A 72,089-nucleotide genomic window follows, 5' to 3' on the forward strand; every position below is an offset into this window, starting at 1 on the left:
GGATATCACATTGGCAGCTTTCTCCGCACTGTGCGACCCTGGGAAGACCCCCCTGCCGAAGGGATCTCTGATTAAAACCTGCGCTCAGGCCTTGCCTGCTTCCACAAAGTTATTCGCTGCAGAGAGGAGGACACGGACCAGTGGCTTGAAGTTGCAGCAAGGTAGATTTAGGTTTTCTCAGGAAAAAAAAACAACACTTTTCGGCTGCTAGAACAGGGAGGCAATGCAATAGAGACCCAGGGAAGCAGTGGACTCTCTGTCGCTGGAGGGGTTGGACAGACACTGGGACGGGAGGATCTAGGTGCTGTGATGCCTGTGTTGGGAGCTGAGCTGGGACCCACAGTCTTGGTGCCCATCGGTCATGGCAGAGCCATGACTTAGGGGTCTCATGACCCAGGCAGGGGGATGGAGAAGGGAAAGACCTTCTCTGCCTAATCTAATTGCATGGAGTCACCCCGTCCCCATGCTGTTGTGTTTCCACTCTCCTGCCTGTCTCCTGTCATCTCCATCATCATCTGGATGAACAAAGCACTTGGCTGCCTCCACACAGCTCACCCAATGACACTCGCCTCTTGGCACAGAGACAGGCTCTCTCTGCATGGAAACAGAGAGGCTGTGCGGCTGGGGCTGTCCCACAAGGGAATATGGGACTTGCCTTCCTGAATTAGACCACACGCCCACCCGATCTGGTAGCCAGCCCCGCAACTGGGGCCCAAGATGTGATGCTACACAGGTAGACAACCAACCCCACTATCCCCATCAAGGAAGATGCTGAACCCCTGGGAAGGCAGGAGACTGATTGTCTGGGTTGATCCCTGCATGGCTATCACTGCCTGGGTGTGTCTATATGTGTATTTTACTGCACAGTAAGTTACTGTGCAGTAAGCGTAATAAATTACTGCAGGATTTAGGCCGGCATCTACACATGCAGGCATTAAAGCACAGTAATGCTGTGTTTGGACTCACTTGGGAATAAAGTTAGTCCCAAGTCAGTCCACACATACAGGATTACTGCACAGTAATGTGTCTACATGTGCATTATTGCACAGTAACTAATTGGGCATAAATTTGTTACCTATATGATGCATGTAGCAAATTCATGCCAAAGTCAGCATAAGTCACCACAGTTACTGTGCAGTACGGGCATGCATGTGTAGATGCGCGTCCCTACTGCGCAGTCATTTTGGGTTGATGTGCAGTAACTTAGGTTACTGCGCAGTAAATGTGCATGTGTAGACTTGTCCCGTATGTAGCTACAGCAAATGAACCAATCCACTTATCAAAGCCAGCGATGGAGGAGAGCTCCCAGGGCCCAATTGCTGGTCATCAGCTGCAGGAGCTTTCATGACCCCTTTGGCCCAGGAAAAGCCAGTGTGATCCCAAACAGCAGCGACCTGAACTGGATGCCTTCCAACTCCGTGAAGATGCAGACATTACTATCAGTAACAGGAGAACTAAAGAGGCAAAGATTTCTGGTAGAAACAGCTTTTTAATGAAGAAAATGTGTTATGGTTTTGCTGAGAGCTTGGTCACAGAACAAGAGTGAAGAAAATGGGAGAAGAGGGGGAAACACTGAATTCACTGCTTTCCAAACAAAATGCTTTCACTGCCTCGTTTGAAACCCCACCTTTTATGCTTAGCAATTTCTTTGGCTTCTCTTTAAAACTAGATTTAAAGTCTTTTTTTTTTTTTTTTTTTTTGCTAAATATCTGAAATCTTTAGTTGGCCTGTACTTTTTTTTTTAATGCACTTGTTCCCTGCAAATGTTGACAGACTTTTGCGGGGGGGGGCAGGAATTACCAGCTAATCAAAAACTCAGTTACGCACATTGCTGTATGGAAAACTCAGATTTACAGTAATAAGGATTAGAAAAGCAATAAAAGCACAGAGGGAGCCAGACTCTTTAGCTCAGTGATTCTCAACCAGGAGGTCTTGACATCCTTTCAAGGGTGCCATGGGATGTCCCGCAATGCTAGCACCATTAGATGTGCAAACATGACTCACAAGATAAGCCCAGGGATTTCAAATAGAAATCCAGAGTGTTAAATGCATTCAGACTTGTAATTTTTTTGAGTTCAGAGGACCACTGTTTTACCAGCTCTTGCACATGTCAGCACTGGGACTTGTGGTAGCAGGAAGACACAGCTCCAAGCCTGAACCCACCTCCAAGGACTGGAAGTTAGGGAGAAACTTTCTCCATTTGGACAACTTCGGTGAGGCCGAAGAGTTTTTTCTTAAAACTTGGATTTCTGCAATCAGCTATACAAAAATCTCAGCTTCATTCCAACAAATGAGCAAATGCAAGTTTCCAGCCTTCAGGTGGGGTTGGTTGTAGCTGTGTTGGTTTAAGGACACTGGTAGACAAGGTTCTTTGGGTAGACGTGATACCTTTTATTAGACCAGGTAAATAGTTGGAAAACTTATTCTTTACATGAACAGCCTTCTTCAGGCGCAGGGAGAGTCTGCTGGGGTTGGTGTGCTCTCCTGGGTGGAAGAGAAGCTTAAGCCAATATGCAAAATGCAGGTCTGGGAAAATAAAAATGCATGGCAGGGAAGATCAGAGATGGGAGTGAATAGGTGTGAGACAGGTAGGTGTGGGGGAAAAGAGAGGAGTGTTGATCTAAAAGATAGCTGGTAAAATGCAGAGAGGTTACCTGGGGTTATTGGATGGCAGGCAGGTGACAGTGTGTACAGCAGAGGGCAACAAAAATGGTTGTGGGGCATCTGAGTCTGCAGAAGGGAAGACGGAGGGGGATTGAATAGCAGCCTTCACCTCCCTGCAGGGGGGCTGCAAAGAGGATGGAGCTGGACTGGACTCAGTGGGGGCAGATACAGGACAAGGAGCAACGGGCTCAAGTTGCAGCAAGGGAAGTTGAAGTGGGATATTAGGAAAAACTTTCTGACTAAAAGGATAATAAAGCACTGGATCAGGTTGCCCAGAGAGGTGGTACAATCTCCATCCTTGGAGGTTTTGAAAACAAATCCTTGGCTGGGATGATGTAGTTGGGGCTGGTCCTGCTTGGAGTAGAGGGTTGCCTAGATGTGACCTCCTGAGCTCCCTTCACACCCTTATTTTCTACAGTTTTATGATTCAAAGATGCAGGAAGAGCGGATACTACCAAGGGTGCCTGTTACTGTAGGCAGTGGAGCCCAAACAGTATGATGTGGAGTTGTTTTGAGCAAGGCCTTTTCCATCAGCCACCCCACGAAGGGATTGAGGAGATGGAGGGGCAAAGGAAAAGGACCTGGCAGGCCCATGCAATGGAGAGCTTCAGGAGAGAAGGTCCATGCGTCAACCCTGTGTGAAGAAAGCCTGAGGCTGGGTGGGGTGTAGGGACAAGGCAATGCATGTGCATGCATGCATGCGTGCATGCGTGCCTGTTGAAGTTGTGGACACGCCGTCAACAGGAGAAGATGGGAAGCACCAGGGATGTGCGTGCACCATAGCCTTCTCCGGAGACGATGCCTCATGGACTGGCCCCAAGCTCGGATGAGCTAAGGACTCACAGGAGCCTGGCAACAACTTCCAGGCTGTGATGGATGAGTTCACACCTCTGCCCAGCTTTGGCTTCCCGTAACTGCCTTGCATTAGGTAACACCGGCCAGCTGTGCTCCCCGGGGAGCTTGCAAGGGCTGGGGAAGGGGCTGCGTGTTTCTGAGTGGAGCTGGTTTTAGCTAATGGAGAGCGGAGATTCAGCTGCCATGAATAAAGCATCAGGGACACTTTATTGCCCAGTGGCCCAGGCAGGAGCATCCTGGAGACTCCTGGCACATAAGTAATGGCAGTGGCTGATCGCTTAATAATTAAGGAGATGCAGCGTTTGGACGGGCTCCCGGAGCTCTGGCCAGAACGGCAGAGCAGGGCACGGCGGGAGCAGAACTTCCCGTCTTCCAGGAAACCTCTCCCCGAGGATCTTCCGCCCCATCCCGGCCTCCATGGAGGGACTTGGCTGGGATCTCTCCCCCCTGCCCTAGTCATTAAAGGAAGGGGCAGGCTGATGTTCTGGGCTGCCCTCCCAGCTGTGCCACTGATCCACTGGTTCACCATGGGCATGTCCCCCGATCCATTCCCCTTCTCGAAAACAAGCAGAGCAGTGCTGAGATAACACCCCTCTCCCTGATGCTTTGGACTCTCTGGGCCAGCCCTGAATGTTGGGGTTGTGGCCGTGTGTCCCCAGAGAGTCTCCCAAAGGGGATGCATTGCTTATCCCAATTCAGCACTGTCCTGTGGCGCCAGGCGGGACGGCGTGGGTGGACCCAGCACCCCGTGAGCGTGACCTTAACTCTGCAGAGACAACTGAGAGGAAGAACTTATTGACACTGGGCACCGTGCAGGTCTGAAGGAGGCTCTTAGTTAGACTGATTGCTAATTAACCTCATGCCACGACCTGGACGAAGAAGGGTGAGGCCCAGGCAGTGTCTGGACTGTGCTCTGGGTTTTAATGCACAAAGTTGGTTGTGTCGCCCCCGTGGCCTTTTGCAACGTGGGTGGAAGGTAGTAGGGCCATGCTGAGGGTCCGGGTTAGTCCCCAAGGGGCTGTCTGCGGGGACGTGTGTGCCGCAGCCCGCAACTGGGCCCCCGTTCCCTTGTCAAACACGGAGGAGCGGTGGGAGTGAGGCCCCGCTTGTCATCCTCCATGCTGTGGGACAAATGAGGAGCGGTCCTACTCCCGCATAAGTGAGTATGCACATGTACACACACACATGCACACCTGTGAGAGCGTGCACATGTACATGGTCATGCAACCACAAGTGAACATGCACATATCTGCACTTGTGTACATGCCTGTGAGGGCATACACTTGTACATGCTCATGCCCACACACATGAGTATGCACACGTACTCACTCATATGCACACCCTTGAGAGCACATGCTCATGCATAGCTCACACATGTGAGTATGCACACGTACTCGCTCATATGCACACCCGTGAGAGCACATGCTTATGCATAGCTCACACCCACACAACTGTAGATGCACACATACCCACTCATGTGCACACCTGACAGAGCACACAGACGTACATATCCATGTGCACACATGTGAGTATGCACATGTCTGCACTCGCGGACACGCCTGCAAGAGCACATGCGTGTCAATGGGCATGCACATGCATTACAGCTGCTTTCCCAGGACTGCCCGGGCACAGAGTGGCCCTGAGCGAACCTTAAAATCAGGAGCGACCCCTTTGCAGCATAAAGCCAGTGTCCGACGGGAGCAGACACTGGCACTCTCTGACCCACGCGTGCAAGGCCCATTGGGGAAGCAGCCCTGTACCCACATAATAGTAACCGTGTGATGCAAACTGAGCCCTTTTTAACCCTTTCCAGGCCTGACAGGGGCCATTACACACCCTCCCAGGGTGCAAGGGTCTTTCTGAAAGGCTCATACTGTCCCTCACCTGGATTTAAACACACATTGGAATGAATTTCCCAGTGGTCCCATTAAGGAGTGTGGCTCAAGCCTTGAGCTGTGGCTCTTGTCCTCCTGCCGTCCCTGGGGCAGGTTGGGGTGCACTGTCCGGTGTCGTATCAGGATGGATGTGAGGTGGGACGGTGGATTTGTCTGGGATGCTTTGGACAGGGATGATCCTGCCTCTGGCAGAAGGCTGGACTAGAGGTCCTTTCCATCCTGATTTCTATAGGCTACACTTTATTGACACCTTGCAGCGGGCTTGGCCTGGGACCTCCATAGCATTGAAGGGAAGGCTCAGCCCTGCTTCTCTGGGGCCGTGCAATCCCACCAGACCTTCAACAAAGCAATGCTTTCAGCCCCGCAGACAAGCCAGGCGCACCGTGGTGCACTGAGGATTTCCTTGCCGGCAAGAAGTTTTGCAGGGCTCCAAATCCTTCTTCCCACGCTGTCCCATCCTATGAGGCCAAAAGGGCACAGGGTTGAAGTGACCGGCTGGTAAAGAGAGAGCAAATGGAAGAGAAGGGCTGGCCCGAGAGGATGCTATAGACAGGGGTGCTGCTAGGAAGGACGATCCATGCTCAGGCTTCGGGGCTGAGAGCAGCAAGGGTCAGGAAGCAGCTCCCAGCAGCTCAGCATCCCCAGCGCCTTCCACGACACCATCAGGTCCAGGCCCCAGGACAACTCAAGCAGCAGGTCCCGTCTTCCTGAGCCGAGGGGCATGAAATCCCCCAGCCCCTGGGAGGAGCTGAGCAGTGTGGGCTGCGGGGAGCTGCCTCCGCCAGCTGACAGCTCCACTTTATTTACAGGCCTGATTGCAGCCGACACGCGAGCAGATTTATTAACTCTGCTCTCCGGCTGCTCTGAGGCGGGGAGATAAATGGGTGCGCCGGAGGCGAATGCTGAAACTCAGCTAGCAGTGGAGGGAAGGCTCCACCTGGCCCCAGGACGTGCTTTGGTTTGGTTTCCTTCAGCAGGTTTGTCTTTGTCGCTTGTAAATCAAGCAGTCGCCCAACCCGGGAGCTGCACCGGAGGCTCTCGGCGAGGACACGGAGTCTGCACCGACGGCCCCTCCGGCTGCCCTCTCCCCCTGTTGTACTGGGGAGCAGCTCATACACTTATACACTGTACTGGGGGCACTTGCCACCAGGCTGCAGCCCCCTTGGCACCTGCTAGACCAGGCTCGAAGGCCAATGGGTCTGCACAGGGAATACCCGGCACGCGGCAGGTCTTAAAAACCTCCAAGGATAGAGATTCCCATCACCTCTCTGGGTAACCTGTTCCAGTGCTTCACCACCCTCCTAGTGCGAGTTTGTCCTAATATCTAACCTCAACTTCCCTTGCTGCAGCGTGAGCCCATTGCTCCTTGTCCTGCCATCTGCCCCCGCTGAGACCAGCCCAGCTCCATCCTCTTTGCAGCCCCCCTGCAGGGAGGTGAAGGCTGCTATTCAATCCCCCTCGGTCTTCCCTTCTCCAGACTAAATCAGCCCATTTCCCCCAGCTGCTTCCCATCAGTCCTGTCCCCTGCTAGTCCCAGCCCCCAGGATACTTCCACCAAGATCCTTTCCCCCCTGATTTTTATGCACCTATGTTTTTCCCCCTGTCTGGAGAAGCCTCATATCTGTGCTGTTCCCTAGGGGCATTTGAGCATGAGGGGGAGTGAGCTGAGCTCCTCATGCACTTAGGCACTCAGCATATCCTATTATAATAGAGGAGGGGGACAGCATAAAACATCTCAACTCTCATTAACAAATCCCTGCCCCCATGCTGGGACAGAGGGAGTCCAGTGGGGTGGGGAGGAGGTGCCGATCCTCAGAAACGATTAGGAACTTGGTTTGACATCAGGTTGAACTCAAAGTAGCTGCAGACCTGGGGTTTGGGGGTGCAGGTCAGGCATTTGCAAGGGATTTAGGCACGTCCCAGATTGGCAGTGAGTGGGATTGGCCCAAGTGCCTATTTTAGGCCTGGATTTTGATCCAGAAGGCAGTAGATCTGGCAGCCCCATGCCCTGCCCCCAGGGCCTGGTTTGGGATGAAATCATCCAAGCAATACCACTTGCCATGCTGGGCCAGCTCACAGGTCCAGCCACAGGCAGAGTGGGGATGCCGAGAGGCAGACCTCTTTGCAGGGTCTATCTAAGTAGCTCTGCCCTGAACCTCTCCCTCTCTCATTGCTTCCTGCAGTAATTTTCTTGTTCCTGAAAGTTTCCTCATCCAAGCACCCAGGAGGCCCAACCTGCTTTCTGGCAGAGCACGGTTTGGACAAGGTGACAGCACAGGAGCCATTGGAGCACAGCACGTTGGCTGTGTAGACACCACCATAGATGCAGTTATAGTCATATAGAAAAGTCATAGAGGAGTTATAAAGTCACAGTGGAAGGGACCTGCGGAGGTCACATCTCGTCCAACCCCCTGCCCTGAAGCCGTTTCCCAGCCCTTTCCAAACCATCCCAGACAAATGCATAGCTAGAAGAGAACTAGGATGATGCTGGATGGAGGTAGCAGGCTCATTGGAGGGAAGGGGAACAGCCTTGAGTCTACTCCAACTCCTGATGCAAGACTAGGCAAGCTTGCCTCAAACTAGGCAAGCCACTCAATCCCCGTGCCTCAGTTTCCCCAGCAGTGAAACAGATATCACACTGCTTTCCCTCCAGGAGGAGATGAAAATATTTGTTAATAAAAGTCCAGTATCCACAGAAGATGAGCAGCGTTTGGGGCATTCAGCAGTTCTTGCAAAGCAGGCCCTTAATTTTTATAAAGCGCCTCCAATGGCAAGTGCAAGGGACTGTGATGAGTGACTGATACCCAAGCCGGCGGGGGGGGAGCAGGTACTGCAGACGGATATAGAGATGGATGGCCTGATACCGCAGCCGGGCTGGAGGGAGGGGAGGGATCGATAATGCAGATATGGAGAGAGTTGGACGAGGAGAATAAGCCTGGCTTTGTAAATGAACACTGCTCTTGCTGCTCCCTGGTAATGGTTGTTATCTCCAGACACACTGGCTGTCTGGGTCCCTTAACAATACAGAGACACGCAGACCAGGATATGAGTCAGCCAGCGGGGCTCTTTCCATGGGCACTGACCGTGGGCCGGCCTGATGCTGCTCTGCAAGGCTGGTGAGTGACAATGGGGCCGGGACGGGTGGGCGCACCCCAGCAGCTGGATTCCCCATGCAATGGCTTGGCTCTTGCAAAAGGTACCAGCTGCCAGTGCAGCTGTGTCCCAAATGCATCCCCAATTCCTAGTGCTGACGCCCGTCTTGAGCAGCCAGCTGATGACAGAGCCACTGATCAAATTGCCAAGGACAACAGCCACCCCAGCAGGATCTATGTAGGTATTCATTATAGAAAATGAGGGTTGAAGGGAGCTCAGGAGGTCACATCTAGTCCACTCCCCTGCTCCAAGCAGGACCAGCCCCAACTACATCATCCCAGACAAGGCCACGTCTTCAAAACCTCCAGGGATGCAGAGTCCACCACTCATCCCAGTGCTGCACCACCATCCTAATGAAAAAGTTTTTCCTAATATCCAACTTCAATGTCCCTTGCTGCAACGTGAGCCCATTGCTCCTTGTCCTGTCATTAATGGCTCCAGTCAATGCAGCTGGGAGTGTAGCACTGTCAGGGCGATGCCGTCTAAGGGCACCCTGTGCTCTTCATTCCTGCTGCTTTGGAAAGGGCTGGTGTCACTACACCACACCTCAGAAAGCCTAGCCCCCGTTCAGCTCTGGCGGCTGTACTCCTCTGGGTGAAGATATAACCAGCAGGAGGGCTGGAGAGGAGCGGCGGTGGGGTGTGGTGACTGGGTGACTCCGCCACTTACCAACTGAGCGACCTCGGCCAAGTCACTTCATCTCTCTGGCAGGGACCAAAGCAGCGACTGCATCTCTGCCAGACAAGCCTTGCCACTGACAAAGAGGTAACTCTGTCAAGCCCAACGTGGGAACTCGTCACCTTAACTCTGCCCTGCCGTGCTTTGTCCTTAGCGCACAGCCTCCGCGGCCCTCCATGGAGACATTCTTGCTTAATTAGGAAACATTTGGTCCCAAAAGCAGACAGACCCCTTCAGCAAACAAACAGCATCACTCCCAGAAACTAACTTCCTTTTCTTTTTTTTTAGTCTCTCCCCCATCTCATTTCCTCCTGAGCTAAAGAAATCCGTCTGCCTGATAGATGGCTCCTGACAAGCTGAGCAGCTAAAGATCACATGTCAATCGGGCTATAATTAGGAGAATTGAGCCCTGTCAGCCCCGGCCTGATATTTATCTGAAATCAATGGCCAATAGGGTGGAAAGAATAAAGATGTGGGAGTGTTTGCTTTGGAGCTGCCAAGGTCCTTTGCACCACGTCTGAGCAGGGATAGCCGTGCTGGGGCTTTCCTGTTGCCTGAAAGGGGGGTGGATTATTGCATTAGGCATGGGGATCTGCCCTTGCCTGTAACCCTCGCAGCCCTGGGACCCCTGTGACCCCGCTGTACATCCGCTCTTGCAAAAGGCACCTGCTAACTAGGAAGGAGACGAGGTGGGGCAGAAAGCGTCTCGCGGGACAGAGGAAGTCGGCTATGCATGCACACACCGTGACCCAGCCAGGAAAGGACCCTGTCACTTGCCTCCCCTCAACCCCGGCCAGGGCATGTTTGCAATTGCAGCTTATTAAGCGTGCAAGAGGCTTGCACACATCCTGAGCCGGTGCCGAGTCTCCTGGCTCCTGCCCGCTCTGCAGCTCCACAGCTCGCGCCTGAGTTTGGCTCATGCCTGCGTCTCATTTAAAGCTCAAGGATTAAGAATCCCAACGAGAGAGCCCTGTTCAGTCATTGCAGCAGTTGAGACATTTGTTTGGAGGAGGATTGTGTCCGAGGTCAGGGTCCAGTCAGGCTGGACTGGGCACGGACCCAAAGTAAGGGACGTTTCTAGCCTTGAACGACTCCCGGGTTAACCCCTTATCAAGCACTGGCCAGGTGTTTGGTCCTTTCCCAGGTGCACAGACAGACAGTCCCTACCGCAGGAAGGTTGTAAGCTGAGGAAGAAACTGCTCCAAAGATCCCGGCGTTCCCCTGAGACTCAGGAGGTTGGCTCTGCCACAGCTTCCCTATGTGACCTTGGGCAGGTCGCTTAGCATGGCCTCCCATTTGCTTCAACGGGGACAGGATTTTGGCTGCAGTTTTGCTAGATCCTGGCTTGCCTTTGTGTGATGGAGGCAACAGCCCTGGCCTGACACACTCAGGGCTTTCTCTTCCTTTGGATTACAGCAGTAATTTTTCAGTTGCTGGGACAGACCGAGGGCAACTACAACCCCCCAAACATCCAAAAATACCTTTTAACTTGCCGCACAGGAAGCAGGGGAACGAGGGCATTGCCAATGTCCTGCTACTGCCAGGAAGGAGTTTTTAAAGGAGTTTTTAAAGTTTTTAAAGGAACATCTCACAAACAATTTCAAGATGTCAGATATTTCCACCTCCCTCAAAGCCCCAACCCACACAACGCTTCAATTCAGGGCAAGGGGAAGGCAGAGGGGACGTGCACCTTAAAAACAAAATCAGCTTTAATTAAAGCTCTGATTTAGTTAGCTTCTAAGGTGCGGCTCTACCCTGCCTTCAGATTCACCGGTTCATTACCTTGCTTTGCTCAGGTCAATCCAAAAGTCAGGCCTTTTATCTCAATAAGGTTGGCTTTGGTTGTTTTTAATTACGTTGTTAAATTCTTTTTTAGCATAACACTTCTGGGTGAAATGTCTTTTTGAGTAAAAAAAATCCAAAATGATTGGTTTTAAAAGCATCCTAAGCGGATTATCATTTCAAGAGAGAAGTGATCATTTCAGGAGACTGAGGGAGTTGGGAATGGGGAGAAGATCCCTCAGTTAGACAGCAGCTAGTTCATCACCATAGTTAGCTAGAGAAAGACAAAGGGTCTGCAGTGGTTGCCTACTGCTCCATACAAAAGTTCATTTATTCCTTCTCATATGCACGTGCCTGGGTTTGCTGATCCTGGTGTCACTACATCACCAATTGGCCTTGTCTCCAAGGGTGTGTAGCTGCATGAAATCTATGGCTGGAGCAAATGGGGACTTGGGGGTAGGGAGGGAGCGGAGCAGAGCTGGTGGCCTCCCCCCCAGAGGCAGACTGAGTGGCCGATACTGCGCTCCTCCGTACGGCTCTAATTTATTGCTTCTGTAATTGGGGTTAATTAGTGGTGACCAAATTTATCTCCTCTCCTCTCATTAATCCCAAACACAAAAGAATCCTGTTTGCAATCAATTGCTGTTTAATTACGGCACAATAGCTGCCTCCCGAGATCGAAGGCCCTGTTTACTTCAGGTCTTGATGGGTCTGGGGGAAGGGCTCCAGGCTCAGAGTGACCTCGAAGGAGCGGGGATGCTGCAAAATCAGAGCGGGACCGGGGTTTGGCGGAGCCTCCTTCATGGAGGAAAGCAGGGGAGACTTCACGAGATACGATGGCATTGCAAAGGCAAGGAAACAACCTTCAGACTGTTGTCCTGGGTTCAAGTCCTGAACGAGGCCCACACCTTGCTGCCTGGATCATGGATTATCTCAGGGTGACAGCCTCAATCTCCCCTTTCAAGCCAAGTCCTGCTTGACTCACCATTAGGTCTCGGGCTCAAGTGCTCTCTGGAGGTGGAGGAGCCTCTCCCAAGTCCCTGGACAAATGGCCTAACTACTAGGTGGCAGAGCTGAAAGGCGTGGGTATGGGAAGGGTGGTTCTCCTTCTCCATCAGTCACTAGTCACTAACATTTCCAGAACTTACACATATTTTCTGCACCTTTCCAGGTGCAACAAGACCATGGACCAGGATGGATCTTTTTAGCAAGCTGCAGAAGATGAGGCAAGCTGGGCAGGGGGAAACAGGCCATGCCAGAAGCCTGATGTGCCACTCAAGGCTAACTTGCCTGTCTAAAGGGGACTTGGATTTGGGCCAAGGCGTGAGAGGGTAGCGGCGGTGCATCGTGCTTCCTTCCACCTCCCAGGTAAGGATGCAGCCTGTGGGGATGAATGCAGGCAGGCTGGTGGAGGTGGTTGATTTTAGCTCTTGCAGAGGTTCCCATGAGCTAGGTCCTCTGGGGCCATCAACAGATCAGGATGCAGCTACCGCAGCAGCAGAGACTCTCAGGGCTGCTAAGATAGCCGCGCTCCAAGTCAAAACAGCAATTCATCAGCAGCAGAGAGAAAGTGCTCTCCAACACAGATGCTAGGCTCTGGGACACATTTCTAGGGATGCAGCCAGTCTTCACTGCAAGACAAAGCCACTCCTCCATAGCCAACGTGACGGGGACAGCAGTACAACATAACCACCTTCAGCCAGGGAAGCAACAATGCCATGAACTCAAGGAGAGACCTTATTATTTTGCTTTAGGATATGTGGGAAGTTCTTGGATGCTTTAGTGAGAGAGACAGTAGAAAAGCCTAAGACTAGCTGGATGGACAAATGGACAGAGGATTGCACAGATGAAATACCCAAGACAGTTAACTGGATAGACGGAGGCAGACTGGTGAATAGATGGATGGGTGCACAAAGCATACCTTAGTTGGATAGATGCATACATGCAACAAAAAACCCATGTTCTTTAATGAAAACCGTCTGCCATCAGACCACAGCTGGAATACAGCTGCCAACACGTGTGCGTTGTGGTCCTAGACTTGTCCCACCTTTCGGAGAAGGCCAAAGTAAGTGGCAGAGGGAGGTGGAGGGAATTCACTGAAAAGAAAGGGCAAAAGAAAAGATGAGGGCAGTGAGCTTGGGGCAACGGGTGGAAGGTAGCGCAGGGACCTGGAGAGCATGAAGCAAAGCAGAAAGGCAGAAGTGGAGGCAAGGGGAATGGGGGCAAACCAGCCCGGCCCCTCGTTTCTGAAGGTAGCTCGGCTGTGCTGGTCCATGTACTCACCTCCTCCTCGAGGATGCAGTTCAGTCTACCAAGGTGGTGGACTCTCCGTCCTTGGGTGTTTGTAAGGGCAGGTGGTCTGGCTGGCATAGACAGGGATGGGTCCAGGTTGGACCAGAGGAGACCTTTTGAAGGCCCCGGCCAGCCCCGTTCATCTGTGACGACATCTCAGCCTGTCAGTCTTGCAGGATGAGACCTGGGTCCCTCGTCAGCACCGAGTCCACTCCAGACAATGCACCAAGTCCTCAACGGCCTGGGGAAGCATGTGAGAGCCAGGCAGGCTGGGGAAGAGGATGGGAGGAAGGAAGAGGAAGGCCTTGAGGCTGGCACAGGGGGTCTGAGAGCAGGCACTGAGCTGGTCTTGCTTCCCAGTGAGCAGCCCCTGTCCTGCCCCCTTCATTTACCCCGATGAACAGATGCTCCATTAATGCCATGAGTATTAAATAAACTCCCCGCCTCCCTCCCCGCTGTTTAGGGGCCATCAATCTGCGGGATTATCGAGCACGGTCTCGGAGTTAGTGGCGTGTTGAAAATGCTCCGGCCTTCCCTTTATCACGTTCAGATGGGCTCATCGGAGGAGCATCCATCAGGGAAAGTAACGGGGGAGGCAGCTCTGATATATGGCCGCGCGCTGCCCGATCGATGGGGCTCTTCCTGCTCCCACAGCTCAGAGGCGAGGAGCGGGCAGGGCTGGGGAGCAGCGGGCAGCCGCCTCCTTGTCATAACAGGCTAATTGAAGCCTCCCCCTATGACAGGGCTGCTTTCCTGAGGGGACAGATGGAGGTTTTATAAGCTATGAAAGTCAGAAAGGAAAAATAGGATGTAGGTAGGGTCAAGGCACAATCATCGGGCGTGTGCGGGGATTGCACAGCCTGTGGACACCCATGCTCTAGGAGCATCAAGAAGCATCAGCTCACACACTTTGTGCAAGTACCTAAGTGTGCAAATCGTAACCTCTGCTCCTTCACACTCCTGGTGCCCTGGCTGTTTCCTCACTTTGAGAAGCCACCACACAAGCACGGGGATCCCAGGCAGGTAGCGAGCACAGAAACGGGCTGCGATTTCACTCTGGATCGCTGCTGGGGCTGGGGAAGTGGCCTCAAAGTTAGTGCAAAACTCACAGAGCGCTTCTGAGAACGTGATGCCTGTGCACGCATATGTACACGTGCACCTAGAGTAAGGACAGCTGGGGCTAGTTCCCTGCTGTGCCACAGATTGCACGTGTGGGCCTCAGGTGAGTCACTTTGCTGCTCTAGATAAGCTGACACAGAGCCCCTAGTCTTGCCAGGGCTGCCTCCCTCTGAGCCTGCCCTTTGTTTAGGCCTGAAATGAGGCAGTAAAGCTGCTTTGGGGCCATCTCATTCAGCCACACTTGGCAGCCCCTTGGATTTGGTGCAGACCGCCCCTCCATGCCCCAGCCTCAGCTCCCTTGCACACGACGTCGCGCAAAGCACTGCCCTGCCTCGCAGGGGGGACGGCAGTAAGGATGAGAGGTGCTCAGACAAGACGGCACCGGGGACTAGCCAGGGTCTGCAGCTGGACTAGGACAACACAGTCGGGAGTGCAAGGTGGTGGCAGGGACCGATCTCAGCCCCTCAGATTTCAAAACCACCAGCCTCTGGAGCTAAAGCAGCATCTCTGTTAGATGGGCCATGGCACACAGGTGAGCAGCTCCAGTTCCCTCCGGTGGCACGGCATGGGTTCACAGGTGCAATAGCCAAATATTGCACAGACAGGTGTGCCCCCAGCCAAGACACTGCAGTCACCCAGCTCCGGTGTCCTCTCCCTCCCTTTGATTGCCTCGGAAGATGAGGTTTTTTGGGTAAATGCAATATCTTTTATTAGACCAACTAATAAAGCACTGGAGGAGGGTAGTAAAGCACAGGAAGAGGCTTCCTGGAGAGGTGGCAGACTCTCCATCCTTGGAGGTGTTTAAGGTCCAGGTAGACAAAGCCTTGGCTGGGATGATGTAGCTGGGTCTGGTCCTGTTTGGAGCAGGGGTTGGACTAGATGTGACCTCCTGAGGTCCCTTCAACCCTCATTTTCTACGATTTTACTCCAGGAGCTGTGTCTGGAAATGGAAGTGGGTCTTAACTCCAGAGAGATCAGGAAGGCCAGGGGGAGGAAGACCACCGCCAGCCCGGAGCCTCAGTGATGGCCACCCACACACCACTGATGGTGTAGGCCTGAAAGCCACCTGAGCAAAATGCTGAGCAGAAGCAATGTTATTTTGTGCCTTGACCTAACTAACACTACTAACTAAAAGCAAAGCATGTGGATCAAAGTTTGGGGTGACCTCTTTATTATCCATGCCAGCAAGAAAGTTAAAAGAGGATGTGGTTTAGCAGTCGGAGACAACAGGATGCAGAAAGCAGCCCGGCAGAACGACGACCGCTGTCAAAGGTGATCGGTGAATATGTATCACATAACCATCTATGGGACATATAGAAGAGAACTGTAAAAGAGTATATAAAAACCTAGAAGAAAACTTAGAGTTGAGGGAGAGGGATACCCAGGAAAAGATCCAACAACTAACGTGAACCCCGGTGCCGGGATGGGCACCTGGCCAGCTGAACTCCCTGTATCCATCGGAAAGCTTTTGTAAGAATATCCATATTGACTGTTGGACGTTGCTTAGAAGTTGAGTATTGTTTTTACAGCCTTGCTTAAATATTGGAATTGCTTATGTGTTCAATAAATTAGGACTTGAGACTGGAATCGTCTCGCCGATCATTTCCTTTCCATTCACCCCTTCACTACATTGAGCGCAACAAGGGGTAAGTGCGGCTGCAGTCTAGAGGATCCCGTTCTGCTAGCAGCTCTTCCCTGAGCCCTGGACTGCAAGCGGTTTCTTTCCTAGGTAATTCATTGCCTTTGTCTCCCTGGCTCCAAATCTCCAAGCATGGACTCTAATTTCGTAGCAGTTTTGTCTTCATCGCTTTCATGGCCGTTATTCCAAGTTTGCATTCGTGCATGAGCGCCGAAGCAGTGTCTTTGGGGGTGCTTCAGTCTCACACGCACGTGTGCACACACACTTTCTTCTGGAGATGAGAGCCCTGGAGAAGGTTTATCCCCCCTGGCTCTGACTCCCAGGATAACAACAGAGCGCAGGCATGCACAGTAGCTGGTAACAGGGATCCGATCACTTTGAGGGAACGAATCGCTGACCAGGCAAAAATTAAAAATAAATCAGAAAAAAACCCAAGGAAGTGCCTTCCTTCCAGTAATTCCCAGGGAGAGGCATCAGCCATGATTTCTGGAAGCCACGCGAAGCAGAAAGCTGGGCACTACTGGCAGCACTAACGAAGTTACCGCCATCCGGCGATTAGGTTAGACGATCCTCTGGGACTGGCCTGCGAAGTGATGGACTGAAAACAGAACGGGAACTAAATTGCATTTCATTTCAATTTGGCCATAAATTTGATGATTTCGTCAGATAAGAGGGAAGGAGGGAGAGGGAGCAGGGAGGGAGGGACGTGGTGGGCCTGGCCCGAGCAGAGCAAAGGAGGGGTCTCGGGAGGGGGCAGGGGGGAGAGCCTGACATGTGGAATTACATCGTCCTAATTTGTACCATTGTAGATTATTAATCAGAAGTGTCAAAGGCTTTATGGATGGGATGTATATCACCTGCTCTCTGTAGACTCTTCGCCAAAGTAATAAGGGCTGGGGATTGAGGCTATTGACTCTCCTTGGGATTTATGGAGCAGGACGCAGTGGGTCAGGAGAGACAAGGTCCAGGCAGGACTGGTCCCTGGGGCTGGTGCTCAGAGGATGCTGCCTCGTGTCAGGGCTCAGCACGCTACACGTCTGGTTCCTTCCTTGGGGATATCCTAAAATGCATTGGGTGCAAAGCGGTCTCTCAGTCGCATACATGCTACATGTAGGAGCATTGCTGGCAGACCGAGGGAAATAATTATTGCTCTCTCTCAGGCACTGGGGAGGCCACATCTGGAGTCCTGCGTCCGTGTTTGGGCCCCCACGACAGAAAGGATGTGGACACACTGGAGAGTCCAGAAGAGGGCAATGCAAATGGTTGGGGAGTTGGGGGACATGAACTGAGCTGATTGAGTCTGCAGAAGAGAAGACGGAGGGGGATTGAATAGCAGCTTCACCTCCCTGCAGGGGGGCTGCACAGAGGATGGAGCTGGGCTGGTCTCAGGGGGGGCAGATGGCAGGACAAGGAGCAATGGGCTCAGGCTGCAGCAAGGGAAGTTGAGGTTGGATATCAGGAACAACTCTCACTTGGAGGGAGGTGAAGCACTGGACTGGGTTATCCAGAGAGGTGGTGGACTCTCCATCCTTAGAGGTTTTGAAGACCTGGGTAGGCAAAACCTTGGCTGGGATGATGGAGCTGGGGCTGGTCATGCTTGGAGCAGGGGGTTGGACTAGCTGTGACCTCAGGAGGTCATTTCCAACTCGACTTTTGTTGATTCTGCATCATGATGCTGTGCCGTCTCATCTCATGGCCTCCAGGGCTGCATGGTGACATCAGAACATGAAAGCATTTGGCGCGATGCCCTGATCATTGCATCACGACCTTGCAACGTATCTTGCCGCATGGAGCAATGCTTATAGATTCATAGATTCATAGATGTTAGGGTCGGAAGGGACCTCAATAGATCATCGAGTCCGACCCCCTGCATAAGCAGGAAAGAGTGCTGGGTCTAGATGACCCCAGCTAGATACTCATCTAACCTCCTCTTGAAGACCCCCAGGGTAGGGGAGAGCACCACCTCCCTTGGGAGCCCATTCCACACCTTGGCCACTCGAACTGTGAAGAAGTTCTTCCTAATGTCCAGTCTAAATCTGCTCTCTGCTAGCTTGTGGCCATTGTTTCTTGTAACCCCGGGGGCGCCTTGGTGAATAAAACCTCACCAATTCCCTTCTGTGCCCCCGTGATGAACTTATAGGTGGCCACAAGGTCGCCTCTCAACCTTCTCTTGTGGAGGCTGAAAAGGTCCAGTTTCTCTAGTCTCTCCTCGTAGGGCTTGGTCTGCAGGCCCTTGACCATACGAGTTGCCCTTCTCTGGACCCTCTCCAGGTTATCCGCATCCTTCTTGAAGTGCGGCGCCCAGAATTGCACGCAGTACTCCAACTGCGGTCTGACCAGTGCCCGATAGAGGGGAAGTATCACCTCCTTGGACCTATTCGTCATGCATCTGCTGATGCACGATAAAGTGCCATTGGCTTTTCTGATGGCTTCGTCACACTGCCGGCTCATGTTCATCTTGGAGTCCACTAGGACTCCAACATCCCTTTCCACTTCCGTGCCACCCAGCAGGTCATTCCCTAGGCTGTAGGTGTGCTGGACATTTTTCCTCCCTAGGTGCAGCACTTTGCATTTCTCCTTGTTGAACTGCATCCTGTTGTTTTCTGCCCACTTGTCCAGCCTATCCAGGTCTGCCTGCAGCTGTTCCCTGCCCTCCGGCGTGTCCACTTCTCCCCATAGCTTTGTGTCATCTGCAAACTTGGACAGAGTACACTTCACTCCCTCGTCCAAGTCGCTGATGAAGACATTGAAGAGTATCGGTCCAAAGACCGAGCCCTGCAGGACCCCACTGCCCACACCCTTCCAGGTCGAAACCGACCCATCCACCATGATGCAATGCTTGTCTATCAGCATTAGGCAGCATTTGCTGCATGCGACCTGTTGGCAAGTCCCTCACGATGGGCCCATTTTCTTGACACTTGGTGCTGAAAACTATGTGCTGATACCAGGACATCTTGCTGGTTTGTATCAGGACCCAAGGCACAATCATGAAGCCACGACGAGTTTGTGTTTCCACCACGAGGAAGCCTGTAGGAGCCATTACGTCATGGCTCTTGGGCCATTACCTAGCATGGCAACGTCTCGATGTGAAGCATTGGTTACCTGATGTCACAACGCCATTCTGTCTTGTTGTGTTTTTGCCACGGTCCCACGAGACAAGCATCAACCCGTTGCTGCAAGTGCATCCTGATCGCTCCAAGGATCAGGCATCTGTCTCTCCCAACCATTTGCATGGTCTTCAGAGGAGAGGTTTGAAGCAATCGTCTCTCCTTCTGGTGGGCATCGTCGGAGCCCATCTTTTCCTGGAGATGGCCAGAACCCCCTTTTTCCCTCTGATACACCATTTCCAAAGGAGGGAAGTTCAAGCTCCTTCCTGCCAGAGCCCTGTTCATTGATGCTGGGGGCTTGTTGTCCTCCATTGCATTGCCAACAAACTACATGGGTCTCCTAAGACTTCTTTGCACCATCTTTTGAAAGCACCTGGCAGGAAACCAGCCCCTATTTCTCCAGCGGTGTTTTCTAGCTGTCAGTGCCCCAACAAAACCATTACGACAGCCGGGGCTGGTGGGGGAATGGCAGGACCCCCTTCCACCTGGCCATGCCCCCGGGACCTAGCAGCAGGGAGCAAGAGCCAAAGGAGACTCCGCCCCGGGTTGGATCTGCTGGGGTTTGGCTTCCCTTATGTTGGTGCGGCAATGAAAAGTACCTGGAGCACGGCCCATGTTTCAGGCCAAGGCTTTTAAACTCGTATTTGAGAGAGAGAGAAAGAGAATCAATAGATCCTGACCTCTTTCTACGAACCCAGAGTCTGGCTGTGGCCGAATCTGGAGGCGACGACCATCAAGGTATTGTAATACCTTGGCAGAGGGTTTGTGATCATAATTAACACCGGCTGCTACCAGGAATTCATGTGCTGTCGTGGAAATTGTGCACGCAGGCGACCACTGGTAACCTAGCCTGCCGTCTTCGTGTGCAGCTGAAGCCAACGGGTACAGAGCTGCGGTGACAACTCACGGATGGCACTGATGAAAAAGTGAACCTCCATTTCAGTTCCTGCAGACCCAACAAGGACACCTGGATTCATATTCATACTCAGAAAAGAAATCATGAAAGAAAACACGGCCAGGTGGATTTTTTGGGGGGAGCAAGGACCCCCTCTCAGTTCTCCTCTGAGTCTGCAGGAGCTTTAGATGTTCCCACCTGGGAATCAGGCCATGAGTATATTTAAAAAAAAAATGTTAAGGAGGCAGAAAAAAGATCTTAAGGGTAATTTCAACATGTTCAAAATGAGAGTTTAAAAGTCTTAAGAAAATAATGACTAGGAGGTACATGAAAAAATATGCAAAAATCTATCTCACATGCGCAATAATTTACTTTTAGATGTACAATAAAGTTTTTATATGCACAATAATTTACTTTTACACCTACAATGATGTTTTTACATGTGTAATAACTTACTTTTATAAGGTGTAGCTGACCAATCGACAAGCTGGATACTAAAAGCACTCTCAGCCAATCAGGAGTGGCTTTGTTCTGGCATGCGACATCACCCACTCACGATACCTCACTTTGCAGGTTCTTATTGGCCGGCAGCACAACCAACTATAATTTGATAGGCTGTTTGGAAGTAGATTTTGGTTGGCTGAGTGGAATATCATCAGAGAGAATTTTTTGGAGGGGGGGTTTCCTCTCTGAATGACATGAGTGTGAGTTAGAAGTAACTCCGTTGACTGCAATGGAGTTAATCTGGTTTAAGAGTGATTGCAGTCAGGCGCACACACTTTCAGGGAATATTTGGGATTTTTAAAACCAAATCTATCACCTCCTGATGGTTCTCTGGTGGCCAGTAACCACTTCTCATAGTCACATTTGTTCTAGGGCCCCAAGATTTGGCTCAGATTAGTTTTTCCCCCTCAATCCATGCAGGAACAAGTGTACGACCCAATGGCTGGATCCGGCCCATGGATGTGGGCACCAGTGGCTGGATCTTCCCTGGTGCTGGGTCAGGAAGAAGAAGACCACCGTGATGCCCATTTCCTAGAAGTAAACCATACTGGTTGCTGTATAGGTTGGCACTATGACACATTTGGCCCGCATGGCTTCCAAGTCTTGGGGCTAGGAGTGCACCAATAAATAATTGCTTTTGAAAAAAATATTTGGTTAAAAAAAAAATTAACTTACTCCATTCAAGGTGGAAGGAAAACTCATAGCGGGGTCAGCAGGAGAACACTGGAAATACCAAGTAGCACTGGGGGGATAGCACTTTCTTGCTTCAGACCCCTCCTTTGAATCAGACCGGGAGCAAAATTGCACCATGCATCTTAGGGAAGTGTCCCAGTCGCTGGATAGAAGTGTCCCTCAATCTCTCCTGTGCATGACCTACTGAAATAGTCCTTGGAGCATGAGCTGCTGATCAGGAATAAATACCCCATGACATCCTAGCCCTAGAAATGAACCTCAGCCTCCCATGCCTTGGGTGAGAGCTCCAACCATTAGTCTGTCAGGTAAGAGGGGAAATTTGCTCCTTGCTGGGCACATTTACACGTTCCTTACTGTGCAGTAGCACCACAGCACGGTTATTTTGTGACACTTACTGCACATTAGCAAAATAACACTGCGCATTAGGTTATTAGCACGGGTTTTTAACCGCCACGCTACTGCACCGGGTTATTAGGCTAATGCGCAGTAAGCATCTCGTGTGGATGCACCCTCTGATTTGGAGAGTTTAGACTCCCAGTCTGAAGCTGGCCAGCAAACCTGACATTCATTTGTGATGCACTTTTTCATAATGATGAGAATCAGCAGAAAAAATATCACCTAGGACTTTATACAGAAGTGTGACAAACTTGTCTGTCCACCAGCAGCCCAACATAGCATCTCACACCTGGACCACAAGTCGGTTTAGGCACCTCACATTTATCACACGAACCCTTTGCAGCATGAGAGAATGAATTCAGCAAATTTAAGCATCAAATCACATGCAGCATAGTCTAACTTACTCCAGGAAAGACACCGCAAAGGTGGCAGCATACAAGGAGCAGTCACCTGTACAGTCAGAGGCCACAACACTTTTTCTTTTAACAGGGGAACAATTTAACACAGCTCTGGTTCTCATTTTGCTTGATTTTTTTTTTTAACTTCCACATCATTTTGCTGAAAAATATCAGGGGATTTTTCAGATTTTCCGTAAAAACACAAACATTTGAGATGAAAATGGGATTTTTTTTCTGCAGTCAAATTAGCTGTATGCAAAATCCCCGCCTGTTGACAATTTTCCACCTGCTCTAATCAGATGCGCAAAGTAAATCACGGGAAATGTGGAGACCAAATTTCCCCCCTCCCCGTTCTCTCAATTAAATGTTGCCTGTAATTACAGGAGGCATAAAACGTTTGAGAGACAGAAAGGTGATTTTCTAACCATCAGTGACAAAGGGATCAACACCAGAGGTGATTCATACCAGTTGTTTATGGCTCGGGGAGGTTGCAATGGCACCTTGCAGAGTAACCGTGGACAAGAGCAAATACACAGAGAGTCTCTCTTAACCAGTGGCAGGGACAAAGAGAGGCATCATCCAAGGAGAATTGATGTTGGATACGATGGACTAAAGGACTGCAAACTACATTGTGGTCTCTGCAAATCCCTTATTGCTCCGGCGGCAGATGAGCTGAAGGGGAGGAGAGACTAGTCGCCGAGAGAGAGAAGAATAAGAAAGTAGTAAGAGTAAGCAGAGAAGAAAGGAAACTGGTTATGCAGAAGCATCCAGATCTGGGGAGAGAGGTGATGGAGTTACCTGAGACATCTGGGCACTTTTTATACGGCCATGAGTTGTGAGCAAAGTCCTGCCCAAACCAAGGTCGCTCATTGGGCAGGACATTTTCTGTGGCCAACAGCATGCAAGACAGGGAAGTGGCCAGCAGCACATCTGGCCACCGGTGAACCCCCAGGCCAGGGTAGCCAGTAACAGCTGGGTTGACTAGGGGCCCCCACACCCCTCCCCAAAACAGGAGGTGGATAACGGGGATTCAGGATATAGCCCCTCAATGAAATTCAGAGGTAGCTGGGCCCTTCTGCTTGGTGCCTTTGAAAATCCGCCCTAAAATAAATGTGATTTAACGGTTGTTTTAACAGCTATGTCCTTATTATCACCTAAACCTTAACTTGCAGCCATCTGCATCCAGAGTCCATTGTGCAAGGTGCTGTATATGGGAGCAGTATAAAGGGCCGTATTAGCTCAATGAGGATTGACAGCAGACTCCAGCATGACTGATCTTCCACAGGGCAGAGTAATAACAGAAGGGGAAGATGTCCAGAGCCAAATTATTCAAGGAGCGAGGAGACTAGAAGAGGAGAAATTCTTTCATTGACTATAGGCAGACAAGGTTCCTTGGGTGAATTTGATATCTTTTATTAGACCAACCCAAATGGCTGGAGAATAGTTATTAAGCAAGCTTTCAGGTTCAAAAACCCTTCGTCAGGCTAAGGAAGCTTCAGCAGTTGGTGTGTGCTCTTCCTGGATGGGATGACTATATACATTATCATATATACAATATCATTGACTATATACACTAGTGTCAGGACCATAATACATGAGAGAGGGGGGAATCTCTTGTTTCTGCATATACAGTTGACCTAGATGGTGTCAAGTTGAGAAGAAGTGTATGATGGGAAAGTTAACATCACTCATTAACATCTATTTAAGAAAGATCAAGTGGGCAAGGCTGATGGCATTGCGTTAAACACGGCATTTCTTGTGTCCAACTCACTGCCATCTCCAAAGCTCATGGTCTTAGATACTTGGGGTAGAAGTTTTCACTATTTGTTTGCCCTCTTTGGGGTGAGGGGGAACCAGGGGATGTGTCCATAGTATACAACAATGATGAAATACAAATAAATATAACTATATGCATATGTGGGAGCAGGTCCTCAAGGAATCCATGTCTAAGCACTTGGAGGAGAAGAAGGTGATCAGGAGCAGTCAGCATGGATTCACCAAGGGCAAGTCCTGCCTGGCCAACCTGACTGCCTTTTGTGATGAGATGACTGGCTCTGTGCACGTGGGGAGAGCAGTGGACACGATATACCTTGACTTTAGCAAGGCTTTTGATGCCTTCTCCCACAGCATTCTTGCAAGCAGGCTGAGGAAGTACGGGCTGGATGAATGGGCTGTAAAGTGGATAGAAAACTGACTGGATTGTAAGGCTCAGAGGGTAGTAACCAATGGGTGATATCAAGTGCAGTGCCCCAAGGGTTGGTTCTGGGGCCGGTTTTGTTCAACGTCTTCATCTATGACCTGGAAGATTGGATGGATGCGCCCTCGGCAGGTTTGGGATGATACGAAGCTGTGGGGAGTAGTAGATGCACTGGAGGGTAGGGCTAGGATTCAGAGTGACCTGGACACATTGGAGGATTGGGCCCAAAGAAAACTCATGGGGTTCAACAAGGACAAGTGCAAAGTCCTGCATTTAGGGGGGAGCAATCCCCTGCACCAGTGTGGGCTGGGGATGACAAGCTGGGCAACAGCTCTGCAGAAAAGGACCTGGGGGGACAGGGGACAAGAAGCTGAACAGGAGGCAGCAGTGTGCCCTCAGTGCCAGGAAGGCAACCGGCATCCTGGGCTGCATCGGTAGGAGCGTTGCCAGCAGATGGAGGGCAGTGATCCTTCCCTCTATTTGATACTAGGGAAGTCACATCTGGAGTCCTGTGTCCAGCTGTGGCCCCCACTGCAGAAAGGATGTGGACACATTGGAGAGAGTCCAGCAACAAAAATAGTTTGGGAGCTGGGGACAGGACTGGTGAGGAGAGGAGGAGGGAACTGAGCGGATTGAGTCTGCAGAAGAGAAGACGGAGGGGGATTGAATAGCAGCCTTCAGCTCCCTGCAGGGGGGCTGCGAAGAGGATGGAGCTGGGCTGTTCCCAGTGGGGGTGGATGAAAGAACAAGGAGCAATGGGCTCAAGCTGCAGCAAGGGAAGTTGAGGTTGGATATTAGGAAAAACTTTCTCACAAGAAGGGTGGTGAAACGTTGGAACAGGTTACCCAGAGAGGTGGTGGGATTTCCATTACTGGAGGTTTTGAAGATGTGGCTAGACAAAGCCTTGGCTGGGATGATGTAGTTGGGGCTGGTCCTGCTTGGAGTGGGGGTTTGGGCTAGATGTGACCTCCTCAGGTCCCTTCAGTCCTCATTTTCTCTGATTCTCTGATGCCAAGCCATTGCATTTATCTGCAATTCTGGCTTGAACCTGTGGTCTTTACTGGCCCTTGTCAGTGAGGCAAGAAGGCGGAGGACTTGTTAGAGCCATTTCATCCAGAGAAGGGGAGCCGGAAACAGCCTGTTATTGTAGTGGGGTAGGTGAGCCCAAGGTGGTGCTATCCCATATGAGGATCTGTGGTGCCTCATCCCCCGGTGCCCAACGGCAGCAAGTGACACGGTCTTTCTTGGCCCTCCACCTCCGTGGTCCGTGCGCTCTCATATTATGTCCAAGGGATGCAATGTGCCTGCAGCGGGGTGCTTGGCCTTTTGCAAGGTACATGTTGGAGAAGGCAGGTGGAAAAAGTGCCCCAGTGACTGGGGGAGGTCAGGGGTGGCCCCTTGTTCCTGGGGGAATCTGTCCCATCGGCTCAGGCCGGTTCCCATAAAGCTCAAGGAAAACTCTCCAGTGTGCAAGAAGCAGAGCCGCCATTCGTGGTCCTCACCCCAAAGCCGCTGGACATCCTGGACTGGAGGCTATTGAATAGCTTGAAAATACAACGTCTGGCTCATGAGTCAATGGGAAGCCGGCGTAGAGAGATGAGGGCAACTTGCATGGGCTCATGACAACCGATGGCCCTTATAGAGATCTTGGCACATAGGCAGCAGTTGATTACTCTCTGGGTGCTAACAAGGATTGGGCTGAACCCATCAGCTTGTAATGACGCCGCTGGTGACAGGCGCTGGACTGAATCCACTCCTCTGGTATTGAAGTGGAATAGGAGATTGCTATGCTGCAGGCATTGATTTTTTATCGACCGGTTTAATATGCGCTCAACATTTACATGCGTCTTTCCCTACTGTACTCCATAAAGTCCAGCACCAAATGTCGCCTCTCAACTGTTTTATTTGGGCTGAGAAATCCACTTAAACCTTTTTAATTTGTCTTGTTTGGATATGGGCATAATTTTGGCTGTGTTTTATGGGCACCAGGTTCATTTTACTTCCTGTAAATCGTCCCTATAGTTACTAGGGCTTCTGGGAAGTTGTAAATCCTCCCTCCTATCTTGTTCATAGAGTTTACGTTGTTTTACTGTTTCATTAATAGGTTCGCTCTCAGCTAGGTTGATGAAAGTTATTGACCTAATCATAACCTATTAATTATGACAGTAAATCCCACTCTTGGAAATGTTTTACTGAGCAAATGTTACTTGGAAAATCTGCAGGTTAGACTGGAGTTTCAAGAACTTTAAATCTAACCCTCTGGGCTCGAGGCAGGCCACTAAGAGTGCATCTGGGGAGTGAATCTATATGGGATCTCTAATGGATCTGAATTAAGGAGAACAGAGTGAAACATGTCCATCTGCAAGACATCCCTTTTATTTATGGGGTGGGAATGGCTCAACTGGGCCCAATTTATGCTGGTTTCTCTAACTTGCTCTCAAAAACCTCCAAGGATGAAGAGTCCACAACCTCTCCAGGTAGCCTGGTGCTTAATTTAGCCGTCGTCGAAGTGGTTGTAGAACTGGTCCCCATCCCAGCTCTGGACCAGGGAGCAAATATACCTTTTTATTGCAACTTCTGTTGGTGTCAGGGAACGGAGCACCACGAAGCTGCAAATGGAGATCTTTATGCACATCGATGTGCAAAACAAGCGGCCAGGGCCTGCTGGCAGGTGGGAAATGTGCTCCTGTGTTTGCAGCTTGGCGTGGTGAGAAATTAATCCAGCTAAGGAGCTGTTCCACTGGCAAATTAAACATCTAACTCACCCGAGCCACACACAATGCCCCGTAAAACATTTGGCACATACATTTTGGACCTTGCAGGGGCTTTGCTCTTTAATGCTGGGTCTTGCCTTTTCCAAATAACAAGACCTCTAACTCCCACATAAGCAACGTTGTGATTTGAACTACCAGGAAGGGTAGAGCCGCTGAGGAGCTCGGGCGATTAGGCATGCTCTGAGCACAATTAACACCGCATACAGTCATAGAGAAGTGAGGCTGGATGGGACCTCCAGAAGTCCCATCTAGTCCAACCCCCTGCCTGAAGCAGGGTCATCTCTATGCAAACCATCCAAGATAAATGCATAATCGAACCTCTTATCAAAACTAGATAGACCTGTGCCAAGAGTAACCGAGAGGTGACCTTAAGTCATAAGGTCTGGGCTTGGGAGTAGCCAAGCAGAGTCAGGATGGTATAACCACCCACAGACACATGCAGAACTGGCTTTTGGGGGATCCTATGAGCAGCAAAAATATTAACAGCTGCAGCCATTCAGCCTAATAATGCTAGGGCAATGGGCACAAAGTCTAATATTGGTGATGGCAGAATGTGAGGCAGCACGAAACGCTTCGGAAACCCACAAGAAGCGGCTCAAAAGTGAGCATCAGGAGGACGGTCACATGCACGATCCACAAGGTTAACATGGGAGGAAGGGACGAGACGCTGGTCAAACAACTCAGCTGAGGGTCAGCGGGAAGAAATGGGGAGATGCTGCAGGAGCAGCTTTGTAAGCGCCAGGCTTGCCTTGCCTGCCCAGCGTCTCTCTTTGGTCGGGCAAAGAGTGACACCGGATTGAGCCCTGGGTGGCTACAGAGCATTTACCCAGGAGCTGGAGGATGGGGGACCCTAGGCTGAGGGCACAAGCACACATTTCCCAGCTCCCAGGAGAGCATCCTAACTACCAGAAATAGGCCAGGCTTTTCCTCTACCCCTCCCATTGATGCTGGATAATTGAGCAGCTGAAAACCTAAAAGTATTGGGGGAAGAAGGAGAAGCAGGAAGAAGCAGGCTAACTCCCTGCAGGGGGGCTGCAAAGAGGATGGAGCCGGGCTAGTCTCAGTGGGGGCAGATGACAGGACAAGGAGCAATGGGCTCAAGCTGCAGCAAGGCAAGTTGAGGTTAGATATTAGGAAAAACTTTCTCACTAGGAGGATAGTAAAGCACTGAAACAGGTTACCTAGAGAGATGGTGAACTCTCCATCCTTGGAGGTTTTGAAGACCCGGGTAGACAAAGCCTTGGCTGGGATGATGGAGTTGGGGCTGGTCCTGCTTGGAGCAGGGGGCTGGACTAGATGTGACCCCCTGAGCTCCCTTCAACCCTCATTTTCTATGATGCTTTGATCTGTGGCTCACCAATTAGGGCACCCAGCTAGACGGGGTGTAACCTGGGTTTCAGTCTCTGTTCTCTGGGCTGAGTACGGACTTCCCACTGACAGACATTGGACAAATATCAGAATGGGAGCTAGATCCCAGGTTGAGTGTCCTAACAATTAAGCTATGGAGTCAACTCTCTTTTGGTTCCCAGGTAAAAATGATAAAGGTTGCATAAGGGCTTCCAAAAATGATGAAGGTTGCAAAGGGCTTCCAAAATGATAAAGGTTGCATAAGGGCTTCCAAACCTGCATATCATTCCCCTATAGGAGGACAACACATTCCCTGCCTATAACAGCCTTCCTCCCCATCGGGATCTGAAGCAGGCTTAGCTTATGATCTACGACATGAAACACGGCCCAGGATGGTACATCTGGGTTTCCCCAAATATTAACAGAACATGGTTAATACCAATGCACCTCCACTAAAAATGTTGCACCAGGGAGCGCTCGCTGTGATGTGCTTCCAACAGGACATCCGCATCTTGCAGCTTCAAGCACCTGGATGAAAGTCACTTTGCGTACGTGGCAGCTCGTGAGCCCTTCAGACAGGGAGCGCGTTTGCACGGATGTGCAAGCTGGGTGCCTGGAAGGACGTGGCACGCGCAGAAGTGGAAGGAGGTCCGTGAGACAACGCAGTCTCTCAGTATAGGTTAGCAGCTTGTTGTTCCAGATGGATGGGTTAAGTTTGCCAAAGATGACAAAAGCTTTGTTGATTTTCACAGCAAGTTCTCTATCAAGGCTAAGCGAGCTGGTAAGTTGAGCAGAGAGAGCAGCAGCGACCTAACGATGCCGATTTGGGGTGGGATGTTAACGCCCTGCAATATGACAACTGTTTTCTTGATTGCCAGGCCAAACTTGGTGCATGCATCAGGGAGCTTGTTCACCGTGATCTGCAGTTCATCAGGTGAGTTTGAGACGAACGCAGCAGCACCTGCAAACAGAAGATCCCGAATAGTGAGCTCCCTGCCCTGTACTCCCCATTCAATGTGTAGCTCTGCTTTCTGCTCCCTGCCCACGTGCCACTGTGCTGGCTGTCCTCTCTCAAGCTGCCACGTACAGAGGCTGCCCATGCCCCTCGTGGCACGCGTGCCACCGGTTGGCCACCCTGCAATAAGACTCTGCATTTGTGTGCATAATGCATGCCCTAAAGACCCTTAACAGGCAAAGATAGTAGGGGGAAGAACAAAAGCTATGGAGAGGCTGTGAAATCCCGCATCCTTGGAAGTTTTTAAGTGCAATTTGGACAGATACTTCCCTGGGATGGTTGATCAGGGATGATTCTGCCTGGGCGGGGGGACTGGATTAGATGTGATCTTGCAAGGGCTCTGCCAGCTCAGCTTTCTAACACTTCTCATTATAACTGACTCCATTTGCACATGGAAAATGGGGATCCGGCGACTCTAACACAAGAAAAAGAGACAAGAGAAACAAAAATTGAACTCCCAGTGGCTAGAGGCACAGGGCAGTCCCTTGTCATCCCATGGCTAAAATACCACAGTAAGTTTCTTGAGTGTTGGCAACCAGGGATGTCTAGAGGCTTGCATTTAACAAATTCCCCTTTCCCTCTAACTAGAGGGATCTGTGCGAGGAAAACAAACCCAGCCCTGGACCACTATTTAGTTCACATTCAAGATGGAGCATCAACTTCAAAGCATCTCCACAGCAATGACCACGTCTATGTCCCAAGATCTCCTGCCGTAGGCTGACTGCTACGTCTGCCGGGAAACCTAGCACGTTAGCAGTGCCCCCAGCAATTGCTAACCCTCAGATTTGGGTATCGATCCTATCTGAAATGAGATGACCTTTCTTTCACCAAGATGATTCACGATGTCACGTACATACTGCAGACCTCAAATCCACCTGCCCCGGGTTGAAGTAAGCCTGTTGCTTCATCTGCTATTATTGTCTCCCAACTTTGCAGAAACTCTCTCTGAACCATTCCTCAAGTTTTTAAAAGCTCTGATTCCCATTTTCTCCTGGAGACTAGTCAATTCATGCAAAGTCTTTTTCCCCCCTGCCCCATTGAAAGAGCCATATGATCTTATACCTTTGGGCAAAGCGACTGAACAAAGCTGCTGTCTGAAGGTCGCATTTTCAGCATCCTTCAACATAATGAACTTGCAGCTCAAGCCCTTGTCCGTCAAAGCAACAGCTACTGCTTAGCATTTGTCACTAGGACCTGTCTGTTTTCTTCTTTCTTGTGAGAGGGCTGAACACGCTCCCAACATCCTTTGTGGTCTGAAAAAGATTGTCAGCTGCTTTGTGTCGCCACAAAGGAGATTAGTGCCTCTCCAATTTGTCTTTTTTCCAGCTAGAAAACACTGAGTGTTTGAAACCTTTGGTGCACTTAGCCAAAAAGGCATTCATACCTACAGCTGCACAACTAGTTAAAGGGAAAGAGATATAAAGAATACTGTTATAATGCAAGCCTGACTTCATGATGTGCTTCAATTGTCTGACTTTTTCTGTATCTGGAATGAGCAATGCGTAGATTCTGGATCGGCGTCCGAATAATGGTGCCATTGAACATCGAAGTGCAATGAGTTCAAAGAACTGCCCAGCTTTCCAAAATGATGTATGAGGAGAGACTTATATTGGGGTTGATGAGGGGTCTCTGAAATACGAATTGCACCAGGAAGCTACCATTGAGTCCTGGTTGTGGGTGGTGAAGACAACTCCTCCAACCAGCAAGAGTTGATCCACTTGTTGCTGTAAGTGCTCTTCCTTCTTAATCGGCCACATTTTGGGCCATTTCTCGCGGTACCTTGAAAGTATATGCTTTGGTTTTTTGCACTTCGCCCAGTGACAACTCAATGCACCTGTCCTAGGATAACAGAGATGGGCAAGGAAAAGATTGCAAGCACCAAGATGGCAGTGAGAGACCTTTTCACTCCAGGGAAGGTAGGACTCAGGTCAGAGGCTGAAAAGGGACAACCAAGGATCACAGGCCCTGGGATTTCTTCCCGTACCCTTTGCAAAAAGAAGATATGGCATGAATAGGGGGAATTAATGAAGAGAAGAGACAATTTGACACCTCAAAGGAGTGGCAAATACTATCCCAGGTCTCCTTAGACAGACATAGTCCTTCTGCACCCAGAGGAAGACGGAGGATTTGTAGCTGTCAGGAGATGTTCCCTCCTGACATGAAGAGGATCACCTGAATGATTTGGGGGTGCAGAATCACTAGACAACGGGGATATGATATTATGGCCTTAAACATTTTTAACTCTGTCACCCCCAACACTCAAAATTGTCCATATCTTTGAAAATCTTTGGGAGACTTTAGCAAGGGTTGTAGTTGTGTGCCTGGGAGTCCTCCTCTTTTTCACCCACAAACCATGAGGAACAAGTGAAATATGTTTGCTTAGAGCTGTTGTAATCTTATTAAACAGCAAAGGAAGAGCCTGGCTTCAAGTATTTGAAGAAAGTACAGTATTTGAGAAAGCCACAGCCCACCGAAATTGGACTCTCTGGACATAAAACTAATGGGCGCTTGTACACGTTACGCGCTGCTTTGATACAAGTCATGCCTTGGCACCAAAAATTGCCGTTTCATTAGGTTAGTCACGTGTGGAAATACACGTCAACGTCTTTTTATCGCGGTTCATATGAGTTCGTAGCCAGGAGGCCGGGAAGGAGAGAGACATAAAGCATATGGAGGAAGCTGACCCTTGTACCAATGCACCGGTGATATCTGAGCATGCTTCTCCACCGAAGGCCTGCCAGCATCACAGCATCTTAGGCTGGGAAGAGACGTCAGGGTCACTGAGTCTAATTGCCTGCACCAATGCAGCAATGCTACTCCTATATCACCCCGACCATGGTTTATCCAGCCTCCTCTTGAAGGCGACCCTCCAAGGGCAGCTTCCTGGAGCTGTCAGCCCTGCTGAGGTTGGGTAGATACCCTTGTGTTCGACGACTGCTCCAGAAGCTCCTTTCATGCCCATCACCGAGCAGCTGCGGGAAGCTGTGGTCTCCCAACAAGACAGCAATATCATGGCGTGACCCCTCCTCTGGTGCTTGCCAACATCCTGAACTGAGATAAGAGGGGATTCTGCTAGCGAGCTCTCACGTGGAGTCGGGTCTCGGCAGGCCAGAGGGATCTGATGCCATCAGCCTCCTTTGAGAGGCCCTTGGAAGTTGGCTACTCCGTCGGATGTGGAAGGTCAGTGCCGATTGAAGAGCTGATGCCACGGACGTGCAAGCCTGACACTGCCTCCGTTCTGGCTCCCGACCTGGCCCAGCTGCCGCCGGCTCTTCATCCGATACGTGTTTGCTTCCGGAAGTGGTGCTCCGCTCGGCTCAGCCTAGCGCCGGGATTGGAGATGAAACCGGAGCTGCTCGGCGTCGGGTTACGAGGTTGGCTTTCTTTTCCGATTAATAATTTAGGATTCTCCTAGGATTGGAAGATGACATCATTTCCCACTCCCTCCACCCCCACCCCAGCTCTGCCGGTCACCCGGCTCGCTCACGTGGCTCTGCCTCTCTGCCTCCTCGCTGCGTTTCCAAGCAGAAGGAGAGTTAAAAACCTGGTTGCATAACCTCTCAGACAACATTAAACTGATTTAGCCTGTGGGGACCCCTTTCTCAGTTGGGGGACAGTGGTCTGCAGTCATCGTGGAGTCAGAAGAAGGTGAGAAGTTGATGCACCACTGGTGGCCATCCAGACACAACGAGAGGGGCTCACCTCGTCTCTCAGGTGGGGCAGGCACAAAAGATTTGGGGCCAGAAAGTGGCCCTAAGTAACTAAATGAAAGGAAGAGCCATGGCTCAGGACACAAAGGGAGTTAAGGAACAAGAGAGACCTCCTGCCAGCAGCATGGGCTCCCTGATGGGCTTGACGTCAATGCTGGAAGTCGTGCGGAGAATAGGATTAACGAGCTGCAGGCTGGTGCATTTCCTGCTTCACCCAAAGTCCTGCGTTGCACCCATCGTTGACGTAGGGACCCTGCACCCAGATCCTCCCCATAACAACCAGTCTCACCTCCAACTTACCTAGACTGCTGTGGTGTGTTTGGCCCTCATCCATGGCTCTTCTCTCAGCCATGCGTTGGGGCAGCCAGGAGACCATCCCCCTGTATCACACAGAAAGGAAATCGCTAGTCCAGCTGTGGAAACACTGATCTGGGCACTCACACTTCTCCCACCCTCCTCAAACACCTCAAACAATTTTGCAAAACCCTGCCAGGGGTGTTTTGCTTGCAGGAGAACAATATTGGCCCAGTTCTACCTTTTGCAGTCTCCCCAACCTTGCCAGGTGCAGCCAGACCTCCTGGTTGTGAGATGCCAAGATGGAGAGCAAGGTGGCAAGGAGATGCAACCTACCTAGATCCATGGAAATCTCCAGATATTTGGCTTTTGTGCAGCCTGATGCAGTGGCCAGTAACTTCCAAGACCAGTTTCCATCTCTTGCCCAGGCCACAGGACCAGTCCGAGGACAAGCTTATGTAGACCTTACCTTTGCAATAGCTCAGCCCCAAAAAGGACACCCGGGTGACCCAGCAAAAAAGTGGGGCCCCTGAGGTTGGGGCCTGGTTCCTTAAACAACCACTTAATGGTTATTTATCCCTGATGCACCAGCCCCTTTCCCTCCCTTCTGCAACTTTAAACCCTGGAAGTGATAGCTGCATTTCTAGGCAGGCAGCGGTGCGGGAGTGAATTGAATTTGTGAGTCATTATCATCTACCGGATCCTCTCTAAAGTCTTCATTCCACCGGTATTAACGACCCTCTCTCCTTTTTAACAGTCTTGATAGTCCACTAATCAAGCTAGCCTTTCTTTTGCAATCCTGCTGTCTCTCAGTGGCTCCTGGTAACATAACTCCTATTTCACAGCCCTCCAGACTGTTTTTAATTCTACCTAAAGAACATTAACTTCGGTGTGGAAACAATAACTCAGTGCATGGAAATAGCATTCAGCGAAGCATTGGATGCACTGTCAAGATGCTCGAGAAGGTGAGATCTTGTTTTAGGGGTGTAGGTTGTAGCCGTGTTGGTCTAAGGACATAGGCAGACAAGGTTCCTTGGGTGAATTTGACATCTTTTATTAGACCAACCCAAATGGTTGGAGAATAGTTATTAAGCGAGCTTTCGAGTTCAAAAACCCTTGGTCAGGCTAAGGAAGTATCTTGTTTTATGAATCTGAAAGCGATGCACATTTCATTCGAATGACTGCAGGATGAATGAAACAACACGGTTTGATTCTTTTTGCCTCGTTCTCTATGGGGGTCTTTTTAAATACATGATAAATGATCTAGCAAATGAATGCTCATTCCAATCAAGTTATATTTGTTTTTGCTTTAAACTGAGCAATACAGCCCTAAGCGTGTCGTTTATTAGTAAAGCTTTAAGTTTCTCTTTAACTGAAGAAAAATATGCATTGCTTTCTATGTGAGGATGCACCACATTATCTGTGCTCCCCTTTGCAAAGCTGCAGATCTGCCCATGGCTGGCCCTAAACAGTGGCATGAACGTTTCTCTGCTGGTCCCCAGAGTCCAAGTTCACGTCCCTTTACCCTCCAAAGCAGAGTCCAGTTTCCACGTGTACACCATTTACATGCTAGTGTTAATACTGATTTACTGCTGATTTATATTGGCCGAAAGGAGAGCAGAATGGGTCCCGGTGCTTTCACAGGTGTCGCTTGAGCTCACATTTCGGTCTCCTCCCGGCAAACCTGCCATGCAGTCTCCAGGTCTAGGGATTTCTCCTGGTAGCATAAAAAGCCCCGGGCTTAGCTGCCTGATTTATCCCTCTCCTAACCTTGACTTTATTTCATGGTCACGATTCTAACGGCTAATGTTACGTTACCAGCTTAACCGTCTGATTTATCTGCCCTCACCTTGCCCATTACTTCATGCTACGGGTTTTAAATGTTAATTTTAATAATAAAAGTTTTACGCCCCTGATGCTTTCCCGTGTGTGCGGCATGAGTGTGGGGCCATTATTTCCTGGGACGAAGATTTTAAAAGCTAATGTCATAATGCTACTTTAATTGTCTGATTTATTCGTCACAGCGTTCAGCGGCTCCGGCCACGTACGGCGGAGGGGAGTTTTACGGCGTTGGAAGCCCGGTTGGAGCACAACATGATGGCTTCATAAACCGCTCTTACCTCTGGTTTGCAGGTGAGGAAACTGAGGCACGGAGCGGAGGAAATGACTGGCCCAGGATCACCTAACAGGTTGGAGGCAGAGCCAGGGAAAGGACCCAGGTGCTCTACCCACTGGACGGTGCTGCCAACCTAAAACACACTCCAGTTTGGGTCCTTGTGCCAGTCTGAGCTGCGTCATGCCAACACGCGTTGCCTTTTGCTGGCTTTGGGTGTGGAACAGAAATATTTAGGACTAAGAAAATGCTCCTCCTAGCACTGTCTGCCCAGGGGACAATCTCTAACATCCAGGCACTCTGGGAGACTAGAGAAAGTGGCCGTGATGAATAATTCTGTGGTCTTCTTTGCCCTGGCAACATTTTTCCAACTAGGCAAGTAAGCCACATTAGTTACCACTGATTGCAGCCACCTCTGGGGTGGTAACTTTCCTACAGCACAGGAGACCGCATTACACATGGAAACAAGAAGCTGCACGAGCCATTACTTGAACCCTGTGCAAAATCACTCCCATGATGCGTCCATCCAGGATAGGTTCGGAACAGGGCATTTTGCATTTGTGCAGAGGGGTGAACTAGTGCATCCTTCCTACCTAGTCCCCTTGGGCAGCGATTCCCTCCATGTCCTCCTGCAGTTTGCAGGGCTGCAAACACAGTTAGAGAAGAAATCATGATGAAATTCCCCTGCAAGCTAAAAGAGGAGGATTCAAACCCAGAGCCCCCTGGACACAGCCCATGCACACAACCAACTTTGCTATCAGGAGACTCCAACAGCCTATCTCTTCGTTGTGATGATTCACCAAAAATGGTGGGGGACATGACTTTTGAGGAAAGATTGGGGCAACTGGGCTTATTTAATCTACAGAAGAAGAGACCGAGGGGGATTGAATAGCAGCTTCAAGTCCCTGCAGGGGGGTGCAAAGAGGATGGAGCTGGGCTGTTCTCAGTGGGGGCAGATGGCAGGACAAGGAGCAATGGGCTCCAGCTGCAGCAAGGGGAGTTGAGGTTGCACATAAGGAAAAACTTTCTGACTAGGGGGGTGGTGAAGCACTGGAATAAGTTACCCAGAGAGGTGGTGCAGTCTCCATCCTGGGAGGTTTTGAAGCCCTGGGTAGACAAACCCATGTCTGGGATGATGTAGTTGGGGCTGGTCCTGGTCGGAGCAGGTGGCTGGACTAGATGGGACCTCCTGAGCTCCCTTCAACCCTCATTTTCTATGATTTCTATGATTCCCCACCAGCCCTGAGTAACAAGGGCCAGGCAGAGAGTGGCTCCAGCAATCGGAGCCGTGCTCTGACCAGATGTCAGTCGACACGCTGCTGACCAAGTGCTCTCGGCTGGCTGGAATGCACACACGCGGCCTGGGCTGGCCGGCGTCCATCTCCCCAACTGGTACCCCGACGGGCAGGGAACAATGGCAGCACAGAGCACCCGGGAGGAGTGGAAAGCATGTGTGGGACGTGACGGAAGCAGGAGGTGCATGTTTGCCGAGCGTCACCTGCTCACAGCAAATGCAGAGCGTGGGAATCATGACGCTGGCACCCGTTGCACATACCGGCCGTTGCAAGCGGGCAGGGCTGGGTCCTCGGGGGACTGGCAGACGCCATTCTGCATACTGGGAGTTGCTAGCAAAGGCGGGTATGAGGATAAGCAGCATGGGAGAGGGGACACTCAAAGCTAGAGAAGGGGCTTAGGCGCAGCCGGTTGGGATGTTGCAATCTGCATGTCGCGTGGCTAGGCTGGGTTGCCTACGAACTAAGCCCTGTCGACCTCTGCAGTCAATGACTGTAGGGCAGAAGTGGTCCCCTCTCTGTCTAGACAGAAGCCAAGATGAAACAGCAGCACATGGAGATCTAGCCCAGCTGGTTGCAAACTAACTAGCATTTCTATTTCATAGACATTCGGGCTGGAAGGGAGCTCGGAAGATCATCGAGTCCAGCCCTGTGTCCCAGGGGCAGGAGGTCATTCCAGGTCAAAGGATCCCAGCAAGATAAGCGTCCAAACATGCTCCTCTCCTCTCCTCTCCTCTCCTCTCCTGTTTTCATGCCCTTGTGACAAGGTATTTAGCAGAATTTGCAGATTTGTTGGACTCGGACGGGCCGTGCAATGAGCACATCCGCTATGGCTGCACATGCATTGATCAGCGTGCGAGTCAAGGCACTTTGGAGCTCACAGCCCACTGCACAACCCCCCCAGGAGCCAGGTACATACTCAGGCTGTTCACCTGTGCTATGGTGATACTGCTGGCAGCACCAGAAGTAGGGGGGTAGCTGCTGGTGTATTTTCAGCCCCGTATAGATTGGCCTCACCACTATTGCGGTATAAGAAACCGCCCAGGGACATGGTTGAAATGTCCTTAGGTGCTCAGGGAGTTGTCCTTCCTGGAATTCCAGCATTAGCTGGATGTGATTTCCAAAGAAAGGCTGGAAGAAATGGGATGATTTAGTCTGGAGAAGAGAAGATGGAAGGGGGGACTTGATACCAGCCTCCAGAGGCTGCTGACAGACTGGATAAAGGAGTGTGAAAGTTGAAAAGTGCTTAGTGCATTGCAATCCTTACCAGCTTGTTCACACATAACAGTTAAAAGGTACGGGTTGCTGCCCCATTGACACGTTCCCCTTTTGAATGGGCTTCATGCATTCACATTTACATCCTTAGGGTAAGAGGCTCTTACCTGCTGCCCTGTCCCTTTGTGGCAAGGAGCAGTAATAGCCAACCCCTGCCTACAGCCATCCCAGGAGAGCAGCTCATCTGTCCATTCCTGCTCCCGGTGTAATCTGTATCACTACACAACACCAATACAAATTACACCGGGCTACATGGATGTCTGTCCACGTCCTAAATCCTGCTGGCCTGTGTATCATGAGCATCAGCAGCAGCAATCTCTCACAGTCAAGGATGATGGTCTTATCTGTGGGTCCAGAGATGGCTGATGAGGACTATCAGGGATCGACAGACTCTGCTGCAGCTCAGACATGTGTTTCCATGGTGGGTGGATGGCTCTGGTTTCTTGATTTGGTTCACTTCCCTGTTTCTGCTACTCCCATTTTCCCATCTCCTGTTGTTGTCGGCATAAGGTTTCAAACTACCAAGATCCTTGCAGAAGACTCTTCCTCCATTGGGGGTGCTCCTGGGTGATAGTCTCCCCCGAGCTGATGCTGATGCTGATGCATTTTTTCAAGTTGACCTTGAGGACATCCTTGAGGCACTTTATCTGCCCTCCCCTTGAGTGTACACCTTAGCTGAGCTGGGAGTATAAAACTTGCTTTGGGAGTCTGGAGTCAGACAACCAGACGAGGCAACCGGCCCAACGAAGTTGATGTTGGATGGTCATCGCCTCAATGCTCATGGTGTTTGCTAACATCAGTGCATCTGTCTTCCCACTGGATTCAAAGGATCGTCTGCAGGTGTCATTGATGGTACTTCTCCAACAACTTGAGGTGTCTCCTGTATGTTGCCCATGTCTCAGCTCCGTCCAGTAAAGTGGGGATCACCAGTAGTACTGTAATGGCAGCAGAGTTGGCTTCAGCTACACAATACCAGGACTGGGGTTGGCTGTGTGAAGCCCATGCAAAATCCAGGCTTCTGCATCCTGATTGATGCTGGTTTTCAAGCTACCTACATGAACATTTGTCTGGATCTGTTGACCTGTCTCATAGCCATGCCTCTCAACTGAGGTGTAGAGAGAGCCAATGCCTTGATGCAAGCTCTTGAGTGAAAAGGAAGTTTTTGATGCAAACTCTTGAGTGAAAAGGAAGTTTTTATGACTGACAGTCGAGATCCTCGAAAGTTTTTAGAGATCCCCAGAGGGCCAGTTGTTCCCAGCTACAACACATGAGAGTGGGAAGGGAACTCCAGAAGTCACATCTAGCCCAACCTTCTGCTCAAAGCAGGACCAGCCCCAGCTACATCATCCCAGCCAAGGCTTTGTTGAGTCGCAACTTAAAAACCTCCAAGGATGGAGATGCCACCACCTATCTGGGGATCCTGTTCCAGTGCTTCACCAACCTCCTAGTGAGAAAGTTTTTCTTAATATCCAACCTCAACTTCCCCATTGCTCCTTGTCCTGTCATCTGCCCCCACTGAGACCAGCCCAGCTCCATCCTCTTCGCAGCACCCCTGCAGGGAGGTGAAGGCTGCTATTCAATCCCCCTCCGTCTTCTCATCTCCAAACTAAATGATCCCATTTCCCTCAGCCTCTCCTGACAGGCACATGGGCACATCCTACACCCCTGACTCAACCAGAATCAGAGACAGTCACGTTACAAGGCACATGTGCGGCCGAGCACCCCTTTCCAGGGAGGACGTATGTGTGGCACCCCAAGGATGCACCCATGCCACGTGATCTCAGTAGACCTCTCAGCCCAGGCTGGCCCATGGAGGAAAGCATCATCAGTACAAGGGTTAAGTAGCCTGAAGACCCATCCCTGAAGAAAAATGTCCAGGGATAGCAATGGTCAAAGGAGAGAGACCTCCTTTCGGCCCCCCTGGGCTGATTTTATGGTTCCTGAAATGTTGCCTATCTGGCCTCAATGTATTCTGCTCTTTTTTAATTGAAACGGACGGCAGGTATTGACTAGCTATCAAAATTCATATCTATGCAGCATTTCATTTCCCGCGGCCTCAGCACTCTCCGGCCACCGCGCCATTATTCCACCTCGCTTCGGTATAAAGGCAAGTGTCACTGCGATAAACGGCCGCTAAGTGTGGGCAGCGGTGGTGGTAGCGGTCGGGGTCACAGCCAGGTGGGGAACAAAAAGCTTTCAGCGGATGATGGAAAACTTTGCCTATAAGAATTTTTTTTTTCTCCCAGGGATTCATTTTTTTTTAATAACTGGAAGGTTTAATTAATTGATTGACTATTAAGACTAATATAATTTTGATGATGTAACCTATCTTTCCTGCCATTGATTTTGAGTCAGGCTCTCTTTCTTGCCTGCCTTCGTAGGTATTTTTGGGAATGGGATGTGGTTTTATTGGGTCGATTGGATTTTCACTCTTTCTCTATGATGAGCCAGAATGAGAAAAAGAAATTAGTATGATTGTTATTTCTTCAATTGAATTTGCACTAGCGCTAGCTTCTCTCTCTTCCTTTTGGCTTTTCTGCCTGATGTTTATGACTGGGGGAGGGTGACAGAGAAGACATCCCCGTGATTGTTTGTTGAATTGAATTTGCACTTTCTTTTTCATGTACAACGAACAGCAGTAAAATGGGAGATTTCATACAATGGGGAAAAACAAGGAAAATATTCAAAGAGGAGCTTGTTTATGGGGCTTCCTTTAAATATGTAAGGGCTACAGGAAGCCAGATTGTATGGTCAGTGTAGCTTGTCATTTAGGCGCGGTGTGTACAGCTGTGTGTGCCTTGCGCAGACAATTGTGTCTCCAAGGGACAAAGGGAACGTGCCTTTGTGTGCCAGCGTGCCGGTGCTCGTGTTGTTCAGCGCGTCGGCGGTGTACATATGTAGGCATGTTTGCCGACGTCTGCATGGGCCTCCCCGTTAGCCGTGAGCGTGCAGAGTGGTTAGCCTATGGCTTCGTGTGAAAGCATGTAGATGTGTGTTTCCGTGCACGGGTGAAGTTGTGCCTCTCTCATGCATTTGTCTATTTGTGCATCTGTCTCCATATAATGGCCCTTCTCCACCGCCTTTCACGCACTAGGAGGAAGGCGCTGGCTCATTTTTCTTTTCAAATCTCCACCCATGGCTTTTTTCCTATGTGCAAAAACCAATTGTGAGCATCGTCCTCTGACTCCTTGAGCCCAGGACTCGTTGCAACAAGACGGTGGGGTTGCTCTCACGAGCCATTCACATAGCAGCCTTTTCACTGGCGAGTCCCATGAGGAAGAATAATTATAGTCCGTGGCCAGGCACTCTTTTATTGCCTCCAGCGACAACGTGCTCATGGATGTGCTGGTTGAACATCAGCCAGGCATGCAGGACCCCTGACTTGCCTTTCCCACATGCAGTAGAGCCGAACAAAGAGGGGCTTGGGGCCACTGGACATGCTGCAAAGGCCTGCCATTAATTCCCGGGGCTCCTCCACTGCAGGGCTCTGGCTCTACATCACCCATTTCTGTCATGAAAGAGGAATTAAAGCAAGAGGTCTTTGGCCACAAGGACGATGAGCAATGGATGTAGGGAGGACTGGTGTCCATCTCTTTGCTGAGGCTTGAGTGTGCATCCAAGTGAATTGACTGGTATCAGGAGATACAAGAAGACTTCAGATATCAATACACACACACACACACACACAGTAGTTTTAATGAGGCATCTGCCACCACTAAGAACATGGGACCGATGAAGGAGGGCATTATTCAACATGAGGCCTCATTGAGTCTTCCTTGTGTTGGACAAAATGACCTCTTTGGTTGCCTTCCAGCCCAGTTTTCTATCAGGAGATGTGACAGGTGGACAAGGCAGAGAAGAAATGGGTTAAAAAGAAACAGTCTGGAAAGAAGACTAACAAGAACATAGGAAGGACATGTAGGTAGGGGAAGACCTTCAAGAGAGGAGAAGCAGCATGATTCGGATGGGGTAAAGGACAGGACATCAAAACAGGCTACTCCGGAGGTGACGAGCCTGTCTCGCCTCACAGGTGACTTTAGCTCCTGAAATTTGGCAACAGGATGGAGTAAGGAGATGTGAGAAGAGAAGCTGGCATCATCCAGGTGTCCAAGCACCTAGCTTTCCCCAGGAGCATCCAGAAGGGATTGTGTTGCTTGAACCCATCCAAAGGCACCCTTTGACCTTGAAACACCCAGCCACCCGTCACAACTTCAGCTTCTGAATCCTGACCTGGGCTTTGAACCTGTACCCTCTGGGATAGTATAGTAAAGCTCAGATAACAGCTTTACTGCTGAGGGTCTCAAGAGATCAGCTAACAGGACCCCCAATACATGCTGTTAAAGGCTATTGCTGCCCAGCAGACAGTAAGGTTATGCACACCACTGAAATACAAATCGGTGTCATAAATACATAGACCTATGTACCCAAGTCCACCCAATTGCTGGGACAGGGTGAAAGCACTTGTTGCTCGCACCCCAGGCCATGGAAGCAGACAGCTTTCCGGATCCTAGTTGCTGTCAAATTTGATCTTGAAACCACTTCCAGCGGTTCCCAGACTTGACAAACCAAGCGCTGGCAAACCTCACCTCCTCCGTGTGATAATCAATAGATGTTGAATCTCCTCTGGCACCGGCTACAACAAGAACCGCAATATTTTGCATGTGTATAGCAGGCAAAGAGAGTTACTGCCCAGTTCGAGTCCAGGAGCAACCCACCAGGAGAATAACCCGGCACTGCAGAGCAGCTGGTCTGTAGGGTAACCCATGTGTTGCCTCTTGTAGACAAATCGGTCCAATTTAAGGTGCAAGCAGCAGAGTGTGAAGTCGAAAGGAGACCGGGACCTGTCCCACAGTCAGTGTGAGGGACCAAATGAGTGTCTTCCTTTGCACTCGTAAGGTCTTAGACCTCCCAAGTCTGAGAAGAGGAGAGAAGAGAACCCCCTTGGGAACCTCTGGGAGCCGTAATGCAGCTGAAACCACATGAGAAAAGGGAAATTGGGATAACTGGACAGTGCAGTGTCCAGATTTGGCATCAGAGAAGATCTGACCCATCTCCCAAAGCTCAAAACCTGGAGAGTTTTGGGAGCTTTATGATGGTTAAGCTGCCGTGAGCCTCTGAACTGGGGAGTCTGGCACCACTGGTCCAGGGAAGGCTCATGCCAAGGTAAAGAGACCTTGCAAATATTTCCAAGCCAGTTCCCATGAGACACATAAGCACTGGTGACCAGAACTCAAATGGACTGAGATTATAGCAACTCTTCTTGCAAAAGGCAAGGCAGATGGCAGCTTAGAGAGGCATGAGATTTCACCTCCTTTGCTAGATGCTATGAATGGACTTGCAGAAAGAAAGGGTTTTGCATAGAGGGGAGAGGGACAAGAGGAGGGGATGCAGCTCCGAGATTTAAAAAGGAGGTTGATCAGGTCAATGGAAATGAAGAAGGTAGTTAACACCTGGAAGGACACACCTAATTCAGGCAAAGGAGGAAGAAACCCTAGTGTCTGTTGAGACCCTAGTTAATGCAGCCCGTGGGCGGTTTCTTGTCCTGCAATTTCATGTCCAAGTTGGTTTTTAAAGTTGTTTAAGGACAGCTGGTCTGAGGTCAGAGACACGATGGCCAAGGGAGGGTAAAGTCTTCCACCATGGGCTTTTGTGTGTGTGTGGGATCAATGTTGAATTGCTGTCCCTTCATCCTTCTTAAAGGGCTTTATCCCCCAAATAAAATCCTAGAAAATGAGGGTGTGAAGGGACCTCAGGAGGTCACATCTAGTCCAACCCCCTGCTCCAAGCAGGACCAGCCCCAACTACATCATCCCAGACAAGGCTTTGTCTACCTGGGTCTTCAAAACCTCCAAGGATGAAGACTGCACCATCTCTCTGGGTAACCTCTTCCAGTGCTTTATGACCATCCTAGTGAGAAAGTTTCTCCTAATACCCAACCTCAACTTCCCTTTCTGCAGCTTGAGCCCATTGCTCCTTGTCCTGTATCTGCCCCCACTGAGAACAGCCCAGCTCCATCCTCTTTGCAGCCCCCCTGCAGGGAGGTGAAGCTGCTATTAAAAGTTTTCTCTTCTCCAGACTAAATTATCCCAGTTCCCTCAGCCTCTCCTCATAAGGCATGTGCCCCTGGAGACACTTAACCTACTGCTGAAACACAGCCAGCTCAGGGGTGCAACAGGTGCTTGTTTAGCAGCATAGAGAAACATGGAATAGCTTAGGAAAGGAAGTGAAGAGGAGTATGCTATCAGAGTGAAAATGCAACAGCCAGGATTTGGGAAGAAGCCTACAGTCAACCAACATGGGATTTGCTTAGGAAAATGGCATGAACATCCCAGTTCTGGCTAAAAATACCCTGGGACTTTAGCAATCACCAGGAACAGAGATCTGGCTGACTGGTCCGGAAAGACAGCGGTCCCCAGGTGCAACCGGTGGCAGGACCTGAACGGACAGGTCGATACGGTCCCAAAGGAAGAAAAGCCCCGCGCTGAGACACCCACATTGCTGTCTACAGCACGACACCTATTAGTACCATCTAATCCACAACCCCAAAAGCACACCGCATCCTTTTTAATCCCCCCTTCCGGCTTCACTCGGGAGATGGCACAAAAGGCAACAGATTAGTTGGCTGTGCTGAGCAGGCCAGGGGCTGGATTTCATCAGGTAAGCAACCTGCTTTGAAGAAAAGCCCATCTGCTTTTCTTGATGAGCGAGAAGACTTCGTTTCGGCTCTCCCCTCCCTCCGCACGGCATGCTCCGCTTTGCTCTTCCCAGAGATTTCCTGCTCCGAGCAGCCGGGCCGGATAGGGAATAAGAGGCGAATGAATCTGATTTGGCTTCAGTACCCCTGAGCCCCGCTGGAGGCTAAGTGAGGTTAATAACAGAACATGCCATGGAGGTATTGAAGGAAGAGAGAAGGGAAAAGACGCCGGCACTGATCTGATAATGATAAACGATTGGAGACGGGATATCTGATTTCTTCTCTCTGGTGGTCTCTAGAATAACAGCTTCCAGGCCGAGGGTTTAACAATTCATTAAAGGAAAACACCGGCGATTATCTCTGATATCTTAAAGATTATCTAGGCAAATGCACACTAGACAAGAATGTGCAGAGGGCTCGATCCTCATTTGTACAGAGCAACCGTGCAGAAGCCAAGGGAGTTATACCCACTTAAATCACCATTTATTTACCAGTGGATGCGTGTGAATGTACATGTGTGCAAGTGCACATGCACACACACACACACACACACAAAGTTGTATTACAGGAGCGTGCCACAGATACAGCTTATGAGCTCCAGGATAACGCCACACTGCCTCCCAGTAAGCTTCAATCATGACTCCGGTCTAATGCGATCCCTGATTGCAAACAGTTTGACTCCCTAATTATTGCCAACATACATCCCAGCCTGGGTCAGTTTAGGTGGGCGAGAAACTTAGGGTTAGTGTCAAAGCTTCGCAGCCGATCAGAACTGCTGACAAGACACTTCGGGGGAAATAGTTTGGGTGGAAAAAAAATGCACATCTCTCCTGGGAAACTGGGAGCAGGCTTGCAGACCACGAGCATTCAGAACCAGCAAGACCATTTCGGGCCGGCTTCGGCCTCAGGCGTTATTTCATTTTAGCACTTTTTAAATAACTGACAATGTCCACGTGAAACGCAGCCGGCGGTTTCCTCTCGACCTCTTGCCGTGAACTGGTTTTGCTTCTCTTAAAGCTGTAATGATGCTATCTACATCGAAACCCAATGGAAAGGTCGAGTCAAAAATGCAGCATTTGGATTTTGATGTCACCTCTATGAAAATCACTTTTATCCCCCCCTCACATCTGAATTGGTATTAAGAAAACTCCGTTTTGACAGAACTGGATTTCACAGAGGGAATCTTGTCTGCACTGAGCATTTGCATCGCTCGACGATGCTGTTCGCTGCTAGGGTTAGTGAGATGCCAGCAAAAGGATTTCCATTACATTTGGAGTTGTTTTAAACTTTCCTCCCTTTCCACCCATGTGTCCCCAGCACGCTGGGGTCTGTTCCAAACCAGCCAGCCCTCCACATCCACTAATCAACTGTGGCAATAAAAAGAAAGCTGGCATTTTTGCCATCTCTGCACTGAGATACCGCGTGTCCGAGGGACTCCAGGCCAGGCCGGCAGTGCACAGAAATCGGCCTTGCTCAGCAGTGCAGGAGCAGCGGGACTGAAAGAGCGGGTGGGGATGAGCAGCAAGCATCGAGGAGGAATTGCTCACGTCTTCAATAACAGCTGCAGATAAACCAGCCTGTCTCCCCCCGCGTGCAGCCTAGGCGCTAATGATCCTCCAGTGCTGGGAGCCATAACCGTGCACACAATGAATCATAAAAAATGCACCCAGGTCCAGATTAGATGGACGTGCCAGGCTCGTCCCCACGCAGAACCCAGCCACCCGCCGTCCAGCTTCCAGCCGTCCTCCGAGCCTTTGCTCTTTCTGCAAATCCCCAGCTGCTGGAGCCATGGGATGATATGAGCCCTGCAGCTTAAGCGTACTGACCGTTCATTTAAAATGCATAAGGAAATTTGGGAGCAGGACTCCTGCATTCCCAGCGAGTGCTCTAGCCACTAGGCCACCAAGTCTCTTGAGACAAGCATGCAAGAAAAAAGGATGGAGAGTGCCTTCCTCTAGTCCATTTAGGGTCAAGCTTTTTGGCAGGCGTGCCACAAATTAAACCCTGCACCCTCTGCAAGTCAGTCTCTTCCTGTTGCCCCATCTGCCGCTCTGCTTTCGGCTGCCACGGTGCTGCTTGATCCGCCACGTGCTGCAGATAGAGGCCGTCCTTGCCACGTGGGCCACAGGTTGGCCACTTTTGCTCTAGTCTATTGTATAACTTCACGGTTAAGGAGTATTTCTTGGGTGCAAGGTGGAGGAAGCATCAAGCACAGGTCTCCCAGGTCCTGGGTGAGTGCTCTAACCACTAGGCTATTGGGCAAAAGGTGAGCACTGCCATTGCTAGCAGTCAGGTGCCTACCTCAGACATGGATGTAGGTGGCTGTGAGGCCCAAGTCAGATCCCTATGCTCTAGGGATAGGAGGACATTCAGACACCCCTTGTGCAGTACATAGCATTTCCCACTGGCTATCTTTAACCCTTCCACGTTTCCCTACGAGCCTCCTTTCACCTCTAGGTAGAGCACCTAGGTCCTTGCACATCTTTGTCCAGCTGGATTGAGCTCTGGAAGGGATCAGTTCTCCCTAGTGAGTACAAAGAGACCCTGGGCACCAAACCCAGTCAAGCTGTAGGGCGGTCATCTCTTGGGATGCTCCAGACTATGCCCTAAATGCCCTGCAACTGTGGTAGGGCACATCTCCAGGCCCTCAAACTTGGGCTGTCCTTCCTCAGACCACCCCATGCATGTTCCCAGGGACTGATAGAGCCCAGGCACCAGAGATAAACTCGGGCCAGCACTGACCTGAAATCCACCCCCTTCCTCCGAGGCCCAAACAGATCACCTCCAGCTATGAAAGAAGCTCATTCAATCAGGGAGCAGAGAGAAACACCTGGTAACATCAACTACTTGATTTCTAACAGGTGCCCAGACCTGGCTGGAAATTGGGAAGGTGAATCACTCTGCAAAAAAAGGCAGTTTTTACTTTATTTTGTTTTTGGAGAGCTTGAGACTGAGAGGGCGGGGGAGATATTCCCACGCATGGCAGCTTGGATGGGAATTCTGCAGAGCTGGGGAGACGCCGGGATGCTTTCGGAAACCATTTCAGGATGGTTTAATGTCCTGATGTAGACAACCCCGGGGGTTAGAAGGGGTAGGACGAGTGTCAGAGAGCGGGGCCAGGGGCTCGTCTGGGTCTGGGACGGACGTTGCATAAACCGGTTGGAGCTTAATCGGTTTAGTCTCTGATACTGCATTCAAGCAGGTTGATGTCAAACTGGTTTGGGCCATTTTGAAACTGGTTTATGTGTCTGTTCTGTGACCAGTTTCTGATTGCTTAAACTGGTTTGTATGTAATGTCTGTCCCTAGCCATAACCCTAACCCTAACCCTAACCCCAGCCCTGCTGCCCTGGAGAAGGTGTGGGTGAGGCATAGAGCCAGATACTCAGCTGAAGCCAAGCGACTGATCTCTGCTGAAGCCAGCAGAGCTGTTCTGATTTATGCCACCTGAGGTCCTGGCTGAGAGCTGGGCAATAAGTGAAATCACTGGAGAAATCAGTGCAAAAAGCAGAGATGGCACAGCCCCAGGACCTGCAACCCCAGCCCCGCACAGTCAGTTTTATTCTGGGTTTGGTACTCACAGGAGACAGATTTTCAGGGCTACCCCCACCATCCCAGCGTTGGCATGGGATGCCATCACTCGGCAGTGATCAGTGGCTTGGACTTTGTTTAAAATATGGGGTCAAAGCCAAGAGGCGAGCTGCTGAGCAGGGGCCAGCTGGAGCTAGCGAGCTTGTGAGGATCCTTGCCCTCGAGTTAAGCTGGTCTGTGCCCCAGCTGCGGAGATGTAACCCTTGCAAAAAGAAAAAATGCAACAGCCTGTCAACCACTGTAAAAGCACCTTCATCTCCACACCGTTCCCTGAACAGCAAGAAGCATCCTACAGTTTTCTGCAGCTCCAAAAACTGCAGCCTACTCCAAGCCCAATGCCAATCAGATACTGTACCATAGCGCTAGCAAGAGATAGTCGAAGGATCTTGAGTGGAGGATTTTCCTTTGGAAAATGCATTTTTCAATAAGATCTAAATGCTGCATGGGAATGTGGCATTATTTTTTAATAAAAGAACATGGAATTGAATTGTGGCCGCTACTTACATTTTGCTTCGATAAATACAAAACATTTGGATTTGAAAAATCCAAAACATGCTGTTCCTTCTGGTTGTGTTTCAACACTTATCTTGCTATAGCAGTACCAATGTTAATATGGTCATGCAATAAATAATATTATTAATAATTCTCATATCCTTTTAATAGGTGTAATATGGCCATAGCCATGCAGCAGAAGATATAACGTGCAAGATATAATAGTTATAGCATGATGTCTCAGCGTTACTGAAATGTAATGTTTTTGGCTGGATTGCAATGAAAATATGGGAGGCTACTGAAGCAAAATGTTTCCATTCCCTAGTTTTTGCAATTTTTACATTGTAAGAAAATCTAAAAAAATGATGCTTTTCCATTCAACTCCGAATGCAAATACATTTCCCGATGTCAGAAGTTCCCGAGGAATGAAGGTTTTGCATCCCAGCCAGTTCAGGCACGAAACACTCCTTGCTACTTGCTCTCTCAGCACATCTCTGACACACTCCTTCCCTTGCAATCCCTTTGAAATAATGCCAGGTACCTGCATAGATTTCCTCAATGTTATTTGACACACAATCTTTTATCATTTCAGCATTATTATTATTGCAAAAGCACCTGGGTGCCCTACACAGGGCCCATGCTCTCGTTGTGCAAGGCACTGTACAAACACAAAATGCAAAGGCTAGGTCCATGCTACTGCTGGGAAACCAGACACCTACTTGCTTCACATGTGACAAACCTCGTCCCCCCAACTTCTTTCTGCCATGCTGGAGAGAGAGATTTTGGGGACAGAAGACAGCAGTGCTGGAAGGTTATCTCAGGGTGGCTTCGCTGCCTGATTTTCAAGTTTGGTGCCCTGTTCCTCTGTTGCATTGCAAATGGGGGTCATTGAGCAGGTATAGACACTCCCAAAGACACTCCCTGCCCCCATTTAAGTGTGAGAGAAGTGATAATGGGTAGATACCCAGCAATGGGGGGCAAGGAGGCAACACCTGATAAGACACATAGGCAGCATGTGTGTGTTTGGCTTGGGTATAGTCTTGCTTATGCTGATGTTCATCAGGAGCAAATCTATTGCAGACAATGAAGTTCAACCAGTGCAAAAGTACAATCAGCTACTGTATATACATAGCCTTAATTCTTAATGGTTTATTAAATGTATTCATCTGCTTAGCACTGGCAATCTCCCCTGCACTGCGCAGGGCATAAAGAAAGACCCTGGTCTGAAGGGCCAGCAGCTGAAGCCTGCACTCATATGACTACGTATACGTGGGCGCAGTTTGATGGTGCAAGTAGCTCGATGGAGCGCAATGGGATGAAGAACATGATGAAAGATGTGTTTAAGGCAGGTGCAGAGGAATCTGGATCCGACAGAAATGCCAGAGATGAGGTTTGTGCAGAGGGGAGGGGCAGGGGGGGGGGTGGTGAAAGTTAATTATAAACTTATTCTGGCAAGAGTTTAAACATTTTTACATGATAGGCATGCTACAGGCTGGGCCTCCCACTAGTATGGACCTTCATCGCTCCATATAGCCAATGGAGTAAATCTGGTTTAAATCAGCTGAAAGATTAGCATAGACTGTATATAATGTACCATACTTTCTTGCATATAACTTGCCCCAGAATAATAGGCACCTGGCTTTTGAAAGGCAGAATGTACTGACTGAGTAGCAGCAACTGGGGAGCTGTGCCAGCTCTTTTTTTTTCTTTTTCCCTACAGATGTCTTGCAGATTTGACTTTTGCTATTGTCTAGTGAGTGGCAGAAACTGCTCTGGCTGTATTTCTTGCAAATAACACTCACTGCAATGTCCAGAGGCTGGTTTTGGAGTGAAAGGTGCATGCTGTATGTGAGAAAATACAGCCCCCCACCTTGCCTTCTCATATGTATGTATACCATTGCACATATTATATACATGTGTGTGTGTATAAAAGAAAACCAGGCCCTATCTGCACACCTCATTATATACCATGGATATAGCATAGCTGCTTAGACCCATCTTCTCTGTAGTTTGCGTAGAAAAAGGCCGTGCTCCGGAAGTGAAGCAGTCAACGGCCCCGTTCCCGCACACCCGAAGCACGTGCACTGCTCTGAATTGCAGTGATGCGGCAAGAGATTTTTACAGCCCCTTTGCACAGGTGTGTACGACTGCACGAGTCATAAAACAGGGGGCAATCTGAGCCCCGAATACACCCAGCAGAGATGCTCGCATCCTTCAGCTTTACACATCCTCATCTCTTCTGGCTGTGCTTAGACCAGGGAGAATCAGAAGCAAAACCCCTGAGCTCAGCAGTTCTACCTCCGTCGGCTTGAGATCCGAATCCAGCAGATCCTCCCAGCCCCCCTGCCGGAGTCCAGCTGGAAGATGCTCATGGATGTACAAGAGGCAGGCAGCATCTTAAATCACGGTTTATATTATGTCAGGCCCGTTTATTGCATTTAGATCCTCCGCGGCATTTCCTCCGTGTATAAAAATGACATTATCCCTTTAAGAGCCCAACTCCCTAATAAGTTGCCTGGGAAGGTGGGGAGGGGGGCGCGCAGGCAGCAGGAGCTTTTCCCCAGATGTCCGCAGTCCCGGCCCCTCCATCCAGCCCCGTGTCCCTGTTGATGCTCTGATCAATTACTCATCAAATCTTAATGCACGCTTTAACTCAAGTGTGGCATCTTAATCAGAGCGATGACTGCGGAGTGTCAGGCCCATCGACTCTGGGAGGCTCGGACAAATGAGTCTATCGACTAGCTGGCAGGAGCGGGAGGGTTGTCTGCCCTGGCCTGGTGTCAGGATGCCTTCTAGTGGCTGCAAGGGAAGAGGACATATGCATGCATGCAGGCACGCAGCTCGAGAGCCTGTGCTGAACTGCCTTTGCTTGGCTTCGCCTCTCCCCAGGGGCTGGGGGCAGTCAGGACGGGGGGTCTCGAGTTCAAATCCTACTAATTGGACCCTTCATGCTCAAGCCTGGGAACTGGTTTGGAGGGGTCCTGAGTGCTGGAGTCAAAATGATCACGGCCCCATCCAACCCACCTGGCTCAGGGACGGAGAGCACAGCTGACATGCATGGTGGTGCAGGGACCCGCCGGAGTCTATGGAGGAGATGTGCCTCGGTGCTGTCTATCCGGCAGCCTCTTAGCCACCACGGCCTGGCTCTTCCTTTCACAAGCAAGCACTTGCAATAGCACCCATTTGAAAAGCAGCTTGAAGATACAACAAAGGAAAGACCGACGTGATGGGAGCTGGCTGGGGTGGGGGAAGGCTGGGTCCAGGGTCCTCAGAGGAGGCAGTCCCAGTTTGCAGCAAGGCTTGCAGCTTGGCAAGGAGCTAACAACCCTGTGGTCCTTTCTTAGCCCCCCGGCGGGCACTGGCACCATATCAGTAGGATTTTAACCGGAGAGAAACCACAGCATTATCATCACTGCCGCTGGCTTTTCTTGTGGCAGAGCCTAGAAGCACCAGTCATGGGCCAGCACCCTGCTGTGCTCGGCACTGTACAAACACGGGCAAAAAAAGGCATCGCTGCCCCAAAGCTCATGCATTTGTTCCCTTCCCCAGAAAAGACTCAGGCTTTGCTGAGTGATATAACAACACTGGGGGGCCTCTCCTATCCACCCCTCTCCTCATGGGCCAGGAGATTAGAAGCAGGAGCCAGGAACGGGCCAGGAAGTGTTGCACGCAGTGCAGGGACCTGACGATTAATGAGACACATAAGAAGAGAGGGCTCTTGTTGCAAAGGGACAGACGGACAAAAGGTGCATCGTGGCCTCTATTGGGCAGGGGAGGAGCTGGGGCACGCAGCAGAGTAAGGCCCAAATCTGATCGAGCAGCAATTGCATGACTGTCTTTAGACATGGGGGTGGCGTTTTAGGGATTTGATCCTGTGCAACGTGTTCTCCTCCACTATGTCCTAATTTTATCTGGGAAGGGGCATAAATTCTGCACAAGTCCTAGAAGTGGTCATGACTGGAGACTGGTTAACAGGGCAAGGAGGTGGAGAACCAGTCCTGAAATGGTGCAGCAAGTGCCCTAATTGGGGCTGGCAGGTGGAAGTGCCGGTCTCTCCTCCCTCCATTTCTTGTGACTCACATGCAGTTGCCTGCTTTCCCCGGGAACTGTATGATATAAAATCTGCGTATATAGATTCATAGATTCATAGATGTTAGGGTCGGAAGGGACCTCAATAGATCATCGAGTCCAACCCCCAAATATGTCCCAGAAGGCTGGGTATGCAGCTATGCTTAGTTGCATAAGCACTACTTACCCAGCTGCAGAGGGCTGGGAGTTGAGCCTAAGGGATTTGGGTTCAGAAGAGGTTGGGGTGATTGGAGGTGGGACCTTTGGAGATCATCTAGTCCAACCCCCCCACCAAGGACAGGACCACTCCTATGCAAACCATCTTCTACAAATCCATTGTCTAACCTTTTACTAAAACACCTACAGTTAACCTTGATGCAACCACAAGGCAGAGCACCTGAACCTGCTACAAGTAAAGCAGGGGACAACGGTGGCCAAAGTCCTGCTGTTGCGTGGGTTGTTAAAATATGCTTGAGAGATCTACACTTTTCAGTAAACTAAGTCACAAAAAGGCAGCTTATAAGAAGTGGAAACTTGGACAAATAAATAGGGAGGAGTATAAGGGCATTGCTCGGGCATACAGGGATGAAGTCAGGAAGGCCTAAGTGCAATTGGAGTTGCAGCTAGCAAGGGACGTGAAGGGGAACAAGAAGAGTTTCTACATGTATGTCAATAGCAAGAGGAGTGTCAGGGAAAGTGTGGGTTCCTTAGCGAATGGAGGGAGGCAACATGGTGACAGAGGATGCAGAAAAGGCTGAAGTGCTCAAGGCCTTTTTTGCCTCAGTCTTCACAAGCAAGGTCAGCTCCCAGACTACTGCACCGGGCAGCACAGTTTGGGGAGCAGGAGAAAGAACAGGTTAGGGACTAGTTAGAAAAGCCGGATGTGTACAAGTCCATGGGGCCGGATGGGATGCACCCGTGGGTGCTGAGGAAGTTGGCTGATGAGATTGCAGAGCCACTGGCCATCATCTTTGAAACCTCATGGCAATCAGGAGAGGTCCTGGATGATTGGAACAGGGCAAACACAGTGCCTATATTTAAGAAAGGGGAAAAGGAGGATCCAGGGAACTACAGGTCACTCAGAGTCCCTGAAAAAATCATGGAGCAGATCCTCAAGGAATCCATTTCTAAGCACATGGAGGAGAAGAAGGTGATCAGGAGCAGTCAGCATGGGTTCACCAGGGGCAAGTCACGCCTGACCCACCTGATTGCCTTTTGTGATGAGGTCATGGGGGAAGCAGTGGACGTGATATACCTTGATTTTAGCAAGACTTTTGATACGGTCTCCCACAGCATTCTTGTGGAAGTTGCAGCAAGGGAAGCTTAGGTTGGATATTAGGAAAAACGTTCTCATGAGGAGGGTATCTAAACACTGGAACAGGCTCCCCAGAGAGGTGGTGGCATCTCCATCCTTGGATGTGTTTAAGACCCAGGTAGACACAGCCTTGGCTGGGATGATGTAGCTGGGGCTGGTCCTGCTTGGAGCAAGGGGTTGGACTAGATGTGACCTCCTGAGGTCATTTCCAACCCTACTTTTCTATGAGTCTACGATTCCAGTGTGCCTGCTGGGACTTAAAAGCTGGAGGTTCCTGGCTAAAAGGTCTTGCTCCTCCACTCAGGCTCAGATTTGGGGTCAGAGAGAAATTTCCCCTGTGATCAGATTGGTATAGTCTGAGATGGGGGGGTGGGGGGCTGCCTTCCTCTGTAGGGGGGGGTTGTGGCCTCTGGCTTGGTCCCTACATCACTGCAGGATGGATGCACCAGCGTAAAAGCATCAGTCTAGACCTTGCAAGAAGCACACCCCGCTTTGCAGGACACTGGACGAGTCACTTTGTCTGTACTGGATTTTTAAGGGTCATTTAGGTACCACTTGGACTAGTTTGAAGGGGTAGGTGATAAAACCAGGGATGAGCCCTGAGCTGCAGCTTCTCCACCCTTCTCGTGTGGCCCATAAACTCTCAGACATGCTCACCAGGCATCTCTGTATGTCAGCAGGGGTCTTACACCCCTTAAGAAACCTGCTCGTGGGGGTCCCTGAAGCAGGAGGCTGGACGAGATGACCCCCGAGGTCCCTTCCAGTGCTACCTTCCTATGAATGTGTGATGCTAAGGAGCGATAGCACTGCTGTTCCTCCAAGGAGTAATAGAGGGACAAGTACGAAAGACCGAGAGGTGCCCGCTACCTGCCTGAGGTAGAGGATGATCGAATTCCCTGGGCCAAAGGCTGTGGGGCCTGGGTTAACCTGGGCAGAGCGTGTTTCCTTCCTGGCTTCCTCTGCATCTTGTTCGACTTCTTGGTAGCAGATTCAGACCCCACAGCAAGCTCTCCTTCCTGGGCTGCTAAGGCAAAGCAAGACCAGGGGGAAAGCTGGGTTTTTATTAAGAAAATTGATGGAGAAGCTTCAATAAAACCCCAGGACTTAGTAGCTGGACTCAAGCCAGGCTGATACAAAGAGGGCAGAGGGTGGGTGAGATATTAGGGACCCTAAAAACAGCTGCGCCATATAAAGGAGAGACCCTATAGTGGGGTATTGCCTTCTCCAGGATGGTCTGAGTGTTTTTAACCTTGTTCCTGCCACTGAAGGGGCAAATTATTGACCATGCTCTTCTCCCCCCTGAGCCCTATATGGGGCATACTGTAGGGTTTCTTCATAGGGTGTGGAGAAGGGACCCCAATAGAGGATAGGGCTGCCTGTGAATGCAGAGGGCTGGACTGCATGAGCCAGGAGGCCTCTTCTGCTCCTGTCTTGGGGCCAGAGCCCTGCACAAACAGGCAGGAGACCTGGGTTCAATGTCATTGAGCTCCCTCATGACCTGGTGCAGTCCCTTCCTGTGCTGGGCCAGCTGGGAGCATTGGTCAGGAAGTTGGGGAAGGGGCAGGGGCTGGCCTCCGCCCTGCCAGCAATGCAAAGCAAGCCGAGGATCCCAGGTGGTGCTCATCACCTGTGCAGGAGGAGCAGAAGCAGAGCTGAAATCCAGGGATTTCTCCAAGTCAGGCTTGGAGGCAGCCTTCATCAGCCCCTGCTCAGCAAGGGAAGGGAGGGACAAGTCCCATCTTCAAGGGGCCAAATGGCAGCATAACTCCTTCCTGTTACTCGGTGCAATTGCCGCCCAGCTCCTCCTGATAAATGGTCTCTCCTGCACGGCCTGGAGAAGTGATGGGAGACAGATACCTTCCAGCCATGGCCAACAAGCTAATCTCCTCTTACTCTAGATCTGCAGGAAGGATGCTAGCAACTTAATGCTTAGGCACCGCACCCTGATCCAGGGGCTGGAGACATGGCCCGAAATGCAGTTTCCAACAGAGGAGCAGTAGGCACTCTTCATTTGAGAATGACCGTGGTCACAATGGACCACTGTACCTCTGTCTCCAGTTTCTGGTCTTGCATGGTCTTTTGGTCCTTTGCTAGTGGTCCTCACCGGACCAGACTTTAGCCAGGGGTAGGACACCCGAGAGGGAGAAGCAGAGTCTTGCATTTGTGCAGGGGATGAGAGAAAGTGAATAATAGGAGATGGCAGGAGTGCAGCAACCTCATCTGAGGGCGAGGGGAGGGACGTGATGTTAGCTCCGGTGTCGCGGTGGTAAGGGGTGGAGGTCGGGCAGATCGAAGCGGAGAAGACAGCTGTAGTCAGGTAGTGCTGCTATGGCACGGCCTGCTGCTCTTCCTGCCAGCCTTCCTCCCCAAAGGAAGCAGAGCTGAGAGGCAGGACAGGGCTGGGCTCACCAGAATTGTTTTATAAGGCATAGAGACATGTCCGTGCAGGGGCTGTCCCGATATACTGCAGCCTGCTGCAGACCGCAGGTGCACCCCTTGGCAGGGGTGTTACCAGGGTAGTCCTAAAACACAGCCACTCATAGGATGCTCTCTCTTACAGAGGTTTTACCTGGATTTCCCCTGGTTTGCCGTGTTCCCTTCATCCAGACTGACCAGCTGCTCAGACCGACAGCTCCTTGCTGTCAGCTGCATACAGGTAAACTCAAGCGATGGGTGGGAGGTACTGCCAAACGGCAATGTGGCCTCATACCCTGGAAGTCATTACAGCAGCAACGTGCACACACACGCACATGCACATGCACACATACACATGCACACACACATGCACATGCACACTCACACATGCACACGTTATTCCTTAGTGCTTTCTCGCTGGGTCTTTACTTCTCAGAGGTTGGAAATGAGCTGCCACTGGAAGGTGCCAATGCATCGACACCGAAACCTTTAGTTACAGGAGGAAGAGCAGCTTGGAGGGAGGAGAGTGCACCCAGTTCACAGCCCAGATTTGGGGTCAGGAAGGAATTTCCCTCCCGGTCAGACTGACACAGACTGTGAGGGTTTCGCCTTTCTCTGCAGCGGGGGCACGGCCTCTACCTGGGATCTCTTGAAAGTCTATTCACCACCTTTTACAGAAGCAGGACGTTGGCCGCTGCGGTCCCCCCGCTTTCCCCGTGGCAGGCTCAGGTGTGAGGTCTTGTGTTGTGTCAGAGGTGATGGTAGCTTTACTAAGAGGTTTGATTATGGATTTGGATGGGCTGGTTTGGACAGGGCTGATCCTGGCTCAGGCAGGGGTTGCACTAGAGGTCCCTTCCAGCCCAACTTCTCTCTGATTTCTGTGATTCATCCCATCCAGAGAAGCTAATAGCCCAGTGTTAAGGCCATCGGGAGGGATGGGGGGAATCAGCGTCCAAGCCCATGCCTGAGCCTGGTTTCCTGGATGAATGCCTGCAACACTGGCTTTGGGCTCCAAGGCAACTTTACCGTTACTCCCTATTTGCATTTACCATTGGGAACCTCTCTGCTATGTGCATCCCCCAGCCCTCAGCTCATACAGGCCAGAGGAGCATTGCTTGCTGCACTTAAATCTCAGGGATATTCACCTGGTTCACTTTTCTCCAAGCCCACCCCATGCACATGAAGCCTCTGGCAACTAGCAAGGAATCTACTACAATAGCGGAGCTGCCTGGTGCTCACACGTGCACACACCCGCATGCACACACACACACCATCAAATGCTCAAGCCGGCACAATTAACCGGACAGCTTTTAATTGGCAATTACAATTCCATTAGCTGGGTCTGGCAGATCATTTGCTCCGTCAGGAAAGCCCCGAGGCAGGGAAGATTAGTAGCTGGTAGGATGCGGGCTCCTGCACTGGAGTCTCCGATGAAGAGGCTGCAGGTAGCAGCTGTGCTTTCCCAGCCGCTGGGTGCGTGATGGGGAGCAGCTATCGCTCTACCTTGGAGCAGCTCAGAGCCTGCTTCCTCCGTGGAGACAGCAAGAGGGATGCACAACAGACCGTGCGGGGTTACATGGGGGCAGAGGGCAATGGGCTGAGCAGGGTCCCACGGATGTAAAGTACAGGAGCCCCCAAAAGTGCCATGCAAGCGATGCTCATGCAACGAGAATCAGTGGCTCTGTTTCAGAGATGGGGGGGAAGGCTAGCAGTGAGGCCGAGGTTTAAAGACTACCTGATGGCCCCACTGCCGACTGCAACATCAGGGCTGCTGCTGCCCGCTGCGTGCTTTGGACCATGACAGCGGGATGCAGCCGAGATCAGAATCTCATCTGTCTAAACACGCAGCATCTCTCCCTGGAGCATAGTCCATGTGCACTAGTTAAGGAGTTTCCTTCCAGGATTTTACTTGCTCTGCCACTGTTTTGCTCTGTGTGCCCCTGGGTGTGTCACTTCACCTCCTAGGTCTCTGCTTCCCCACCCATGCTATGGGGATTATTTCCCCTCCCATGCAAGGTGCTTTGAAGTCCTTTGCAATCCAAGTGCAGGGGGCTGGACCTGATGATCTTTAAGGTCCCTTCCAGCCCCTGACATCTATGAAACTGTGACACAGAAGGCACTGATCTACTGCTTTCCATCTCTTACGTGTTTTCTGTGGGATAAACTGTCCCTTTCCTAACAGCCTGCATAAAACTACCTAGCTGGCTTTAGCAGAGACTGAATCCGAAGCCTGGATTCACACGCTGTCAGGTTGATTCAAGTGGTGAATCCAGCTTTAAATTGCTTTATTTCCTCACATGCAACACATACCTTTTTCCAAAATTCAGCTGCTGGAAATTAGGGTGAGCATTATAGGTGAGGAAATACAGCAATAGCAGTTTCTGCCTCTGCAAGGATTCGGCGGGTACGGGAGCGGGGTGCAAATATATTTGCCCAAACTGCACGCCGAGATCCCTAGTAGCTGGCTGTAGACTACTCCCCCCTCCCCAAAGAGGCTATCAAAGAAAGATCTTTCTTTTTTTTGCTCACGCTGCCTTTCAAAAACAAGCTGCGTGTCCTAATTGGGGGCATATGTATGCTAGAAAATAGGGTAAAGTGCTGCTCCTGTCCCTGCCGGTCTTGCAGAGCCGGCTCTGGAGTCTCCCCTCCAGGGAGGAGTGAGCTACTCCCACTTTCCTTCTCCACATCATCACCAGATGGAAAGTTCAAGTCAGTGATGTCCGACGAACGGGCTCGTGCCTGTGTCGCTGATGGCCAAAAATACGCTGTTGGCCCCTATTGCGGCTGCAGGAGATGGAAAGGCGTAAGAGGGGAAGGGCCCAGTGAGGTGCTCAGGTCTCAGAGTCAGCAGAGCCGCCTGTTAAAAGTATTTGTTGGGGTGGATCTCCTACAACTATTATTTTTCTTGCACATTAAGCTGCTTTCTTGTACAGAACCTGCCGCTACCGTATTTTCTGTCTTAGCATGTGCACCCTTATTTCCAGAAGCTGGGGTCTTTTTTGGGGCTGGGGGGAAAAATGCATTGTGTTTTGCTGGGGTGTAGGTTGTAGCCGTGTTGGTCTGTTTTGCTAGCACTTAATCTCTTGTCCCTGACCCACCTTCACCTTGCTATCCCCTTTCTGGATCCCAGTGGACAATGCAACCCTCCTGCTCCTTTCTCCAGCTCTAACACGGGTGTCATCTTTGACACAGACTCGTCCCACGGCCCTCGCATTCAGGCAGCGTCTGAGTCTGCTGATTTTCAGTTGGTAAAATCTCTAAGATGCAGCATCTCCTATCTATTTATGCAGCCAAAACGCTCATTCAGGCTCTCTTCATCCTGCCTTGCAATTGCTGCAAGGTTTGGTTCTCCGGCCTGAACCTCGGCACTCCTGCCCTCCACGGCTACATCCAGACGTCTGCCGTGAAAGCCGTTCTCCAAGCACATCCCCTGGGCTGTGTAACTCTTCTCTCTGTCTTTTTCCACCGGCTCCTCTTCTCCCATCTTGCTGGAAACAAACTCCTTCACGCTCAAGGTCCTCCTCATCCTGCCCCTACTTCACCTGACGTCTCTCAGAGGCCGATTCCTGCCTCCGATCAGCCCACCAGCCAGCCTCCAGTACCTACCAGTTAGATTTTCCAGCCAGCACCTTTATGATTTCTCCCGTGCTGTCCCTTATCCTTGGGTCAAGCTCTCCAAAACTCCCTCGTTACCATTTTTCAAGTCCATCCTTCAAACTCTCCCTTGCTGGGATGCCTTACAAAACCAATTTGGAAGTGGTTAGGTTGCTGATGTGCTGAGACCACTGCCTGTCAATGAGACCAATATTGCTTCACTATTCCCTGTCCCACCTGTCCTTATCCATCTGGGAGTTTGAGGTGGGGATCATCTTTCTGTTGTGTGTTTGTACGATGCCTGGCACTGAATCACCGCAATGGTGCAATGATGTACAACAAGGCTTTGATCATCTGGAGCAAACACGCACTGCAAAGGCACATAGATGAGAGAGACGAAGGGAAAGAGCTGTGACCCAACATCACCGAGATCTACTCCTTCCTCCCAGAAGTATTTGCCATGTCTGCAGGGGAACATGTGGATCTTGGTTTGGCTTCCTCAGTCATCCACGGACTCACAGATGACTTCCCTATGTATTGGAAGACCATCGTCTTCATATTGAGGGACTGACAATGACAACGATGGTGCTTGTGCAATGCCTGGCTGAAGCCATGGGGTCCCCATCCATGACTGGGATCCCAAGCTACCACTGTAATACCTATAAATAATTGTTACTACTATTGGCAGATCTAACCCTGAAAATACATGCAGAGTTGGTCGGTTAAGCAAGAATTAAGATTTAATACCTAGTTCAATGATTTGTGCACTGCCTCCCTCCCAAAATACACAATTGTATGTTATCAACCCTCGACAACATAAGAATATGCAGATGCTATTGACTTCAGCTGAGGTCAGTGTCAAGATTTATTGACCTGAGACAGGAATATTGACCTGATATGAAACTGAGGTCAATATGTGGACCTCAAGAGACCATAAATTTTGATATTGACCCACCAAACAGAAGTCAATAAATGAATGGTTAATATAAACATTGTCTTACAAAAATTAATTCTCAGTGACATGGGTTCATGTGCAATTTTTATTGTGAAATATGGAGGGGAATATCACTTGACATGAGGAATGTGAGTCTGTATCTGATTATGGAGAGTAATGAAGTTATCGGAGATGGGGAAGGGGATTGAGTGTGATTATAATTTAATCTCTAGTCAGTTGTGGAACAGCTTGTTGTTAGCTGGAATAGGGTTATGATGACAGTTTTGGCTATGCTGGAGAGCATGGTATTTCAGATGCAAGATGATGGCTTCAGAGGGAAGAGAATGACGCAAACCCAGAGGTTGCCGGCTAGAGGGTCTTGCCTCTCTGTTCAGGGTCAAACTGACTCTGCATTTGGGGTCAGGAAGGAATTTGACCCCCTGGTCAGATTGGTATGGACTATGGGGGTATTTGCCTTCCTGTAGCAGGAGGCATGGACTCTACCTGGGGTCTCTAGAGCGTATATTAACAATCTTTTACACGAGCAGGACATTGTGCCATGGTCCTCCTGCTTTGCTTGTGACACGTTCAGGTGTGATGTCTTGTGTTGTGTCAGGGTTGACTGTGCAGTTTTGCTAGGAGGTTTCGACAATGGATTTGTATGGGATGGTTTGGGTAGGGATGATCCCAAATGGGGCTTTGGACTAAATGACCGCCAGATCGTTTAGTAGGGGATCATTGGATAGGTGGTTGGACTAAATGACCTCCGGATCGTTTAGTAGGGGATCATTGGATAGGGGGCTGGACTAAATGACCTCCAGGTCGTTTAGTAGGGGATCATTGGATAGGGGGCTGGACTAAATGACCTCCAGATCGTTTAGTAGGGGATCATTGGATAGGGGGCTGGACTAAATGACCTCTGGATCGTTTAGTAGGGGATCATTGGATAGGGGGCTGGACTAAATGACCTCCGGATCGTTTAGTAGGGGATCATTGGATAGGGGGCTGGACTAAATGACCTCCAGGTCGTTTAGTAGGGGATCATTGGATAGGGGGCTGGACTAAATGACCTCCAGATCATTTAGTAGGGGATCATTGGATAGGGGGCTGGACTAAATGACCTCCAGATCATTTAGTAGGGGATCATTGGATAGGGGGCTGGACTAAATGACCTCCAGATCGTTTAGTAGGGGATCATTGGATAGGGGGCTGGACTAAATGACCTCCAGATCATTTAGTAGGGGATCATTGGATAGGGGGCTGGACTAAATGACCTCCAGATCGTTTAGTAGGGGATCATTGGATAGGGGGCTGGACTAAATGACCTCCAGATCATTTAGTAGGGGATCATTGGATAGGGGGCTGGACTAAATGACCTCCAGATCGTTTAGTAGGGGATCATTGGATAGGGGGCTGGACTAAATGACCTCTGGATCGTTTAGTAGGGGATCATTGGATAGGGGGCTGGACTAAATGACCTCCGGATCGTTTAGTAGGGGATCATTGGATAGGGGGCTGGACTAAATGACCTCCAGGTCGTTTAGTAGGGGATCATTGGATAGGGGGCTGGACTAAATGACCTCCAGATCATTTAGTAGGGGATCATTGGATAGGGGGCTGGACTAAATGACCTCCAGATCATTTAGTAGGGGATCATTGGATAGGGGGCTGGACTAAATGACCTCCAGATCGTTTAGTAGGGGATCATTGGATAGGGGGCTGGACTAAATGACCTCCAGATCATTTAGTAGGGGATCATTGGATAGGGGGCTGGACTAAATGACCTCCAGATCGTTTAGTAGGGGATCATTGGATAGGGGGCTGGACTAAATGACCTCCAGATCGCTTAGTAGGGGATCATTGGATAGGTGGTTGGACTAAATGACCTCCAGAAGTCCCTTCCAGCCCTACTTCTCTCCGATTCTCTATGACAATAGTGCCAACTGGATTTGGAAGAGAAGCAACAAATCTACCGCCCTACTTGTCCTGGACTCATGTTCTTATTTTTATTCCTATTATGCCCTAGATTCACACCCATGAGGATAGAGACTATGGCAGCCCATGAGCAGCCAGGCTAACCCTACTTGCTTACAGATAGCTCTGAATGGCCAAGCCATGCCTGTTTGCTCACAAAGAGAGAATTTTTTGGATTATCCTTGCCATCAATATTATTGCACTTTTTTGTCGTTGCGGCATGGATTGCTCTGGAAGCCGTGTGCATCCTCAAACTCAAGCAAAAGCCAGCAAAACAGAGATTTATAGAAACCAACAGAGACCCATGGATGGCTTCCAACACAGCCCCTGAACTTGTAATCGTTGGTGCTTCTGGGAGAGGCAAAGACATGAGCTGCTGGTCAAAGTACCAGGCAGGAAAGTGGAAGATACTGATCTCTTAGCACTGGTTCTGACTAGGGTTATCTTCTCTGACTCAGTTTCCCCATCTGTAATACAGGGCCAGCAATGGTGGAGAGGACCAAGGCATTGATGCTTATATGCTGCTTTTGAGATGGACACTGCTCTAGTATTGCTGTGTACACGTCTGGATTTGTAGGAGGTAAAGAGTGTGCATTGCACAGGACATCACGGCTGGGTGCCTCACACCTGCCTGTGCACAACCTCTCTGATAGGGGCACCCACAAGCTCAATCCTTGACATGGCCTAGACCCTCAAGCCTCGAGATGCATGTGCCCCAGGATCCAGGATCTAATACAATGGCTAGAAAATGAGCCAGGCAGCAGCACAGATGGTGTTTTTTTATGATATGGCCACCTGGGCGATGGGTCAGGGGCTTCTCAGTCTTGAGTCAATGGGGGTCTTCTCATTGCCTCTTGTACCCAGGTTGAAACAGCTGGCCACACCAGAGCATCCAGATGCTCAGAACTGGTAGAAGGTGACATGCCCAGTCTCCACCACTGGCCATTCACACCATCCCAGTTTCCTGCTGGAAGTGGTCTTAGCTCTGGACATGCTCAGTCTCCAGTGACGTAAAGCTTCGCCGGCATGTCAGCATTGCGCCAATCTGTGGGCCAGACCCAAATTGGACTTGTCATTCCCAGCCCCAAATCACCTCCCGTCTTGAACTTCTTTCAAGATATTTAAACCACTCCAATCATTTAAATTGCTGGGTATAGTTAAGAGGGACTTGAATTATTAAAGCCCTTAATGTTTTTAATACGCATTTTGGAGCTGTCAGACCAGCAATCTGGGATGAGAGATTGATGGACTCGCTGCCCCTCTGGACCATCGATCGCTCTGCCTGCACAAGTGGGAAACACCACTCCCTCCAAAACAGCCCTGGAGATGGGCTCAGCTAGCTGGGCTGCTGGCCATCCCCTCCTCCTCCTCCTCCTCCTCATTCATGGCCTCCTTTCCAGGGCTCTTGCACATGCTTTCTGCTGTATACCTGGCCCTGGGGTCCATCTGTGGCCACTCCAGTCACGATGCCTAATGAATCATGACTCTGGAGGGGCTTATCATCCAGTGTTTGGGATGGTCTGACTTCTGTCTCCCACTCAGCCCGTGTGCAAACAAGCCCTTCTCCAACAGCATGAGAAAGCCCTCAGACTTGGCACCATCTCTATGTTCTGCCCCCATGACAGGAATCGATGTGGTAGTTTAAGGCAGGTATGGCCAGGCTGTGATATGAATGCCACAAGTGGCATGGGCAGCCTCTGCGAGTGGCACGCTGCAGATCAGGGAGGCAACAGGCCTCACAGTAACGCATAGGGCAGGGAGCAGAAAGTGGAGCAGGAGATCAGGCAGGGAACATACAATAGGCTAACAGCAAGAGGGCTACCGGCATCCTGGGCTGCATCGGTAGGAGCGTTGCCGGCAGATGGAGGGCAGTGATTCTTCCCCTCTATTCAGCACCGGGGAGGCCACATCTGGAGTCCTGTGTCCAGCTGTGGGCCCCCCACTACAGAAAGGATGTGGACACATTGGAGCGAGATCAGTGGAGGGCAATAAAAATAATTGTGGGGCTGGGGGACAGGACTGGTGAGGAGAGGTTGAGGGAAATGGGCTGATTTAGTCTGCAGAAGAGAAGACAAAGGTGAGATTTAAAAGCAGCCTTCACCTCCCTGCAGGGGGGCTGCAAAGAGGATGGAGCTGGGCTGGTCTCAGTGGGGGCAGACGACAGGACAAGGAGCAATGGGCTCAGGCTGCAGCAAGGGAAGTTGAGGTTGGATATTAGGAAAAACTCTCACGAGGAGGGTGGTGAAGCACTGGAACAGGCTCCCCAGAGAGGTGGTGGCGTCTCCATCCTTGGAGTTGTTTAAGACCCAGGTAGACAAAGCCTTGGCTGGGATGATGTAGTTGGGGCTGGTCCTGCTTGGAGCAGGGGGTTGGACTAGATGTGACCTCCTGAGCTCCCTCAAACCCTCATTTTCTATGAGTCTATGAATAAGGACTAAAAAGTGGATCAGGAGATTGGGCAGAAGAGCACTCAGGGAAGGTGTGAGGCTAATTTGAGGCAGGCCTGCCACAACAATTTGACCCCCACTGGCTTAAGTAACCAATGCAAGCTCTCGAGGGGAAGCAGCTGTGAGTGCAAGGATGAGGAACCCAAGCTAATTCTGACCTGAGTTATTGTTCTCTGCCTTTCTCTCCATCTCCCAGGGGTTTGATGGTCAACTATGCCAGTGCAAAGGGTCTGCAAGAGGTTATGGTCTCACAGCTCTCACCAACTTGGCACTGGTGTAATGGCCCTGTGAGGAAGAGCAGAGCCCTGCAGAGTCTGTGCAAAATAACAGCTTTCTACTCACCATGCAAACCTCAACCCTCAGCTGGGACAGACAGACCTGGCTTCTGGTCAGGCCATGAAAGGAGCACAGGAGACTCTATGAGATGGTACCTGTGCGGTGGTGAGAGCGGAGAAGATGCCGGGGTGCCAGCCTACTGGCATGGGGTCATGAACCAGTCTAGTTTTGTTTCTCACCCCATAAATCTTCAGGCCATGTGCTGTTGCTGCCACTGTCACCATTTAGTGGTAGAGCCAGGATGCAAGATGCTTGCGGGCAAGGAGGAGGACCGGACCTCTGCCCTCAGCAGTGGACACTGTCGTGGTCAAAACCCAGATGAAAGGTGGAGCTGGGGAGTGCGTTGCTCACACTGTGCCTCCCTCTGCCAGACACCAGCAAATCCAGGGAGCTCACATAAGAACAACGCAATTACGGAGGGGCTGGCGGGATGGCTCCCCAAACCGAAAAGAGATGGGGTCTTCATAGGGTAGCAATCAAGACAAGAGGCGACATTTGTCCAAGCATCAACTTCAAGAAGCCCCCTCTTTGCAGGAAGTGTCCCGGGCCTGCTTAACAGCTCACTTCAGCGTGATTTAACAGGATACTTGCTGTCTATTAAAGAGACGCCACTTGATCAATAGCAGCATATTTATGGAGGTTTAATAGCTTTAATAAAGTGTGAATTGCAAAGGTAGAGCTCAGATGAGTCACTAACTGTTCCCCAGCCCCTGGCAACACTGCTGCAGTGGGTCTCTGTTGAGGAAAGCAGCCCAGCGGCACAAACCTCTTTTCACTGCAGAGCAGCATCTGGGGTTTGGACGGTTTTGGATGGACAAGATGGGCGAGCCTCGGGGGACCCCCGCACGGCAGTGGGGCAGCACTAGGAGTGACCCCATCCCATGCTCGGTCTTTGTGCTCTTCTGCGGGGTGGTTTGGCTCCCAGCAATGTCAATGAAGGTCTTTCTGTTGAAACCAAAGTGACTTTGAATGCCTGGTCCAGCCAATGGTGTAAGATCAATGCTGCAGTTGCTGCTCAGGGAGCCCCTTTTTTAGCTGAGCCCAGTTTGGGGCCAAACTTCACCGCTGCCTAAGCGGGGTGCATACCCAAAGATATCAGCTGGGACAGCTATGAGACACCCAGATGGCCGTGCCTGGGGGCAGAGACCATCCTTTTGTCCTATAAGTGGGGACAGCACTTAGCTCAGAGGAGGGCTGCACCTGGCCTGGGGTCATTAGGCGCTGCTGCTATGCGGTCTGTTGATGATCAGCGTGATAATTGCAGGGTGTGACGATGCTCATGGAGGGAGCTGCGGTGTGGGCAAGGCCATTTCGGGGTGCCTCGGTTGCAATCCAGCCCCTTGCTCTCCTTGGCCTGACCTGAGATTTAAAGAGAAGACACCTGACCGTGCTCTTCTCTTGCACCTGCTCCTTGCAGCCTCATCCCGGATTACATATCCACGGGAGCCGGAGACACAAGTAACTTAAGAATCTTCCCTAATGGAGACTGAGCCGCCCTTATCTGCGCTCGGCAGATGCAGGCTGTGTGTGAAACGTAACCCCCGCTCGCCGCCAGCCCCGGCTGGCCCCTCATGCCCGTCGCCGGACCCGGCGCGCGTGGGACAGCGAGTCGGATAGTGCTGACTGATGCAAGAGCCAAGGGCATTTGGATGAGGAGCTGTGTCTGGCTTTTAAAGGGCCAGGAGCCCAGACCGCTACCCAAACTCACTTATCTCAGAGCGTTGGCCACATCTGGACTGGAGGCCTCTCATCCAACGCCCAGCTGTGGATGTGGGCTTGCTGCAGAGGGGTCAGAGGCAGAGCTCCTGGCTGTAGGCTTTGCAAATACTGGCCTGACCCTGGGAGGACTCTGATCCCTTCCACCCACTGGAGACCAGGACATGTCCATTGACCCACCCACCTCTCCCCCAAATGGTGCAACACAGATCATAAGGCTCCTCTGCGGGCTCTGACCTGTGTCAGGAGCCTGAAGGCAGGCGGGAGAGCCAGGAGCTCTTCCTTTCAACCACCGACTCCCTTTGCATCTTTGAGTACAACATTGACCCAGTCCGTGCCTCACTTTCCCAAGGCAAAATAGGGATCTCAATACCCATTGACAGAGGGACTGTGAAGGCAAATGTGTGACTTTCAAAGCATTAGACGCACAATTTCCTAGGGTCGAGGCATGTGCAGGTGTGAGTATCAAACCAGGTGGGCTATGAATGACCAAGCTTGATCACAATGAAAACTGCACATTATTTTCGGATGAGTGGGACAGTTTGGCCCACTTCCAGTCTTCTGCAGGCCTCCACGGTTGACTTGGATGTAACTCCACTTGTGGACACCGCTTTGTTTTTGCTTATGTGGCCGGTGCTCTGATGATGCACTCGATATTTTTGCCTGGAGGGCCAGCAATGCCAGCGCATGGCACCATTTTCACTTCCTTACCCACAGCCATGGCAAAGTGTTGTCTGTGACGGCCAGCACATTGCAATAAATTCTGTTTTCATCCTCTACATCATCTACTATTACTCACTCAGTGGGCACATCTACACGTGTGCTTTCCTGCACATTAGCTTATTTTAATGTGCATTAAAGTGCCACAAAAAAGTGCTTTTTAGCTAATATGCATTAAAATAGGCTAATGCACATTTTTCTGGTACCCTTCGGTGACTGTTTCCTGTACAACCAGAGGCAGAGCACAGCAGGCAAGAGGCTGAAGAAGTCTCAGGATAATCAGCTTCCAGTTGCATAAGAAATAGGCTGACTTCTATAATGTAAAATGCCCAATGAAACCCTCCTATTTGTCCATGCATCCACCCATCTCTTCCCACATACTAGCTGTCCATCCATCCATCCATCCATCCATCCATCCATCCATCCATCCATCCATCCATCCATCCATCCACTCACTACTCATTAGCTTGAAAGCTCATCAAACAGGGACCGTTTCGTACTCTGCCAGCACCTGGGTCGATGTGGCCTCGATCACAATTGGACCCCTAGATATTACTGGGTTAAGTGCCTAATAAATACTAGCGTACCTGCCAGCCCATGTCACCTTATCCCATCATTGACCTCCCTCTCTGACAATCACCCTGCAATACAGCCCGGGATCAACCCTGTGCGCGCGTCACAGTCCAGTTCACCGCCAGTTCGGTATCTCTCCAGCCTCCCTCCTTGTGTCTAGATAACTTGCCACCAAGTTGGTCAAAGGGATGGTATGATATACTACCAACTCCTGCATTTCCTACCAGGTCTCTGTGTTGCCTCCCAGCCATGATCCTTTACCCCAACCTCCAAAACAACTTCCCTCCTTAGACCCTTGGCTTTTCTCCTGATTGCACCCTGCAGTTGCCCCAGAGGAGGCCGTCCAGGTGGGTGGGGTGGAGATGGGCATCCAAATGATCCCAACAAAGTAATGAGCCTGACCTCAATTACCAGCCTTGCCATTATCTCTGCTCTGAGCAGGGAGGCTGCAGAGCAGCCTGGCTGGTGGGGGAGTTTGCCTCGCCAGCATATGTTGAACACAGGCGTAGCGCTGGTATATAATTTAATGGTCACTGTGGGGAGAAAGGTAAGGGCTTCCCCCCTCCCCTCTCCGTCCAGCAGAACATTATCTAAACAAACGCGCTCCTAAATTGCTGAAGTGCAGGCAAATAATGACACAGGAGCAGGAGCGCGGCATTAAAAATTCATGGCCGCGAATATTAAAACTTTTTACTTAATCATGTCGAGGCACCAGGCAAATGCAAACAAATGAGACCTGCTGCGGGCTCCCGGCCTAGGACGCGGCAGAGCCGTGGGGGGACGCGGGCGGCCGGGGAGAGACCTGCATTGCGGTGCCGTGTCTCTGCCGAGGCGCCGTGCGCAGAGAGCATCAGGGGAGCTCATTGCTGAGCTGTTTGAACTCAATAGGCAGCCCTGGGCTCTGGGATGAGGCAGCACATGTATCCCCCCCATGCACGCTGCTCTGCTAATGCCCCTCCTAGGCAGACGGGTACCCAAAGCAAGGGAGTTAACCTTCACGGCCTATTTGATCCTTGTTACCACCACCAGAGAAGGAGCCACTTGTTGTGGTCTTCCAGACGTGCCTGTTTGCTAGGGATTGTGCCGAGACCTAGCAGACTCGCTTCACTTTGGTGACATCCTTCAGCCATGACTAGGTTGGCTACATGGACAACACGAGACTTGTGTAGACCCGACCAACTAGTTGTCGGTGACGGGGCAGCGAAAGGGGCTGATACGGATGTGTGCAAGGAGGAGATTTGGTGGAACAAGGAAGAGGGACTGTGGTTTGGGATGACTGGTGCACGGTGCCACTCCCCTCCAAAGATATGCTGCTAGGATTGCAAAACGTGGACCGGATACGCATCCATGGACTAACCCCTCCTAGCAAAGCTGGTCTCCATCATCATAAACCACACTGGCTTCCCATGTGAGTGACTTGCCAAGGTCACAGGAGAGGTGTGTGGTGGACCCGGCCCTAGAGGATATGTCTCTCGAGGCTCAGCCAGCGTTTTAGCTGTAAGGTATTGCTCTGATGCACAGCGGGGTGGAAAATAGCCACCCAAACCTGCTCTGGCTATTGCCGCAGGAGTCTCTTGGGGATCTTCCTAGACACTGGTGCCATGGGGACAGGCACTTAGCAGCATATTTAGGATGGCTACAGGGGGGGAAGGAGAGGAGAGGGGTTTGCACCTGGCTGTGAGTGGGGAGAAGAGCAAGCTCCTTGCAGGGAACTTAGAGGACCGGGAATTCAACCCTGGCATCTGACCCTGAAATGAAGAGCTTGAAGAGGCACTGGAAAGGCTTTATGGTCTAGCAAGGAGATCCTCAGCCAGACCCCGCTCAGCCCTGCCAGTGAAGGGAGGGGATGGGGTCAGTCAAATATAGTTCTGGCTTGGTGGGAGGGGGGAAAGGGAAGGATTTGGGGTTTTATTGTTTATTCTTTGGAAATGTGTCTCAGCCTCGTGCCCAGCAGTGCCAGCTCTAAGGAGATGCCCGGGGTCACTGCGCAGGTTTCTCAGTACCAAATCGCTTGCACATCCCACCTGAGCATCACTTGGCAGGAGACTTGGTGTCTGGCTGTCCCGCGTGGCTCCTGAAAAGCCTCTTTCTTCTTCCATTGCTGTCATCTGCCACATTGGCACATTTCTTCCCATCGCCGCCTGTCTTTTGTGGTACTTGGGACTACAAAACTGCATGGGATTGACTTAAAAAGCCCAGGACACAGGTCTGGAAGGGGTCTCTTGTAATCATCAGATCCATTCTCCTGCTATGACAGCAGCTCTGTCATACAATCTGGATTACAATCAAGACCCAATGTAAACCCAGATAAGCCTTTCTAACCTCCTGGCTCCTATTGGAAGCTCTTCCAGAAACTTGCTGCTCTGACTGTCTTCCAGTCGTCCTCTTCTTTCCACCTAGCTCATGATGCAGCCTTTAGGAGGACACGATGCTAAGAAGTGGATGATGTAGATTCAAACCCCAAGCTATCCTAGGCAAGGGCACCAACACCCCCAGTCCAACACTCCCTATGAAGACTCATGTTCATGCCCGAGTGATGCTGTAGCCCCACAGTCAGGGCACACCTTTGTAAGCACACACACAACGGGGACTCAGCTACCTGGGACCTGAACTGTAAGTGCCACAAATTGCAATCACACAGCCATGCATGTGCCACTTGGCACATGATCAGGAGATCATGCCACTCTTTGCAGCCTCCCTGCAGGGAGCTGAAGGCTGCTATTCAATCCCCCTCCGTCTTCTCTCCTGCAGACTCAATCAGCCCATTTCCCTCATCCTCTCCTCACCAGTCCTGTCCCCCAGCCCCACAACCATTTGCATTGCCCCCACCTCATAGACAGGTTGCAACAGATAAAGTAGATTCAGCCCTTTGATTAATCTCTCCCGTTGCCATCTATCCGTCATCACCTCATTTCACCTGTGAAGCTGCCCGTGCTTTGCATACCTCCTATTTACCCAATGACTCCTGAAATCCTCTTCGGACGATGATTGCTAAAAAGCACCTGCTGCACAGGATGATGAGATTAATAATCTCTTGCCGTTTGCTGCACTTTATGGAAAAGGTACCGAGGATGACACTTTGATTTTTAATAGATAACTCCTCTGCGTAATTGATTAATCATAAACTCGCAGACT

Source organism: Alligator mississippiensis, chromosome 3, assembly GCF_030867095.1.
Source record: "Alligator mississippiensis isolate rAllMis1 chromosome 3, rAllMis1, whole genome shotgun sequence".
In the NCBI taxonomy this organism is placed as follows: Eukaryota; Metazoa; Chordata; order Crocodylia; family Alligatoridae; genus Alligator; species Alligator mississippiensis.